This window comes from Adiantum capillus-veneris, chromosome 15, assembly GCF_014529385.1.
Source record: "Adiantum capillus-veneris isolate H3 chromosome 15, ASM1452938v2, whole genome shotgun sequence".
Classification (NCBI taxonomy): Eukaryota; Viridiplantae; Streptophyta; class Polypodiopsida; order Polypodiales; family Pteridaceae; genus Adiantum; species Adiantum capillus-veneris.
Window position 1 is genome coordinate 32,357,811 of NC_140945.1, and position 72,089 is coordinate 32,429,899.

The 72,089-nt window shown below is 41.9% G+C and overlaps 2 protein-coding genes across 2 annotated transcripts in view; one reads left to right on the forward strand and one right to left on the reverse strand.

The window, feature by feature from the left end:
• AAE14 (acyl-activating enzyme 14) overlaps positions 1-904 on the forward strand; it is a 4,269-nt gene extending 3,365 nt beyond the window's left edge. The window contains exons 9-10 of the mRNA XM_086530213.1: positions 1-31; positions 467-904. The exon at positions 1-31 is cut by the window's left edge and continues 235 nt beyond it. Coding sequence (XP_086386339.1) covers positions 1-31; positions 467-635 — 200 coding nt within the window. The 3' untranslated portion in view covers positions 636-904. The remainder of the gene's footprint in view (positions 32-466) is intronic.
• Positions 905-17,858: 16,954 nt separating this feature from the next.
• LOC147440495 (uncharacterized) lies at positions 17,859-47,225 on the reverse strand. The gene is made up of 2 exons (XM_086530214.1): positions 46,946-47,225; positions 17,859-19,145 (listed from the first exon to the last, which is right to left on the reverse strand). The coding sequence occupies exon 2, from the start codon at positions 19,137-19,139 to the stop codon at positions 18,057-18,059; it is 1,083 nt and encodes a 360-aa protein (XP_086386340.1). The 5' UTR covers positions 19,140-19,145; positions 46,946-47,225; the 3' UTR covers positions 17,859-18,056.
• Positions 47,226-72,089: the final 24,864 nt, after the last annotated feature.

A 72,089-nucleotide genomic window follows, 5' to 3' on the forward strand; every position in this document is an offset into this window, starting at 1 on the left:
AGCTGTTTTGTGGACAACAAGGTCTCTCAAGGTAGTTGTCATGATGTTGATGCGGCTGATTTATGCTTGTTTTGACGAAATTGAGTGTTTGGAAAGCCTCTTAGTTGGTAGAAAACTCGCCGGTAAGACATGATATACACACGCACTGACACAGATGTACCTTCCCTTCCCTTCTTAACATGCTCACTCACAATGCCTGCAAGCACAAGCATCATTTTATGCTATTTTACCAGTGTCTACATTAGCAGTCTTAAAGATAAAAAATACTGCATACTTGTCATGTCTGCATAGAAATTTAGGCCTTCGTCTTTGAGCGGTTGCACTTCCATGAGTAGAATCAAAGTACCTAGCCCAAAGTTGTTCTCGCTTTTGATGTAGATATGGCCATCTGTATGTGTGCCCTTTGTGAGTGTGGGGGGCAGTCTTACCTTGAGGTCTTTTGAGAGAGTTCTCACGGTTTCTGCAGGTATAAGATACCGAAGATTTGGTGTGAGAAATCTGGGGCTTTTGCTGTTACTAGTACTGGTAAGGTGAGAAAGGATGTGGTGAGGAAAGAGCTGGCTGTCCACATTGAGGGCTTTTCCGTCGGCGGCGGACATCAGCCTATGATGGAGCCTATATTGAGCAAACTTTAGAACCTTGGTACTGTTTGTAACACTAAATTCTTATCCTCTGTTTGAGTGGATTGAGAGGTAAATGCTAGCAAGAGATCAAGGCTTGCAACATTGGGGGAAGGACTCTCTCTTCTTTAGGTAACTCCTAAATGAGCTGTTGCAACAAATATTGGAGAACTTAAATGATCAACGTCTAAAATTTGAAGAGGTGGCACATTGCGAAGTGTTTAGTACCAGTTGAACAATTTGTCTTGTGGAAACCAACATTAATGCGATGATTTGTTGGCACTGCTTTCGCTTTCAATTTTAGTGCCGTTGAAATCCATTATAACCAGTTGGGTGTTAATGCAAAAGTAGCGAGAACCACAAACATAATTGCCAATCCATGGGATGTAGCTGACACAATAAGTGCATTGAGGCTACAAGGGGCTGATGGTATCAACTACAACTCGAAAGGAATGTAATACAACCATAACGCGTATTTGTTTTGGGTACATAATGTTGCAGGCTCAAATTTTGTCATCCCTATATCCTACACGTGGACCATGTGGTAGGGGTGATCATTGGTGCCCCACTTTCTTGATCTCCATCGTCGCATGGATTACCTGATCTATAGATAAGGCACAAGCGCATTATCAGTGGCTGATCCTTTGAAGTGATGTCCTTAGGGTATCATTATCTAGCTTGAAGGTGACTTGCATTCAACTGCTTCTATCACAGCTCAAGTATAAAACACATGTTAGTTGGAGATAGCTCAAAAGTAAAGCTACACCTGCCAACATCATTCCAGAAGCATTTATATTTCTTATGTGTTAATTAGTTATCATTTCGTCAAAAAGAAATTTCCATGTGGCATATGTGACATTTCTTCTCGGCAAGAAAAAAGGCAGTCAAGTGCCAGTAGTGAGACTTTCTACTTTTTTTAAAAAATAAATCACAAAAGGATACATAAGCAATGATTAAATAATATTTCAGAAAAACTTATCCTTTTTATGAGGGGTATATGTCTTCTTTGGTGCATGTCCCATAACTTACTAGCTCCTCTACCCTATCCATCCCATTTTTAAAGGTTTGGTCCAAAGCAAAGGTAGATAAAGCTTGAAACTTGTGGTAAAAACGATTAGTTGATAAAATAGATAAATAAGGGCACAAAATTTCTACAATTTTGTGTGATAGGCTTTTCCCATGGGCAAGATTTTTATTGTGCACTTAGTGGTATAAATAGTGTGGTTCAAAGTATGTGTACCAAGAATTGTTGTTTGTCAGATGAAGTACTAAAGTTGATTTGACTAAATATATCCAACCTTAGGATTAAAAAACAAGAAATCCTATATTGTATGCTCACACACATGCACACACCACACAATTAAATAAAAAATGGGCAGATATATATGAAAATATGTTGGTTTATGAAGTGTAAACATTCTTTTACACATCAACATCCTACACACCATGGTTTGTGTATAGAAAGGACACCACCATGGACAATATTGCTAATACATAAATTGGCAAAATTCAATAAAATGGCTATTGTTGCAATAAAATGAGACGGTTGCCATGACCATGAAGCACATGAAGTTCTAGTGTCTATAAATGTTTGCAAAAAAAAAAAAGAGGTTTTGTGTATTTTTACTTGACTAAACTTACAACATTTGGACTAGATTTTGAGCTTGCCTTGAAGAAAAGTGGTAGAATTCTGCAAGTTTTTGTGCAAATGCTGGCACATCCCTAAAATTTTGACCTAAGAATTTGGAGATATTAAGTGTATCCTTGTTTTCTCCTCTTAGAAGAAATAATGTTGGCGAGCCCTAATGTGGACTTGGCCATTAGAATGGTAAATTTGACCATTGGTTTCTTATAGTAGATGAGTGCTAGAAATATTTATGTTGATTATTGTGGTAAGGTTGTCCATGTAGGGCTTTGTTGTATGTGCTCACTCCTCATCCTTGCTATGGAGAGCTTGGAAAAGGGTTTGTAGAGAGAGAAAATCACTTTTTAGCTATAGAATAGGTTTGGAAAGATTTTGGAGGGTGGAAAAAGATGTTTTGATTTTTTTTGAAAAATTTTAATTTTTTGGAACTTTTTAGTGCACATTTTTTACTTTTGGAGGTCAAAAATACTTTTTTGACCATGAAATAGGTTAGGGGACCTTTTAAGGAGGAAAAACTTGAAATTTGAAATTTTTTGAAAATTTGATTTTTTTTGAAAATTTTTAAATTCGGGCCAAAAAGTGAGAAAAAAGAGGTCAAAGTGGTCCCCCCTTCCTTTCTCGTAGCCACCTCCCTTACCTTCTCACTAGGTAAGAGGCCGTTAAGAGGTGTAAGGGTACCTTGTCCCCCTACTTTTTTAAGGGTATAGAGTGTGTCCACCACCCTCTTCCTATTGGATGAGCTCTAATTAACCTTAATCCCAAAGAGCCCCTAGAGGGTTCATATTTTTCCTAATGATATCCAACTCATGATTGCTAAATCACTTACTGATTGTTGATGGTCAATTCTTGGAGCCTTCATACTTGCACTTTAAAGGAAAGAAGTCCACAAGTTGCCAAGGGGTAGTGGACAAGTTCAGCTTCCAAAGTTGACTTCAATTACTATTGGTTGCTAGTTGAGCAATTTTCCTGCATGGTCTAACCAAAGAGTTTGATTTAACCAAGGGGTTTGTATTGCAAAGGCAACGCCTAGGGTTACCAAGGCACTACTACTTGAACTTCACTAAATTTCAATCAGTGTTCTTAGGCCTTTGCAAGCGGGAAATTTGGGCAAGTATATTTGCCTACGGGTAACTGAACACTATGTTCAACCTCCAGGTATGCATTTGATTTGGTTTTATTTCTTTCTCAAATATATTTTTGTTTATTTTTTCAAGTAGGATGCATAAACTTCTATGTTTTCATCCATTTTGCTCTTTAAAAGACATGACAAGGTGATGTAGGAGCAAAGTCTTTTAGGTCGTAGTGTCCAACATACATTCCTGCATTATGCAGTTATGGACCTCCATGTAGGGTTTAGTTTGACACATGTTGTCACATGGGACACAACATGGTTTAGGAACTCAATGAGTTCGATTTAGCCAGTGGGAAGCAAGGTTAAAGAGGATCCCTCTCACTCATGTCGCAGAGTATTTACAGTTACCTCCACACACAAGTACATCTCGTAGTTGAAGGACGTTCTTCTTATGGACACCCTTATCTGAGACATATTCCATATGTGGAGAACATGAGTCTCTAGGACTGACATTGGCCCCTGCTATTTCAATTATGTGTCGCGACAAAGTCCCTAGGTGTTGGTCAAAACCGTTTTATATACCATTTTTAGCACGTCGTATGAGAAACAATTTCAGTGGCCAGGAATTGTCGGATACTTAGAGTGACTTGTTAACGTTACAAGTGCTGCTAAACTACATTAACAAATGGTTGTTTACACATATAGCAAGGCTATGTGTTGTTAATGAAATGTTTCATTGTTTGTACGTAGAAGTAATTTATGTTCCACATTCCATTATGGTTCAAACGTTTCGGCAAGGCTTGCAAATGATTGCAATACACAATATTTAGTTTCGTTCAAGAACTATTTACACTCCTCTTTCATGTGTGCTACGAGCATCACATTCGCCATAAGTATGGGCAAATATGATCATGAATATGCAAGCTCGAATCTATTTTTTCTAAATGCATGTACACTAGGTGTTATAGGTCCTAGTGTTTAGCAAAAGCTAATCTGGAGCGGCATGCACATTCATGACATTAGTGCTTATGAAGCATCTTGCACTCTATGTGAAGTATCTCTATGCGATTACTTTTGGATCTATCAATCACCAATAGAAGTTATGGCTCGGTTTGGGTGCTTGTGGACCTTTCAAGTTAATCAAGATATATATTCATCACATTGTTGATTCCTCATCAATGTTGTACAACACTGCAATCCTTGTTTACCAGTCATTTTGAAAGATTGTCTGTAAACGGTGGGAAAAACATACCTCAATACTCTCAGTATCCAAAGAGGATAGACATATTACAAAGTGTAATCTTGTGCTAAAGGATATGCAAAGCGCGTACGTTAGCACCAAGAAATCCCATAAGGCAAAGCATGTTTGTGCTAAGTATGGAGCCTTATTTACCCCTTGTAATTTTATGTGTTAAAAACGCACATTTGTAAGGCCCCCATTATGAGGAGAAGCCATCGTGCATGAAGAAAAATAACTCGCCGGAAAATAAAATCACTCACCGAAAACCAAAATAAAATCACTCGCTAGAATATTCTCTTTTGCCAGAATATTATGGCCGGACGGCGGCCGGAAAGTGGTCGGGTAACAGCCAGTCGGTTGGCCGGTGGCTGGTGGTCGGAAGTCAATGGCCGATGGTCGGTGGCCGAATTCAAAAGCGTACTTGTCTTCTCAAGGGCGGCCACACATGGGCGGATTGGAAGGTCCGATTTGGACTTATCTACACAAGGGCAACTACACATGGCTGCCTCTCATGAGAGAGGGCAACCCTTTTGGCCTATAAAAGGAGGCCATTTCTACACACATTTTATAGTGTGAAGTTGATGCAACAAGGTGGGTGTGAGGTGGTGAGAGTGAAGCAAGGTGAGAGCTCCAAAAGGGTATAATCCCTTTGTAACCTACTTCTTGTTTTGAAGTACTAAAGCCATTGAGTGGCTGCTTTCCCGTGGACGTAGCCCACATTGGGTGAACCACGTATATCGTGTGTACTCTCTCTCTCTCTCTCTCTCTCTCTCTCTACTCTATAATCTCTTGTGTGTGTAAATTATCTCTCTCCATTAAGTAATCTACTCAATTATCTACTTAGATTCTTAATTTATCCTAACAGTTTGCGAGTAGGTTTAGTCTCTTCATGTTTTACTCAGGTTCTCAACCTTGAACACTAGTTATGGTGGGGTTGTTTACTGACGTAGATTGATAACAAGTCAAGAACTTATACTTTACTGATCATTTATGTCAGCCAATTACTTTCATGAAAAGAGAAAAGAGGTACTCTTTCGGGTACATCTTAGTTGTGACAACTCGTTTAGCATACTCAAGTGAGTTCTAAATGGAGGCTACATGCTATGTTGTATATGATCCGGTTAGCAAATGGATAACAATGTGAAAAATCAAGATACTAATCTTGGTTTCATTGAATCTCCTACTGGACCGTGTTTCAGTCAATTGAACAGATGGATCCATGAAGGATGCAACCGTAGAAAACATTAGTGTTCTTATGAAGATACGACCACTTTTGTTTTCAAGGACGAAAACACTTCTCCAAGGGGGGAATAATGTCAGGCCTAGGGTAAGATCGAGCGGCAAGTCAAGGGCCAAGACAAACATGCGATCAAGGGAGCCCTATTATTAGCAGGCAAGACCTATATAAGGCGTTTTCGGGTAGAGAGTTACATGCTCCAGTCTCCTCATTCTTACAATAGTAGCCCCAGGTCCCACGAGCCTTATGACTCAAAACCTCCAAGGCACACCCAAAAGAGTCAAGGCCTCAAGGTAAAGCATGGAAAGCTTTAACAAAGAGCTTTCCAAGCCTCTCAAGGCATCCCCATTTTTTGTGAATGTATGTTTACATTTGTGCTTCCTCATGTATGCCCACCTTTGTGAGAGGACTAGACAATATTGTCACCATAACGGTAAGACCTCTCTCATGGGCCACTATCATATGTAGTTGTGACGACTATGCCATGCCTATCAAGGCATCTACTATGACACAACACTCATAATTAGCAAAAGAACACCACCAAAGGGAGAATCGATAAATAAAATAAAAGGAATGAATGTGTGCTACATTACGGCATTAGACATGAAGGTTGCATTCTTAAAAAATCGGACCAATGAACAAAATCGACATATGAAAGAAAATGAAGATAACGACAACAAACAAACAACATGTTGTAGATTTGTATAGGGAAGAAATTACTCCAAACTACAAACAACAATAACCTTGTGAATCTATGTGCACTCAGTTGTGTGTCATCCTCATTTGTGTTCAAGGAAATTTTGTGTGTCTACCTATGTGTTTGGGAGACTTGTGTGCTTATCCTTTTGTACCAGGGGAGGCTTGTTAAGGTGCGGGATTTTTGTGTGCCTACACCCTTTGTGTCTAGGGGAGACAAATTTGTGTTTGAGGGAAGACAATTTGTGTGAGTGAAATACCTTTTGTGCTATATGCAAGAATCCTTATCTGTATAAAACCTATGTGTCAGCCATGTGAACCAAAATACATAAAGCCTGCGACTGTAAGGGTAAACCCAACTTGTGGCACCTTGTGGGAAAGCCCTCTAGCCACTTAGGAAAAGATAATTGATGACCCAAAAGGATGCAGCCCATCTAGCTAATGATTGTAAAGCACCAAGCTTATATAGAGGCTACTTTCTAATCAATCAATTACATTTTGAGCATTATCATTGTGTCTATACACTTTCTCTATGCTCTTGCTTTTGGCATAACCTAACCCTAATCACCCCTCTTGTGTGTTATGTGCGTCCACTTGGGCACCTACGAGTGTGATATTTGTAACCTAATGTGTCATGTGTGATGGATTAGTCGACGCGAAAGCATACTCTCTAATCACCAATGATTAGCGTTAGGCTATTGAGGGTGAATCCTTAGCTCAACCGTGGTGTTAGGGTTAGAGAGATTGTTGGCAAAAATGTTGAGCTTTTCTCTACTTGTTTGTAGTTTATATTATTTCATTCTAAAGCTTGGCCTCAATGTAAGGATTCTAGGTACTAATCCTTAACTAAGTACCTAAACTCATGATTAAGACTTAAGAAACTTGAACTGAACTTAGAAACAAGACTCAGAAGACTCTGTGTTTGATTGATTCAATGTGTGATACAAGGGCTCCTTATATAGGAGACGAAAAGACACGTCTCCTAGTGAAGAGACATGACTTTAGACGTAAAGACACATCCTTTTGGCGAAGAGCTGCAACCATTGGGCAAAGAGTCGCAACCATAGAGCAAAGGGGTGTGACCAGTCATCGAAGGAGTGTGGCTTTTTGCGAAGATCCGCGTCTTTTGGGCGAAGGGGTGTGACCGTCCAAGCGTAGGGATCCTCCCTAGCATGGCACTTCGCGTATCTGTAACTAGGAGTAGATGTAATACTGTTAACATAGTCACAATCATGACATTCCCTCCCATTTAAAATGAGAGCCCGTGTCAAAGAAATGACTTCTGATGTTGATAGAATTATGGAAAAGCATTGAATCTTAAAAAATCTTCAATCTTTGAGTTATCAAAAACCTTTGTCTTGAAACTTTGCTTCTTGCGAAACCTTTTTTGCTTTGACTGCTAAATCCCATGTCATTGCATTATTCAAAGACTTTTTTGAGGAATCTCGCATAATCATGTTAATTGCAACAGGAGATTGATCTTCAAAATTCTTCATGCGATGTAAGATTTCTAGTTCAAAATCTTCCACTAACTGTGAAATATTTCGCAAAGAGGAAATCTTCTCGAGGTACTCTTCAGATGGGGTGACTTCAACTTTATGAATCACTGGAGAGGATTTTGGCTTGAGACTATAATCATCTTCCAATAATGAATCCCAAAATTCTTCAGAGTCATCTTCAGAAACTGTCACTTCATGGCTTGCAATTGGCATATCATCATTCAACAAAGAATCAAAGAAAGCATAGTCGTCTTCAGACTCGGAATCTGTAACTATGTCCTTATCTTGGTCTTCATCAATTGATTCAGGAGAAGTTAATGAATTAAAAAATTCATCAATTAGGATTTCTGCATCTGCATCGGAGATCATATTTGCTTCATAATCCAATGTATCATGTTGTTTGATTAGTACATCTGAGACTTGAATCACTCGTTCTACATGATAAAGCTTGTGTAAAACTCGTTCACGTCCATCTTTGAACAAATTGACAGTATGTCCTTGAAAGCTAATTACTGGATCGTACTGGAATAACCAATGCTGACCAAGAATCATGTCGTAATAAGATAAAGGCTTGACTTCAAAATCCAATTGATCTCTATAAGTTTGCTCTGATACCATTGTAAGGATTCTAGGTACTAATCCTTAATTGAGTACTTAAACTCATGATTAAGACTTTAAAAACTTGAACTGCAACTGCCGAACTGTCTAATCACAAGTCAAAATTGATCCATCTGCTAATTCCACATCATATAAGTGAGATGTCTTCTGAGTTGGTAAGCCAAGCTGTTGAACTATTTGAGTACTGATGAAATTACTTGAACATCCGCTGTCCACCAAAATATTGATGGAGCGATCATTGAGTGTTCCAAGAAGGCTCAAAACTTGCTTTGAAAGAGGCTCCAAAATTGAAGAACCACATTGAGCATGCTTCATAAGAATATTTGTATCCTCTGAGACACAAATTGTGTTGACCACAGATTTTCCTTTATCCTTAGCAAAATCTGATTGTTTATAATTCGATGATGTTTTCGCATTGGAATTTCTTTTCAAATTAGATGGATATAGTCTCTTTGGACATTGATACCATCTATGGTCACCATCGCAAATTGTACATAATCCTTCCTTCTTTGAAGTCGAAGATGCATTTGACAAAGAGCCTGACTGCTGACTAACTGAATGCAAATCTTGAGAAAAATCACGTCCTTTACCACGATCAAGTGGAGGAACATTTGAAGAAGATATGCTTTGAGATTGTCGACCTTGAAAATAGAATTTTGAAGCTGAATTGTAAGGGCAGGGGAAACTAGGGTATGAGAATCCACCACCCAACCACCCTTTTAATAGGCAAGCCCCTGGCCCAGAAAGCTCTGATACCAGTGTAAGGGCAGGGGAAACTAGGGTATGAGAGTCCACCACCCAACCACCCTTTTAATAGGCAAGCCCCTGGCCCTTTGCCCTAGTTAGACTTCCCGTTCCACACCGCTTAGCCCGGCCCTACCCTTGTCTAGTCGGGCCTTGCCGATGTCCTGACATTACTCCCCCCTTAAGAGAAGTTTTTGTCCTCGAAAACAAAAGTGGGAGACTTCTTCTTAAGAACACTAATGTTTTCTCAAGTGGCATCCTTCATGGATCCAGCTGTTTGGTTGACCGGAACACGGTTCCGCAAGAGGTTCAATGAAACCAAGAGAAACAACTTGGTTTATGACATTGTTGTCCATTAGCAACCAGCTTGTGTTACCGATTCCTATCGGATCATTGGGTGTAGACTCCATTTAGAATACACATGAGTATTCAAAACGAGATATCACACAAAGATGTACCCTAATGAATACCTCTTTTCACTTTCAATGAAAGTAACTTGCTAACATACTCATCAGCCAAGTTTAAGTCCTTGACTTGTTTTCCAATTTCAGTAGTAAACAACCCCACCATCACTAGTGTTCAAGGTTGAGAACTTGATTTTACATGGAGAGACTATACCTAGTCGCAAACATGGTTTAACTTATGGTAAGCAAACCCCAAGTAGAGCAATAAATGCTTACTGATTGGATCGCTTGGTGCTAACATACGCACTTTGCCTATCCTTCAGCACAAGATTACTCTTTGTAATCTGCCTATCCCCTTGGATAACGGACATTACTGAAGTGTGTTTTTCCCACGGTTTACAGCCAGACTGTCCAGATGGGGCTGGTAAACGGGATAACAATATCGTACCAATTGCTGAAGAATCAACAATGGAATGAATAACCCTCGTGGTTAACTTGAAAAATCTACAAGCATCCAAACCGAGCCATGACCTCTATTGGTGATTGGTAGACCTAAAAAGTAATGTCATAGAGATACTGCACTTAGAGTGAAAAATGCTTCATAAGCAACAACTTGAGGAATATGCATGCCATTCCAAATCAGCCTTTGCTAAATACTAGGGCCCATAACACCTAGTGTGCATGCATTTAGCAAAAACAGATCCCAACATGTATATCCGTGGTAATTCTTGCCAATACTTATGGCAAATGTGATGCGCCTAGCACACATTAACAGGAATGTAAATAGTTCTGAAAAGAAACTAAATACTTTCATTTGCAATCTTTTGCAAGCTTTTCTTAAACGTCTGAACCATAATAGAAGGTGAAACAGTGATCACTTCTAGGTACAAACAATGAAACTTTTTCATTTGCTATATGTATAAACAACCATCTGTAATGTTGTTTAGCAGTACTTGTACCTTAACAAGTATTCGACAATTTTTGGCCACGAAATTGCTCCTGATACGTTGTGCTAAAAATGGTCTAGAAAACAGATGTGACCAGCACCTAGGGACTTTGTCGCGACACATAATTGAAATAATGGTGCTAGTGTCAGTCCAAAGACTCATATTCTCCACATGTGCAATATGTCTCATGTGAGGATGTATAAAAAAGAACATCCGTCAAGTACAAAATGTACTTGTGTGTGGAGGTAACTCTAAACACTTTGCGACAAGAGTGAGAGGGACCCTCATTCATTGCTCCACACTGGCTAAACCGAACTCCTTGAGTTCCTAGACCATGTTGTATTCCATGTGCCAAATTGAAACTTACAAGTAGGCTCGTAACAACATAAGGCAGAAAGATAGATTGGACACTTGGCCCAACATACTTTGTGCCGACATGCCCTTGGCATGGCCCTAACATTCAAGCGTACTTATACGTCTTGAAAAACCAATCAAAGCATACTAAAAATGGAATAACACCAAATCAATAGATGCGTACCTAGAGATTTGAACGTAATGTTCACTTACCCGTATTCAAATGGAGAGGAGCACGTCCCCTACCTGAAAAACAAACAGCATTGCACTCGAAACCCTTGGGTGTTGCCTTTGCAATCCAAGCCCTTGGATTAGAATCTACGTAGTCAAACCCCTTGGTAAGACTCTTTGTAGAAACTGCTCGACTAGCAGATGACAGCAACCAACATAGTCAATCCTGTACAGAATGATTGGAATCAACTTGAAAAGTGCGTTTGTCCGCTACCGCATGGTAGATTACAGAATTCTTTTTTTGAAAGTATAAATGATCAAACTGTGATCCTTAATGCGTATGGGGTGATTTAGTAAGCTTGCTGGGACGTACCCCAAAACTGTGATACTGTAGACAATCGTGTGATGCCTCTAGACTCCATGGTATAGATCAGCTGATGTAAGTGCAAAAATGACACCGTAATCCTCCGAAATGACAAGACTCTTGCTCGTCCATTAACGTCGATATGTTCGATGTGTACTCCACTGGGAAAATCTGTTCGATCCTAAGAACAATCACCCAAGGAATACCAATAGTTGGGTCTTACCCAAGATCTATCAATGGCTCTTGGCCAGCCTATGTGTGACTCCTAGCTCTTACGGCAATTAGTGTTCAATCGATAAACCAATGAAAACTAATGTGAATGGCATCTTGGCCCATTTCTAGCTGAGAGTTAGAGCACCTTGGCTCATACTGACTCTCTAACAAAAAAATGTATCAAAAACTGCGTAGAAAGTTTTCATTATTCACGGAGAGAAATAAGAAAGAGAGACAAGATGCTGGGCTGAGGAACTGTCCTTAAGTGACGAGTTTGTATATGTTGTGCCCAATCTGTGTCCTCTAACGCATCTTATACCGGACTTGCAACTTATCCTATAAGCATGTAACAATCTACCTATATACCACTCTCATAAAGAGAGGGAACATAAAACATAAGCCACAGCTTGACCCTCTTACCATGTATGGGGTCGTGACTTTAGAAAAATGACTTAAAATGGCACTTTGCCTGTGAAATAAGTCGAAATATTAGGTTCTTTTTAGTGTTGTTGTGTGTTGCTAGAAACCAACAATCATAGTAATAATCGATCCTTAGTCTGTCCTTGACAGAGTTGCGAGTGTGATAGCGGAAACGTAATGCATGAAGTGGTAGAATTGAATCCACCTACTAGCATGCCTTGCATGCAGAATTGTAAGCCCGTGCGGAGAGTGATGGCCTCAACCGTGAGAACCAAAACCATAAGTGCCTTGCACAGTTTAGACTGGTAGGGATTCTGTGAGGTGATATTCCCTATTTTGCCAGTTTTTTCAAACTTGTGTGCCACTGCCCGTGATTCCAAATCATTGGGCAGTACCTTGGCACAAGGGAGAAGCCTTGCTTCATGTAAAATTATCAAAGAACTGGTCATCCTGCTGAAACCAGCTGTCTAGATGTCAGAAGAAAAGCTCGCTTAAATGTAGAGCATAACCATCTATGTTGCGTAAGAGAAAGTTGTCCTGAAATATCCTGCAGGCATATGAAGAAATTCCCCAAAAGAGTGTGCTCATAGCAAATACATACTCTTGCCAATTTACAATGGCATAACAAGAGAACATTGATCTTGGCGAGCATTCAAAAAGAATCGACCTTGTCGAGTTGTACCATGTGTCATATCTGCTTGACTAGATTACTTAGACGGAGCGTGCTCCAGGTATGTCTTGAAAAACTCGTCAGATCATGCGTGTCGAGAAAACAGGTGGATCATATCCATGTATCGATGCATCATGGGAAAACAGATTTCCTAGAAGCCAAGCTCTGGAATGTGCTTCATAGCATCTTGGTATTGCACGTAAGGGTCAACCTTGCCGAGCACTTGTGCCACCGTTAACAAGACCTGCAAACAGGCTGTGCTAACCATCATGAGATTTTCAAGAATTGCCATGCCCTGACCTTTGCCATGCAAGAAGCATGGCTTGTAAACGAGAGCAGTACTCACTCAAGCCGTGCTTGCCAATTCTATATGCAGCAAAATTTTAATGCATATGATAACTATCACAAGCCGTGCTTGTGCTTAGAGTGTTTAAAGTGTACTATCCTCTGACGCATGCTATAGCGATGGAATAGAGGGGATACTTTCTCCATCTCGAGAATACGCTTCATAAGCAATGCACAACCCTACTGTCACAAAACCAAGTCGTACTTGCTTATGGAGAAATGAGGCAACAATTGCGTATCAATGGATGCAAACATTAACCATTGGAAAACATTGTAACCATTTTATACTCAAGCCATGCTTGATTGTGGTCATTAAACCAATCATTGGTATTTGGATAGTCAAAGTTTTCTAAACATAAACCTTGGTAAGATCTAGTCATGCTAGGTTTTTACGCCTTGAACAAGCCATGCTTGCACGCGTGTCTAATAACAACACTGATGGCACAAGCCTTGCATGTGCCTTGATGCAACATGTTCTTGAGGAAAGTACCAAGCAAAATTGAAATCTATTGCTTACCTCCTTAATGCCCTCGAGCAACTTGTTGTGTCGACCACATGGCATGTGCTTTTGCACATCCATTCATGGACCTCAATTGTTAGAAATCTGTCATCACACACCGAGATGTTTCAATTCGCCCTCCATGATGCCTTTACTCGTGGAGAGTGTGCTTCTATAGATTTGCATGGTATGCATGCCTACCGCCTGTCGACATGCCCTTGGATGGATGTTGGTTCGTAGTTTGGTTAGAATCTACATGTCCGGATCACCATGATGCTACAAACACATATCTCCTCCGGTGATTGGAGGATTTCCCACCGAGCCATGCAATGAAGTCCGCTGGAGGAAACCCCTCCTAGTATAATTATTTGGCCTACTCCCCAAGTGTTATACAATTAGTGGGCGCCTGGTTTGAGCCTCCCGAGCTCTGAGCGATGGAAAAACGGAAAGCAGTAGATATGGCGACCAATTTGCTCGCAGTGTGCAGTGAAGGCCATAATTAAGCTTGCTGCAGAAACGAGATTCGTTCCTCACGTTGGGACGCTCTGATTTGACCATACCCGCGTTGTTTTTGGTGCAGGCCGCCCTGCAGTGCTTGTCCGAGGGTTGCTTCCAGTGGCCATACACTACCTGTCAAGGGCTCTTGCCCACACCTGCACCCTGTCCGTCGACTTCTTGCTTAGCCGCAATCGTCCTCTCCAGATAAGGGTTTGTGCCCGCGCCCTATTGACTGACGGTCCCTTCTTCTCAAACCAAGAGGCCATGCCCGCCATGGGAACGAGAGAGAGAGAGAGAGAGAGAGAGAGAGAGAGAGAGAGAGAGAGAGAGAGAGAGAGATCACACATGCAACACCATGCAATACCTTCCCCCTTCCTCCATAGCTCCCTCCTCCACCGAGCTCTGATACCAGTGTAAGGGCAGGGGAAACTAGGGTATGAGAGTCCACCACCCAACCACCCTTTTAATAGGCAAGCCCCTGGTCCTTTGCCCTAGTTGGACTCCCTGTTCCACACCGCCTAGCCCGGCCTTGCCCTTGTCTAGTCCGACCTTGCCGATGTCCTTACATGAATAAGGTATTGTGGCTTGATGTTTGAACGGAGATTGTTGCCGTTGACTTTGGCTATAACGTTCTCTACGATCGCGCTGTGAAAAGCGAGCGCTATTTGAAGATCTTTCACCAGGGAGAAAATTTCGTGTAGGGCGTTGATTTTTGCCAAGACGCTCCGCATAGACAATTGCGGCATCCAAGGTGGTAGGGTTGTATTTGTGCACATCGTCCTTTAGGTTGGGTTCGAGTTCGTCGATAAAGCTGTGAAGTTTATCAAAGGGACTAAGGGTCTCTATCTCTAGAATTAGCCTTTGGAACTCTGTGATGTACGCGGCCAAGGAACCTGTCTAGCTCAAACGGCGAAGAGAGGACCGGGCATGAAAATCCGCATTGACAGGCTCGAACGCCTTGCGAATAGCACGCCGGAATTTATCCCAAGAAGGTGTGTGTTCACCATCAGCAACCCGTCGTTGCCACCAAAGAAATGATGTGTCCTTGAGCAAAGAACTATCAAGTGCAACTTTTTTATCTCGACCAAATATGTGTTCGATACGTAAACCTCCATTTTGAACAGCCATTGGTCCAGCACGCGCTTGTCGCGGCGACCATTATACGGTTCCGGCAGTTTAACATCAAGCTTCTTCTTCTGTGCAACATTAAAAATTTTATAAAGTAATTGAAGTTCGCGATTGTCTACCTCTTCAATTGGATCTGGTTCGTTTGGTTCGTGCACTGAAACTTCAGAAGAAGGTATGGAATATGCTGCATTAGTTGTTTGAGAAGTCATAGGACGACTTCGAGAAGTGTTCTACGTCTGCATCTGATTCAAACGAGTGTGAAGTGATGCGAGGCTTGTGGAAAGTGTGGTCATTTGCTCCTTAATAAGAGTAAGGGCATCTTCAGATTGACCACCTTCATCTCGAGAATTTGGCATGGTTATGTCTCAAAGGGAATAACGAACAGGTGCAAGAGCACGTGCTCATATGAGTACTCTGGGAGCGGAAAACTATGTTCAGAACGGGTTCCGACTCTGGGATCGGGTAATAATCTGGAATAATTATGATCTTTTCTTTAGAGAATCTAGAATCACGAACACTTCATGTGTAGGGAACATTCACCCGTAAACTTTCATCGGAGAATCCCATGTACTGGTTCGCGTCGGCCATGTGTGCGAAATGTCTTGTGCAGAGAAGGTGCACACAGAACATAGCAAGGAAGAGGCAGCGTAAGTTTTTAAACTTCTATTTTTTTACATAAGTTGAATGTGGTCAAAAGATCATTTAAAAGTTGTGTTCACATGGGTTTTTAAAATTTGGTTGTTTTCACATTAGCCTTTTATTTATGGGCGTTGAAAATTATAGGGGTACTGGCTCGCCACTTTAAGGCATTAAAATTGGGTAAATTAACAATATTGCATTGCTGGCCTTTTACGTGAAAACATTCCAGTAAAGTGTGTTTGGTTTGACGAAGCGGCAGCCAACGTAGATTTCAACCCAACGTTTCAGCATTCAGCATGACATTTCAGCAATTCAGCCGAGCGTTGTCAGCACATCAGTCTAGTGTTCTCTGCACAATCAGTCCAAGGTTCGCTGTCTACATGAGAGGTGAGGGGTGCACAAGGGGCACGTCACTTGGAAAGGGTTCGAACACGAAGAACAAGGGGCATGCTGCTTGGTGTTTGCCCATTCGCAGGAAGGGGTGCGACGGCACAGTCGAAGGGGTATCACCCAAGGGATGGGGTATACAAAGAGTTACCAATAGGAAATTTCCCAAAATTCACAAGTATGCCCACACATGGTTGTATTGCGGTCCTTTTATTTATATAATTGGAAAAAAAAATCAAGTTACCTCATATGCTGGTAAATGTGTGTATCATCGTTCTTCTGCTTCTTATGCAACTCCAAAAGGGGGTAGAGTGTAGCGGTGAGGGTGAGAGGCTCACAATCTTCGGTCCCAGAATTTTTTTTTGCTCTGATACCACTGTAAGGATTCTAGGTACTAATCCTTAATTAAGTACTTAAACTCATAATTAAAACTTAAGAAACTTGAACTGAACTCAGAACAAGACTCAAAAAACTCTGTGTTTGATTGATTCAATGTATGATACAAGGGCTCCTTATATAGGAGATGAAAAGACACATCTCTTGGTGAAGAGACATGACTTTAAACGTAAAGACACATCCTTTCGACGAAGACCTGCAACCATTGGACGAAGAGTCGCAACCATAGAGCAAAGGGGTGTGACCAATCATCGAAGGAGTGTGACTGTTGGCGAAGAGGCGCGTCTTTTGGGCAAAGGGGTGTGACCATCCAAGCGTAGGGGTCCTCCTTGGCATGGCACTTCGCGTATCTGCAACTAGGAGTAGATGTAATACTATTAATATAGTCACAATCGTGACACTCAAGCTACCATGAAGATTTCGTATAGTAGATTGAGATGATTATTAGTCCATGGAGTTGTTCCATGAATGATGCCTTCATACAATCGATTAAGATGATTATGATTGCATGGAGTTGTTCCATGATGCTATGATGCGGTTTCAAGATGATTACATTTTGACAAAGGAGTGTTATGATTGGTTGAGTCATCTACACATTTGGTAGCATACAGAGCTAATGAGAGCGATAGATCTTATCACCCCCATACGCAAGGTAGATGTACCTATGGTGCTACTAACTATCTGGTTTGCTGTCTGTAGTTGCAACTCACAAGGCTCCATTTGCACATCTGTGATCCTTTAGTAGATCGATTTGTGTATGATATTGAGGCATGTTATATCAATTAAAGCATATCCTGTGGCTGCTTTACCCTGCAAGGAGATCCTCCAATTCCATGCCCTTTAACTAAGAAAATAGATGCTGAATAGATTCAATCTCCAATGGCCGTTCTTCGATCGTGTTGTTATTGAGCTGTCCATTTGACTTTTCACATACCTTGCCGTTTCCTATAAGCAATTTTAACATTGCATAAATAGAGTCCCAACCACACGTGTGTATGTAAGATTGGTCAATGTGCAGTTTGGTGAAGCCAGTCAAAATGAAACAAGAAGTGTAGTACTCAATGGAGAAATCATTAAAATTCAATCATTTAGGGGTGCCAAATGACACTTCCTTGTAGTCATATTTGATTGTTGTAGCCTCCAAGCATTAGTCAGGTGACTTCCCTCTCCAGATTGACTTTTTCTGAGGGGTTACTCAGTGACACTTCAAGATGGCAAAAATTAAATCATGAATTGTATCTCTGCACTAATCAAAATGTATCCTTTGGCAGGTGGGAATCAAACCATTTGAACATATCATCAGCTTGTAAGCTTGTCATCTCATGGTAACCAAAGGCAAGATTCAACAATTCCTGCAAGTGCAGCTCCCATTTTCTTAAGCTTTTTTCGGGCATCACCTGTTGCCGTTTCAACAGTGTCATCCAATTCAGAAAGCGCCCATCTTTTGTCATGAAGCTTGCACTGTCAAGCATACTAGTGCCTCTCAAAGCACGATAAATTCTCTCCGAAGTCTTGGTATCCATACCAGGAATTTTTGTGAAGAGCTGGGGTGTCACAGGAAGCTGATAGCACTTCACTTCTGCGGTCTCTATTCCCTTTCCTCTCAGCATGTCCATCGCATCTTTTATTAACGCTGCTCGCCTCTTGTCTTTGGGCATGTGCATGAACAAAGTCGATGGGTAATTTTCCTTCACCTGTAATGACTTGAATTTGCCCTCCGAGATCATAATCACCAACGCACTGAACTTGTATTCCATAGCCAGAGCTGAAACAAAAAACCCACCAGAGGATGCTCCCAATGCAACCACTGGAAGTCTTTCAAGCCCTTTGTCTCTTATCCAAGAGGACAATGTAGTAAGAACCTTTGTTTTGTCAGCTTGTAAACCCCAACACTCTCTCGTGCTGGAAATTGCAATCACTGCATAGCCCTTGCCTAATGCACGTGCAACAATGCTTCGCTCCTCCGGAAGCCCAATGCATTCAGAACAAGTGGTGCTTCTATCCCAAAAGAACGTTGCTCGGCAGTGGCAGCCATGTGCAATAAAGAGAATGGCTTTAGGTGAAGAGGGAATTTGCCACACCACCTGTGTTGCTTGAATATACTCCAAATTTCCTGCAAGACCTGAAAAAATGCTGGTCTCCACCCACACAAGCTTTCTGGAACTGAAGACCGGGGAATGACGAGAAGCAAAAATTAAAAGAGGAGCTAGGATGAGCACTACGGCTGCTATAAGAACCTGATACCAGAAGGCACTTATCTGTGAGCGAACAGAATAGGAAAAACCTTGTGCCGTTGAATGACGGAAACCACCCTCAAGTATTCTCCTCACCATATTCACCTGCAAATTCATCAAAGCAATGAGAATGGTAAGCGAACCACCCCTGTTCTAGGTACACTCCACAATAACATACAAGCAGGTTTGCTGACGGCCTTTCTTTACAAACGCACAAGAACAGACAAAAATCCACCCCCCAACGCCCCCCACACCCCCAAAAGAAAAAGGAAAAAAAGAAAAAGAAAAGGCCACGTCTGATTGAAGAGAGGTTATATAAGTGTTTGTTTCTTCTGATCTAATAATGCACATACTTGTCTAACCTGATAATATATAAAACCCAACAGCCATTCAAGGCGCTGATTTTTTGCAAAAAGAGGAGTGCACTGCTGGTTGTTGCTGTTTTTCACATGCCCAAGTTCTCTTCAGATCCAATGGAGACGGATAATATATAAAACCCAACAGCCATTCAAGGCGCTGATTTTTTGCAAAAAGAGGAGTGTACTGCTCCATAGACAGAACACTAGGCCATAGAAGAGATTTTCTCTCAAAGTAGAAAAGGAGTCATTTTCCTTTTCTAGACATCAAAACCAGAACAGAAAGGGGAAACTAAAAGATTCCCTCTTTCAGTTCATGTGCTAGCAAATGAATTTTCTCCAAATAATTTGAACAGGTCTCCAAAAGGGGGGGGGGGGGGGGGGGGGCCCAACCCATCTTCTAGTCCCAATATTGTGTAGGACTCTCTCTCTCTCTCTCTCTCTCTCTCTCTCTCTCTCTCTATATATATATATATATATATATATATATATATATATATATAGTTTAATTTTTCTATCTTCTCATTTCAAATTAAGTTAAACGTGAATGAAGCAAAGTTATGTTTCTAACTCTTTGAAGTTTCTTTGTCATCGGCCTTTGCATATGCACCGATCAATTGTCTTTTCGATTAAAAGAACATGTGTTCTTGTTTACGGAACCATAATTGAATAGAGAGACTTCTATCCCTCAGTGGGGAAGTATGAATGGCAACTAACATGCTTGCAAAGCATGAAGGACTATATCCTCTTACCTTAATGGAAGAGAGATACAGATGGATACAAGTGTATGGAACGGATGGAATCTACCTTAGGCACAGACACAGTAAAACATGCATGATGACTTGCATTGAGTATTGTTTTGAAAACGCTTGAGCATCAGGTATTTTACTCGAAAAGAGCTTTCGTTTAATTCCCATATTGATGTTTTTGTAAGCAATTTTCTGCCAATTCTAGAAAGTTCTAGAAGCTTCTAGTCAAGGGCTAGAAGAATCTTAAAGGAGTATTCCATGAAAAACAAGTGTCAAGACACTTGTTACATGTGTAAGTACACTTGTCAAAGACAAAAGACAATTCACTTTTTTCTTTTTACATAAGACACATGTGTCAAGACACTTGAGACATGTACGGACACTTGATAATTTATCTTTTTAGACAAGTGGCAAGACACTTGTGATAATGCTACCACATACACTGACCACCACCGGATGGTGTTTTGTCAGTAGGTAGGGTAATCCAAGATGAGGGGAAAGCCAGACTCAACAGTCTCCGCTATGAAGGGCCTCTGAGAGAGGTGTGGTCAGACCAAGCTCTCTGCACCATGATCATCCTGTATGAAGAAGGGAAGCTAGACTGAGCAGTCTGCGCTGTGAAGATCCTCTGAGAAGAGGAAAGGCCAGACCAATTTGCTTGCACCGTCTTGCCTGTATTTCCTGCCTCCAATCCTCCGGTGTCTACAAAAACATAATCCACGCCAACAACGCCACCAAACCGCAACTCGGTGTGGCTCTCAATGTGAATGAGCCGGGAGTGGCCTACTGCCCAGGTCGGGGGATAAGTCTGCTATAAGGTTACCGAGGGTGAGTGTGAGCAACTCTAAAGGTAGAATTCCAAATGATCAGGAGTCTAGAAGAGCAACTGCACTACCATCCAAGCCAAGCTCCGGGTGACTCCAAATGTAGTCGCGTAATGATGCCTGATCTCCCGCATCTTGCGGGTAAACTCTCCAAGAGAGTCCAAAGCACTGAAGTCCCACTCCAATCTGTAGATCCAAGCAATGAACCTGTCCAAGAAGAGATCCAGATCCTCTTCTTAAGTCCATCCATGTGTAAGCAAGTGATCTGACGTGTCGAGGTCAAGTGGTAAGTGTATGTCCACCCAAGATGGTGGTGTCTTCTCTGGGAATGTCGGAATCCCATATGCCATGAGCATGGCCATATCTCGTGTGAACTCCTCTGATGAGTGCATAGGTGTGTCCATAGCAAACCACAAGTCACCACCCCCTCTGGAGTGCGCAACCGCCGAATGATGGCTAGAATGAATGGAGCTCCCAAGTATCGTACGCCTGTAGATGATCAAGCCGATGTAAAAGCTACCATGTACTGCAGTAGTCCCTGAGAGACTGCACGGACCACCATCGGATGATGTCTTGGTAGGAGGTAACTTCATCCTCTTTGAAAAACACAAGCCATGTGGCTGCTGTCCAGCGATTTTCAGCGTGCTCGTATGCTCCCGGCATGGTCCGGAGCGGTGCAGGGGGTATAAGGAGGGTGGTGAATCAAGGTCACAGCCTTTGACAAGCTGAAAACAAAGAAAACAACAGGTATGTATGGCTGAAATCTGTAGCAGATGCAAAGGAATCTCGCCGGCAAGGCACCGGATGTTGAGCCGTGTAGGAATAGCAAGATCCAGCGCTGCCCTCTTCTGAAAACACTGAGCTGGTGTCCAGAAAACGCTGGCAATTCAGCCCCAAAAACGCAGGTGCTGCTGTCCAAAAAAATGCAGATCTGCTAACTAAAAACGCAAGTAGAGGGAGGGGTGTTCCAGCGAGGAAACAACATGAGAAGGCTAGCGCTTGCAGTTTGAAAGTGATCGCCATGTGGATCTGTAAAAAACGCAGGTGGAGAGGGGTCCTCCGCGACAGAAAATTCAGCATCTTGTTGCTTGCCTGGTTGATGCAAAAAACGCTGGCAGATCTGATCTTTGGAGAGAAACCTAATGCGGAGATGCGCCTTGGACATGAAGAGCCTGAAGCTCTGATACCATGTGAGAGTGCGCGTGTGCGGAAGAGAGAGAGAGAGAGAGAGAGAGAGAGAGAGAGAGAGAGAGAGAGAGAGAGAGAGAGAAGACCACAAACGCAAGATATGATGAAGAGGGGGCGATCAGCCCCCCATGACTACCATGAGCAGAAGACCCAATACAACAACCAGATAGTTTGGAAGTGGGTATCACCCTGGCCCCATAAATATGTGCCCAAGGGGAGGTAGGGCAATGCCAAAAAAAATCCCCCACGACCCAACAAGAAAAGAAATATATATGAGGGCACCCGGACAAGGTGGGCAGCCGTACCAGGTACAACCTAGACTATGGGTGGCCAGCCCAGAGACATACTAGCCGTATATGTATGCCCTAGACCTGAGTGAAGTAGTAGAGTGGTGTAAATCTAACAAGAAACCCATTCGGCTACAACCGTTTCACACTGGCCATGCAATGTCCACTTGCAACCTTTCAAGTGTTTCGTGGAAAACAAGTAAAAATAAAATAAACTAAAAAATGTAGTACATATTTAAGGAAGGCAACAAGAAAAATACACCTCCTGGTGACATACCCCACCCTTGAAATACTACAAGTGACCTCGCTTGCATGCCAATAATACATGCATCAGATATCTAATAATGTCACAGATATTCTACGATGGGAATCAATGATATACATGCTTCCGGCAATGTAGCGTTGGAAGATTATCGATCCCACCAATATGGCTACAACACATATATCAAACATAGAAGGGTGTCGTTCTCCTCTTCTCTCTCTTTTGTCACGTGTTGTAAGGTGCAGCGGAAGTGAATGTTGAACTTTGCTCAAGATGAGTGCTCCGAACTGTGCTCAAGGGTTCCTTTTACTTACGGAAGGGAGAGCCTTCCGTTCCTTTAGTGAGAGAGTGCAATGGACACAAACAAAGTGGCGAACACTGTGAATGAAGGTGTTGAGATTGAGAGATAGAGAGAGAAGAATACGACACCAGAATGTTGTCAAAAACCTTCCTCCGAGGCCCCACTCTCTATGGCGAGAGCGGTCTACTATTGATTGCACAAATCTCTACAATGCTTGGACTTGCCGACGATGTCAATGACGATGAGGACGACGACGAGACGGGCTGAAATCTGCAAATCTTTATCTGCTGAATTCTGACTCTAAGTCCATGACGACGGCGATGACGACGTGCTAAAAACGCAGATGCTGAAATCTGTGTTTTCCGGGCTGAATCTGCAAACTACGCTAGATCTGACCGTGCGGCAAGGATCTGCTACGGAAAGGTGAGATCTGCGCGGTTCGAGACTTGTTCTACTTTGTCTAAATGCTGAAAACTGAAAACACTAGTGCTTGTGGTGGTTCCGTCGCGGTGGATCTGCAAAATGCTGGGATGCCAAGCTGATGCAAAAACGCTAGGGCTGATTCTGGTTCTGATGCAAAAACGCTATGAATCTGTGATCCTGCTGTTGCCAGGTTGTCCTGCCAATGCAAAACGCTAGGGCTGATTTTGGTTCTCATGCAAAAACGCTATGGATCTTTGATCCTGCTATCGCCAGGTTGTCCTGCCAATGCAAAACGCTACGCTGATGCTGTGGATGAAAACGCTAGGCCTTCAGATGCAAAAACCTTGGTCATGTTGTAGCTTGTCCATGGACACAGGGTTGAATGTGTCACGTGACATCCCCTCCTTTGCAAAGTGAGGTACTGGTACCGAACTGTATGGCGTCGAGGGAGATCGCCAACAACATTTGGAATCCTGGAAAGGACTCTTCGCCGGCCCACTCTATTGCGTGGGTCATGTGATACTTGAACTTCATAAAGGTCTGCAACGCTTGCTTCTTTGGGCCATGCCGAAAGCGACACAAAGTCATCTGTGGCTCCTTCAATGTGTCAACTTCGTTTATGGTCATGCGTCTACCTTCTTCAAGAATCTCCGAAGTTGAAAATTCCTGAAACCACTTCCAACACAAAAACATGAACATACGCATTCCATGTAAAGTGACTGAAAAAATTCTATTCTTTTTTAAAGATTGTGTATGCAATGTAGATGAACATACAGACGGAGTGCCAAACCGTTCATCAAACACACGCAAACAATGGGGTCGAAACTTGTCTTTCTGATCTAAATCAATCAACTGTGGCAAATCACAATGGAAATGCCGATGCTTGATGCTCAATCTTTCTTGTGCTCTTTCTGACACTTTGTCATGCCAAGGAAGAGACATGGAATGTGAATTCCTTGGGTGCAAACATTTCATCTTTTCATGAGTAATCCGTATACATCCGTGCTCATTTATGAGTGAATTGTGTTCAGCGTACAATATGTCATGCCTATGAAAAGGGATCATATAAGGACGGTGATTAAAATACAAGAAAGCATAGCGAATGAAACACTCGAACAATGCGTACTGACTAATCATTCATACACATAATACTTCCTGTGGGTGTGCCTTAGACCTCGATTCGAGAGCCATGATCGGTTCTTGTGATCGATCGAATCTGCAATGAGGTTAGCTTCACTACACCAAGTATTAACTAAACCATCATCCTTGTGAACAATCCTAGTTTCTTCCTGCAAATCATCATGCTTGTGAATAATCACATCTTGATCATGCAAATCATCATGCTCATAAAGTAATCACATCTTGATCATGCAAATCATTATCATGCAAATCATGTGTGTCATGCTTTGGAAAAGAAAAGACTGAAAGAGTATCCTTCTCCTATTCCTTTTCAAAATGTGTCTGCACATTAGAAAAAAGTCGCAACAACTCTTTCATGTGTTGGGCTCTCTGTTCTTCATACACTAACCGTCTTTCTTCGCACTGGCGATCCAATTCGGCTAGGCTTTCTTTCGCCTTTATTTCTGCTTGCTCGCGCTCACGCGCTATGGCTACCATTCTTTCTTCGTATTTACGCTCTATGGCTGCCATACTTTCGTCGCTTTCTAGCTCCCTCTCCATCATCATCTTGTCGAAAGCCTCCATAGGAGTTAGTGCAATCCTTGGCGTCGATGGGGAAGGCGGAGGGTCAGAAAAACCTCCTGGTGGGGAAAACTCTTCTTCTTCACTCCCATGCTCACCACCTCCATGCGAAGTATCCATTCCACTTAGGGTGATGACCATCCCACTGAAGTCTTGGGTTCTTAAGTTCACGAGGAGCTTGGGTTCTTGTGGGTCTTGGTTCTTGAGTTCTTGAGGTTCTTCTTTAGCTTGCAATCTGTGTTAGAGAAGGATCTTCTCTTCACCCGACTTCTGCTCTTTTCCGCAGGCGCACCCCTTGGCGGCCTTGCGCTCACACCAAGGTTGCTTTTTCCCACCTCACATCGATTGGCCGGCCGCTAAGTGCACGGTCCACTCTAAATGAGTAAAAAGAGGCACAAGGGGAGGCTAGACAAGACCTTCTTTCTTGGGTTTCCTGTCACTCTTCAAAAACACGATTAGGAATCGACACGCCCAATAAGACTTGGGTTACGTGCAACCGCAACAAGCAAAAAAAAATTATGTGGTTCTTTCCTTGAGTGATACAGAACACTGCCAAAGCTCTAATACCAATGTAAGATGCAGCGGAAGTAAACGTTAAACTTTGCTCAAGATGAGTGCTCCGAACTGTGCTCAAGGGTTCCTTTTACTTACGAAAGGGAGTCTTCCGTTCCTTTAGTGAGAGAGTGCAATGGACACAAAAAAGTGGTGAACACTGTGAATGAAGGTGCTGAGACTGAGAGATAGAGAGAGAAGAATACGACACCAAAATGTTGTCAAAAACCCTCCTCCGAAGGCCCCACTCTCTATGGCGAGAGCGGTCTACTATTGATTGCACAAATCTCTACAATGCTTGGACTTGCCGACGATGAGGACGACGACGAGACGGGCTGAAATCTGAAAACGCTAAGGGTTGAAATCTGCAAATCTTTTATCTGCTGAATTCTGACTCTATGTCAATGACGACGGCGATGACGACGATGCAACGACGACGCGCTGAAAACGCAGATGTTGAAATCTGCGTTTTCCAGGCTGAATCTGCAAACTACGCTGGATCTGACTGTGCGGCAAGGATCTGCTACGGAAAGGTGAGATCTGCGTGGTTCGGAACTTGTTCTACTCTGTCTAAATGCTGAAAACTGAAAACGTTGGTGCTTGTGGTGGTTCCGTCGCGGTGGATCTGCAAAACGTTGGGATGCCAAGCTAATGCAAAAACGCTAGGGCCGATTTTGGTTCTAATGCAAAAATGCTATGGATTTGTGGTCCTGCTCTCGCCAAGTTGTCCTGCCAGTGCAAAACGCTACGTTGATGCTGTGGATGAAAACGCCTAGGCCTTCAGATGCAAAAACGCTAGCTCTGCTGATGCGGGGGGAGTCTTGCTGAGAAGGTGCTTGTTGAACCTTTGTTCTTGCTGCCCTAGGTTTTCTTATATACTTGCTTGCTAAATTTGCCCTACCTAGTTCCCAATAAAATTCACTTAAAAATAATAAGTGAAAATTGACTAAAATAGGGAAAATAGGTCTATGCACTGTAAAAATGCTCTTGATGGGTTCTGATGGTAACCTGATGATCATGCTCTGTGCAACCAGAGGATATGCATCTAAGTGCTTGGGCATGCACGGTCTGCGAATAGACTCACAAAAGTGCCAGAACACTTCCTAAGCTAGACTGACTGGACTAAACTGAACCTTGGTCATGCTGTAGCTTGTCCATGGACACATAGGGTTGGATGTGTCATGTGACACGTGCACATCTAACCCTATGTGCATGTGGACAAGCTGCTTTAGGTCCAGGGTTCAAGTCAGCTTAGGAAGTGTTCTGGCACCTCTGTGAGCCTGTACGCAGGTCATGCATGTCTAGGCACTTAGCGTAGTTGCATATCCTCTGGTTGCACACAGCATGATGGTCAGTACCCATCATGAGCATTTTATAGTGCACACAACCCATTTTCCCTATTTATAAAATTTTCACTTATTATTTAATAAGTGACTGTTGAGAAACTGGGTAGGGCAAATTTGCTAAGTTAGTATATAAGAAAACCTAGCGCTAGCACTTTCTGGCAGAAGAGGCAATAGAAGTTCCACCAACTTATAGTGCACCTTCTCAGCAAGACCGGCAGGAGGCCTAGCGTTTCCAGCCAACAATAGATCAGCTAGCATTTTTTGATACAGTTTCAACCTAGCGTTTTCATTAGTACCACATCAGCCCTGAGGTTAGCATATAGCAGATTTCAGTTGCAGACTTGACCTAGCGTTTTGAAGATTTTCGGTGTCAAATCAACCCCTAGCAATAGCCTTTTTAGGTTTCAGCATTGTCACGTGCACATCGAACCTTATGTGCATGTGGACAAGCTACTTCATGACAAGGGTTCAGTTAGCCTAGCTTAGGAAGTGTTTTGGCACTTTTGTGAGTCTGTTCGCAGACCGTGCATGCCCAGACACTTAGATTAGATGCATATCCTTTGGTTGCACACAGCATGATCATCAACATTACCATCAAAATCCATCAGGAGCATTTTACCATGCATAGAACCTATTTTCCCTATTTTAGCCATTTTTCACTTATTATTAATAAGTGACTTTGTTGGGAAACTGGGTAGGGCAAAGTTGCTAAATTAATATAAATTAATATAAAAGAAACACGGCAGTCACTCAGTAGAGCAGAAGAAGGAAGGAGAGCACAGGCAATCTCTTGCAGCAAGCCCTCTAGCGCGACTTCTCAAGCAAGAACCTTCCCCAAGAACCCAGCGTTTTCTGCAACTTCAGCCCTCAGCCTAGCGTTTTTGGAACCTTACACTTCAGCCAGCAAACTCAAGCAAGCACCCTGCTGCAGCATTTGGGATCCTTCAACTAACGCTAGCAAAACAGTCAGATTCAGCCAGTGTTTTTAGCAGCCAAACCAACGTCAGTCAAAGCCAGCGTTTGTGTAGCAGATGAACCAGCGTTTTTCCCTTGCCACCAGCGTTTTTACAGCTTGTTGTCCAGCGTTTTCAGCCATAAGAAACAACGTTTTCCAGCCCTAAGAAGCAGCATTTTTCTCAGCCATCAAGTTAGCAGATCAGCCCCCGACTTGGTGCAACAGTTACCGACTCGCAGCATTCAGTTTTCAGCCTTAGCATCGTCATCGTCGTCCTCACCGTGGACATCGACATAGCATCGTTTGGTACTCACCGCATCAGCACCTTGTATCAGATTTGTGCAATCAATAGCAATAGACTTTCTCGCCATTGAGAGAGGGGCCCTTGGAGGAGGGTTTGACAACTTCTTGGTGTCGTATTCTTCTCTCTCTATCTCTCAGTCTCAGCACCTTCACTCACATTGTCTACCACCTTGTTTGTGATCATTTGCACTCTCTCACTAAAGGAACGGAAGGCTCTCCCTTCCGTAAGTAAAAGGAACCCTTGAGCACAGTTCGGAGCACTCATCTTTAGCAAAGTTCTACATTCACTTTTGTTGCACCTTACATTGGTATCAGAGCTTTGGCAGTGTTCAGTATCACTCACTCAAGAAAGAACCATAGAGTTTTTTTTGCTTTTTGCGGTCGCACGTAACCCAAGTCCACTTGGGCGTGTCGATCCCTAATTGTGTTTTGAAGAGTGACAGGAAACCCAAGAAAGAAGGGCTTGTCCAATCTCCCCTTGTTTCTCTTTTCACTCATTGAGAGCGGACCGTGCACTTAGCGGCCGGCCAATCGACGTGAGGTGGTAAAAAGCAACCTTGGTGTGAGCACAAGGCTGCCAAGGGGTGTGCCTGCGGGAAAGAGAAGAGCTCGGGTAAAGAGAAGATCCTTCTCTAACACAGATTGCAAGCGAAAGACGAACCTCAAGACTCAAGAACCTCAAGACTCAAGATCCTCAAGAACCCCAAGAACCAAGAACCACAAGACCTCAAAATTCCTCGTGAACTTAAGAGCTAAGATCTACTGTATGGTCAACACCTGAAGCGGAATGAATACTTTGCATGAAGGTGATGAGCATGAAGGTGGTGAAGAAGAATTTTCCCCACCAAGAGGTTTTTCCGACCCTCCCCCTTCCCCATCTACGCAACGGTTTGCATCAAATCCGATGGAGACTTCGGTCAAGTCAATGATGGACATGATGATACAACAAGAGGCAACGCGCCACCTTTGATCGCGAGCAGTTAGCCTTGGAGCGTGAGCGCGGCGGCCGAAGACAAGGGTAGCCTTGGAGCATGAGCGTGAGCAAGCGCGCTTGGCAGCTGAAGAAAGACGAGCGGCCTTGGAGTTAGAGCGTTAGACGCATGCAAGAGTTGGTCCTACAGGTACTCACCTCGAAGTCCGAGCCGTTCAAAGAGGTTGGTAGTTCATCAAGTAGCACAAGCAGAGATTCGGACTCCAATAACCTCGTCACGGAGAAGCTGACATTCAGTAAGTATGACAGTAAGATGGATGCTACTATTATTCATTCTTGGTTGCATCAATCTAATGCTTACTTTGCGATAACTAAGAAGACAGGAAATAGCAAGGTTTTGACGGCAGCTATGTACCTTGCCGATGATGCCATTAATTGGCACCAAGCATGGCAAGAGGCACAGTTGGCCGCGCACCTAGAGGCAGCCGACGAAGACGCGCCCCTGTCCTTCAATTGGGTTGACTTTCAAGACAGGCTAAGGCACGGTTTATGCCACCCCAATACCTAGCACGATTGAAGAACGATTGGCGCGGTCTCAAGCAAAATGGTATGCCCGTTATGCCTTTCTCTAATCGTGTTTTGCAGCTCGGCACCCAATTACGCAAATCGGATGCTGAACACAAGGAGGCATTCCTTTATGGATTGGACGAGTATATCAAGTTGATGTCGCGGTACTCGATCCAATCGATCTCAACAAGGCAGTAGTGATTGCTTTTGCCCAAGAGATGAAGCACAATAAGGGAAAGCCTAAGGAGAACAAGACTTCTCAAAGTACCTCTTAGAACCCTCAGAACGGTAAGAATGGTAACCCTTCTAGCCAATCTTCCTCTAATCCTTCAGAAAGAGCTCACAAAATGAATCTAAGGGTAAAGCTAAAACACCTGCTAAACCTAAGCTAACCCCAGATTAAAAAGCCACAAAAGGAATTATAGGAGAATACATAACGGCAGAAAAACAAGTCATTTATGCTAAGGAAGGTCGTTGTTATCAATGTCACGTCAAGGGTCACATTAAAGCGGCTTGTCCTAAGACAGCCCCACCTAAAGAACCCAAAGAACCCACAGCTACCACAAGCACTTTAATGAATCAATCTGAGTCTTCACATGTCTCTGGCACACACATTGATGAGTCTCTCATGAAATGTTATGGTCATGTAGAGAGTCAACGTTTTGTCATATTGTTTAATCCAAGTAGTATGCATTATGTGATTAGTGCCTCTCTTATAGAGAGAGCCCGCCTAGAGGTTAGTCAGACATCTCCTCTCGAGGTGTCTGGCTTCGCTCCCGATATGGACTCTCTCATCACGGAAGAGTGCCGTGATGTATTGTTTACAGTTCAACAAGCTGCCTTCCGTAGGAAATTTGTCGTGTCTCCTCTTTCAGGATATGCTATGCTTTTGGACATTCGACGGTTTCGTGAGCATAACCCTCTCATTGATTGGGAGGACAATACTCTCATATTAAATGCCAAAAGTGACTCTCCCATGATCATTCGTGCTCAGGAGAGTCTACATTCTTTGCCTCTCATTTCTCATGTACAAGCAAAGCGTGAATTACGACGATGAGCACAAGCGGCATTCATCTATGCCGCTCCAGTTACCCAGAGCATTCGGGCTCCAGACAGGTATTCAGCTTTGCTTACCAAGTTTAAGCATCTCTTTTTGCAGGATGATCTTCCACCCCGTCTCCCACCCGAGCAGCCGGAGGACCATCGCATTGAGCTTACGGAGGGGGCACAGCCTGTCAATAAGACTCCCTACCGTTTGAACAAGACTCAGGAAGAAGAGTTAGAGCGGCAACTCACGGAGTTGGTGGCCAGAGAATTCATACGTCCCAGTGTAAGTCCTTTTGCTGCTCCTATTTTATTTGTCCGTAAGAAGGATGGTTCGTCTCATTTGTGTGTTGATTACAAGGCAGTGAACAAGATGACCGTCAAGAACAAGTCTCCGATGCCTCGCATTGAGTATATCCTCGATAGGCTCAATGGGGCAAAGGCCTTTAGTAAGGTTGATCTCAAAAGTGGATACCATCAAGTAAGGGTATTCAAAGGCGACATCTTCAAGATCGCCTTTCGCACAGAGCGAGGGCAATGGAAATATGTAGTCATGCCTTTTGGATTAACAAGTGCCATGGATACAATCAATCGTCTCATGGTAGGCCGTTCTGGCGATATGGTTGGTGTATGTGTGTTCATCTTTCTCAGTGATATTCTCATTTTTTCTGCATCGTGGGAACAACATGAAAAGGATGTAGAAAGGGTACTAACCCGTTTGGATGAGTGTCAGTTGTACATTGCAGCTAAGAAATTTAAGTTTTTTCTCACTGAAGTTACTTATCTGGGTTATATCTGTCACAAACAGGAGCGCATAACAATATAAAATACTTTCGGATAAATAGACTTTATCACTTATTACTGAAGCCAGAGGATATAGAGAGAAGTAGATAGAGTGAGAGATAGAGAGTGAGAAGATCGACACAGTACTGGGGACCAGAAGATGGGCTAGTCTCCCCCCCCCCCGTAATAGTATCTTTATTACTGAGGAGAAGTCTATACAAGCACTTGAACCGAACGTATTACCACGTTCGTTCTAGAATAAGACTTGATAGTTCCCGGAAGCCTCTGCTTCCCATTCCTAGGGCAAAACCCTATTCCAAGGAACTTCCGTTCCTTATTCCAAATCCTTGAGAACCAAGGTTCTTGCCTCTGGATCTCACCTTCCAGACTCAGGGCATGACATCCATGCAACTCTCTTTTCCAACTCTGTTTCCAGAGTCATCTTCCCGTAGAACAACTCTGCTTTCCCGGACACGAAGTCCTTACTTGGGAATCCCAACTTCCGGATCACAACTTGAGAGACTACCTCCGTGGATCTACTTTCCAAACTCGGGTACGAAACCCTTGGGCTGATCTGGCTCTAGTTCCTCACAGCGTTTTTCTCTTGCAGAGGCTCATGCCTTCCTCTGCTCCTACTCCCTCACGAAGAGGAAGTACACCTGCAATCAAATACTCAGAGATCATGACATGAAAATCATTACCTTCAAAGTCTCGACGCTCGAAACGTAACTCGGTTCTCGAAAAGCAATTCCGCGGAAGAGATCTCTACATAGAAAATCCTCTCTTCCAATCCTACACACAAAAGAGGTGTGTTCTCAAGTTCCTTCTCGTAAATTAGCCCCATCTACGACGTTTATGGGCTGAAAATAGAGAAAAACAGCAGCTTGTCGCGATGGAAACACGCTTCGTAGGCACTTCTTTAGGAGGGAACTCGCGCACTGGGTATTGGCGACATCGGGTACACTTGGGACAGTCATGGGCATCACCGACAAACTTCTTCTTTGCAGGTGAACTCTGCAGCAGCATCTCCTTCTTGCAAAGACTGATCCTCCCCTCTGAGTGAGGGCATGTGATGCTTTTATAGCTCCTAGCCACGGGCACAATAGCTGCTCGTGTAGAGATCGCGGTCGGGGGTTTTTTTTTTCCAATTTTTTTTTTTTCGATGTTCTGCCATAAAAAGAGAGAGAAAACCTTGGCTGATCTGTGGCCTTATTTACCAGATGGCTGCCCACTTATTAAATGGGCGGCCGGCATATTTTAAAAATAGTATGAATCTGCCCAAAAACTCAATAAAACCTTATAAGTTAAAAAACAATGCTTTCACAGCACTTCCCAGACGTCCCTAGATGCAATCATACGCACAGTTGCAATGCAGACAAAGACTTCCTCGCGCCAAAGCATCTGCTTTCTCGAAAAGCAATCCCGCTTTCTCAGAAAGCATCTGTTTTTCCTCAAAGTTTCCTCTGAACCCATCTTCATTCAAGTGCTTGCTTTTCCTTGTGCACAATTCTAACACAGTTCGGAATTTCCTCCTGACTATGGATATTCCCTTTCCGATGCACCCATCACCCACCTTGTGACGCATCAAGAATACCCATCACCTAGTCCTTTCCTACCGAACTTACGATACAATCTCCTTCATGATGCTCTATGTCACCCATCCTATGACGCATCAGAGATGTCCGTTCCCGGATGGTCGGATACTTCTTTCCGATGCTCCCTGTCACCCATCCGATGTGACGCATCAGAAGTGCCCGTTCCTGGTGGCCTTACAGATATTCCCGTTCTCAGTGCTCCCGTCATTACTTTGAATGACGCACTAGAAATACTCTGTACTCGGATGTCTCCAGTGAGAAAAACCCTCTCACTTAAAATTCCAATAATTCATTTAGAATTATTTTTCCTGGTGTTCCAAGCGAGAAAACCCTCCCACTTATAAATCCAATAATTCATTTAGAATTATTTTTATGTCAGATAAAGCCAATTTAGCAACAATATCATTTCTACAGAAGGCGTCAAGCTAGACCCCGCGAAGGTGGAGCAAGTACGTAATTGGGATTTGCCCAAAACTGCATATGATGTGCCTTCTTTTCTTGGTTTATGTCAAGCTTATAGTTCGCACATAGAGAAATTTGCACGCATTGCCGCACGTATGACTGATGTTTTGAAAGGGATAAAGACTCGCTGACAACGCGTGAATTTACCCGAAGCAGCCATTGAGGCTTTCGCAGCTCTCAAGGTTGCGGTGACAGAAGCACCCTGTCTTATCCTTGCCTCTTGGGATGACCCCTTTGAGGTATGGACAGATGCGAGCAATGTCACCATCGGCGCTATGCTTCAGCAGCATGGTCGTCCAGTAGCTTTCGTTAGTTTGTGCAGAAAAGAACTATTCAGTTTATGATAAAAAACTTTTGTCTGTCATTCACTCTCTTAAGCATTGGAAGCATTTTTTGTATGGTAAAGAGTTCACAGTTCGCACAGATCACCAAGCCCTCAAGTGGCTTCAGTCTATGCCTAGTGCACATTGGAGTGATCGCCAAGCACGGTGGTCACAATTTTTTGAGCAATTTGGAGGTTTGATTGAGTATGTGCATGGCAAAGCTAACCCTGTTGCAGATGCGTTAAGTCGCAAAGGACAGATTTTCACTCTTGAGTCACGATCCACAGTTTCTCTTCAGGGTGTGTCTTTCGACAGCATGAAGCACCGATATACGGATTCCGAGCTTGGTAAGCAATGGTTGCACGCTCTTGCTTCCCAAGGGCCAAGCAACTATCTCATTCGTGATGGTTTGTTGTATTTTCGTCAACGTCTATGTGTGTTGCCCTCTCTCAGGCCAACCATATTGCATGATGCATATGACTCTCTCACGGGTGGCACAGGGGAATAAACACCACTCTGGAAAAAATAGAAAAATTCTTTTATTGGCCTAAAATGCGAAAGGATGTGTTTCGTTATGTCACACAGTGCACTATTTGTCAAAAGGTAAAAGCTCCTCGGGGTAAGCAGCAAGGCCTCTTGCTTCTGCTGCCTATTCCTGATGGACCTTTTCAAGACATTTCCATGGATTTTGTGACTAACCTTCCACCTAGTTTGCATTCAAGGAACACTCAATGTTTGACAATTCTTGATCGTTTCAGCAAGTTTTGCATGTTGATTCCTAGTAAGGCCACAGCCACCGCACAAGATGTGGCACGGTTGTTCATAAAGCATTGGTACCCCCTCTGTGGTTTGCCAAAATCGATTGTTTCAGATAGGGATGTTAAGTTCATGTCCAATTTTTGGCGCGCACTCTTTGAAAATTTTGGCACTAAGTTAAATTTTTCATCGGCTTTTCATCCACAGTCAGATGGTCAGACAGAGATTTACAACCAGTTGGCTTTTGATGTTTTAAAGTCATATGTACATGATCAGCAGTCTCATTGGGAGCTCTATCTCCCATTGGTTCAGGCTATTTTGAATGACTCTTTTTCCTCTGCCATTGGTCGAACTCCGTATGAGGCAGCTTTTGGCCGTCCAATTTAGTCACTTTTTGACTCGCTTGGTTAGTCAAATGCATGATGCCAATGTTGAGAGTCAGTCGTTGGATGAGATTTCTGAGAGAGTGAAGCTTCGGCTAAGCAAGGCTCAGGAGTCTTACTCACACCAGGCTAACAAGCATCGTCAGGGTGTTTCGATCAAGGAAGGGGATTGGGTATATTTAAGAATCATGAAGCAACGTCTTAAGCAAATTGAAAAGAAGTGTTCAAAGTTGTCTTTCAGAATGTATAGTCCATTTCCTGTCATTAAAAAGATAAATGAGGTTTCGATGAAATTGCAATTGCCTAACTCATGGTCAATGCACAACGTTTTTCATGTTTCTTGATTGAAAGTGTTTCAGGGAACACCTTCAAAGGACATTTCCGAAGAAGAAGAGCCGGAGATTATCGATGAAGTGGAAGTCATGGAGCCGGAGCAAGTGTTGTTGCCTCGGTTTCACCATGGTTCAAAGAAGCAAGTAAGACAGTACTTTTTGAAGTTCAAGGATCGAGGAACTCACGAAGCGGTGTGGGTGGATGAAGAGTTTTTCAAAGATTATCCCGAAATGTTGGCAACCTACAAGGAAGCCATGCAAATCGGTACCAGTACCTCACTTTAAAAAGGAGGGATGTCACGTGCACATCTAGCCCTGTGTGTACGTGGACAAGCTACTTCATGACAAGGGTTCATTCAGCTTAGCTTAGGAAGTGTTCTGGCACTTTTGTGAGTCTATTCGCAGACCGTGCATGCCCAGACACTTAGTAGATGCATATTCTTTGGTTGCACACAGCATGATCATCAACATTACCATCAAAATTCATCAGGAGCATTCTACAGTGCACATAACCTATTTTCCCTATTTTAGCCATTTTTCACTTATTATTGATAAGTGACTTTGTAGGGAAACTGGGTAGGGCAAAGTTGCTAAGTTAATATAAAAGAAACCTGGCAGTCACTCAGTAGAACAGAAGAAGCAAGGAGAGCACAAGCAATCTCTTGCAGCAGGCCCTCTAGTGCGACTTCTCAAGCAAGAACCTTCCCCAAAAACCCAGTGTTTTCTGCAACTTCAGCCCTCAGCCTAGCGTTTTTGGAACCTTACACTTCAGCCAGCAAACTCAAGCAAGCACCCTGCTAGCGTTTGGGATCCTTCAACTAACGCTAGAAACAATCAGATTCAGCCAGCATTTTGAGCAGCCAAACCAGCGTTTTCAGCCTCAGCCAAAGCCAGTGTTTGTGTAGCAGATGAACCAGCGTTTTGCCCTTGCTGCACCAGCATTTTTACAGCCTGCTGTCCAGCGTTTTCAGCCATAAGAAACAGCATTTTTCTCAACCATCAAGTTAGCAGATCAGCCCCCGACTTGGTGCAACAGTTACCGACTCGCAGTTTTCAGCCTTAGCATCGTCGTCCTCATTGTAGACATCGACATGGCATCATTTGGTACTCACCGCATCAGCACCTTGTATCAGATTTGTGCAATCAATAGCAATAGACTCGCCATCGAGAGAGGGGCCCTTGGAGGAGGGTTTGACAACTTCCTGGTGTCGTATTCTTCTCTCTCTATCTCTCAGTCTCAACACCTTCACTAACAATGTCTACCACCTTGTTTGTGATCATTTGCACTCTCACTAAAGGAACGGAAGGCTCTCCCTTCCGTAAGTAAAAGGAACCCTTGAGCACAGTTCGGAGCACTCATCTTGAGCAAAGTTCTACATTCACTTCCGCTACACCTTACAAGCACTTAGACACCGCAAGATCAGCCCGTAGCCTCGCAGACCTCACCTACCCGTAGCAAATCCTCGCCGTACCGTCAGATCAGCCAGTGTTTTCAATTTCAGCCCGCTCACCGCAGATTTCAGCATCTGCATTTTCAGTGCATCGTCGTCGCGTCGTCGCCATCGCCGTCCTCGTCGACAAAATGTCCGAATTCAGCAATTAGCAGACTTGCAGATTTCAGCAGTAGCGTTTTCAGATTTCAGCCCGTCCTCATCATCGTCATCATTGTCGTCGACATCATCGGCAAGTCCATTGCATCTAGACCATTGTACCAGATTTGTGCAATCAATAGCATAGACCTCTCACCATAGAGAGGGGGGCCCTTGGAGGAGGGTTTGAGAACCGTCTGGTGTCGTCTCTCTCTCTCTCTCTCTCTCTCTCTCTCTCTCTCTCTCTCTCTCTCTCTCTCTCTCAGCACCTTCATTCACAGTGTCATTCACTTTGTTTGTGATCGTTTGCACTCTCTCACTAAAAGAACGGAAGGCTCTCCCTTCCATAAGTAAAAGGAACCCTTGAGCACAGTTCGGAGCACTCATTTTGAGCAAAGTTCAACATTCACTTCCACTGCACCTTACATCTTTCTCTCTCCCTCTACACATCTCTACCGCAGTTTCTCATTCCTTCTCTAAAGGAAAGGTAAAAGGAACCATCATTCAAGCTAAAAGGAATCACTAATGCAAGGAAAGAAGTAAAGGATTGTGGAAGTGTAAAACTAGATCTTCACCATTTCAATTCCGTTGCACCTGACATGCCTGATCATGCATGTCCTTCTAGAGGCTCACAGAGTGCCAGACTAGATCAATCCTAAGCTATACTAAGACTGACACTAAATTGTAGCGGCAGCTTGTCCACGTGGTTCAAGCGCAATGCGCACGTGACAAGGCTTCAGAGAAGTTGACCAAAGAGAAAGCGGTGTCAAACTGTTGTACGTAAGCAGTAGCTTGATGAGAATCCTTGAAGTCGAAAAAGTATCAAACTTTACTACCCCATCCTTAAACTCTTTAGTCTTCTTTTTCTTCTTCTCAAAGTTGTCGTATTGAGTGGCCCTCAACAGGTGATTCTCCTTCTTACCATAAATGGTACCAAAACAGGTCGGTATCACTGTCTAAACTGTTGGAAGAGGATAAGACCTCCTCCTCTGAACCGCTAAATTGTTTTCTGTGCTTTCTAGACTTTTGCTTTTCTTGGTCTTTCTCTGCTTCTTCCACCTTTTCTCATCCTTGTTGGAACTAGAGGAAGAAGAATTGCGGTCAACCTCGATACAACATGCTTCCTGGATCTACCAGCCGTCTCGAAATCCATTTCCGGCCCAGATAACACGGGTAATCCTCTAATTTTCTTTTCTTCGGAGAGTGCTTCTATGCTTTTCATCCATTTTCAGTTCAAGAGTTTTGTCAAGCTCTTCTTGCGAGTACAATTTCTCCTTTTCTACACTCGTCTTTGCTTTTTTCTTCATGGACAACTTGAGAGGTGAGTGGACGCTTCTCACCATCAAGAGTGAACCTCATCAAGCGGGTGATTCTTCAGAAACTTCACGTATTTCAGGTCCTTGGAGTACGTGGCTATTCTTTTGACACAAGGTTGATGCAGTTGACGTCGCTACTCCGTTCTGTCTAGATCTCCCAACGAAAACTTGTCCCCTGGTCTTCTCCCGATTCCTCGGAAAAAGGCTTGCTCTTGTTGGAATCTCCATTGGTTCCCTCCCTTCCCCCGCTTGGATTGGAATGCTCTTCATCTTCCTCAAGTCTGGTAATCGATGGGGTGTTGTCTTTGTCGCATTCACTATAGGGACCGTAGAAAAGGATCGAATTCTCCGTAGAAGAAGAATCGTCTGAGCTCTGACACCACTGTAGCAAGCTTGGACCCTCCAAGCGAGAAATCTACAGCAACACACATGAGAAAATTGCAACAACTCAACTTGAAAAAAGAGAGAGAGAGAAGAGGAAAGTCAACACGAAACGATTAAGTTCTGCTCCTAGATGCACGTGCCCCAAAGACTGGCGCCCCTTTTGGTGTTTCTTTCTTTATTGCTCAATCCAAAGGTACGACTCCTGAGGGTCCTCTACACGAGCTCTCACAGCTTCTAGGTTCAGAGACTAAGGCCCTGTGCACACTCATAAAGAGTACATGGGGTCTGAAAGCAGAGCCCCTCAAAAGCATCAGATTCTAAAAGTAGTTCTTCCCAAAAGTTGGTGCTAGCAAAATCTTTGTGCAAAGCCTGGCCGTCCGTGTTGGGGTTGTGGATTTTGTCTCACCTCACCCCCATAGGAAGACCCCCTAGTTTAAAAGTCATGTGGAGCATGTGTGTGCCTTTATGGAGGCAAGAGGTGTGTGTAAGCAAGTAACTTGTGTGTGTGTAGCACGCAAGGTACATGTGACAAGCTTGTATATGTCCAACTCTTTGTACTCTCTTTTTGCGTGTAATAATTAACTTATTTTGCATCTACTCTATTGTGCAATTGTCTCTCCCTCAAGCTCTACACTAACTTCTCCAAGCATGCCATTGTCATGAATGGCACACTAATGTAGCCTCCTTAACATTACAAGTGGTATCAGAGCTTGCAATGTGATTAGCATCTCCTAATCTCGCTAATCGATCCGCATCTATTAACCCCTTCTATGCTAGATCTTGTGAGTCATTTCTTGCTCACAAGATTGAATCAACTGCATTTATATTAGCGTCAATCTACTTGCTAATTACACTAGTTTTTGGGCACGTTCTTGGTGTATGCCTCAGCCACTACCCGCTAGAGTGATTCCAATGGATTATATGCTTAATCAATAAGCATCCCTAGCCTAATCCACTCCAAGCACTCATTGGTTGCCGAAATTAAGCCTCCAACGGTTTAATTTTGGCTAATTTCTCAAACATTTAGTGCTAATTAGGCTCTATTTGCAAACATCACTTTTGTGTGTTTCTCCCTTTCCAATTGTTTGAGTGTGTGTTCTAATTCTTCTCTGCAAGAGCTTTTAGCAGCCTGTTCAACCTCTAATTTTGGACAAGATGAGAGCTCTTAATCATACTCCCTAATTTTGGGTGTGTGTGTGTGTGTGTGTGTATGTGTCCTTTTGTTGGTGTGGGAACCACACTCTATGCAAAATTGAAGGCTTGTTTTTTACTAATTTGTGTGGACAGGCTTATCATATTGACTTTGGGTTGGATGGATCTCATTTAAAGGATTAAGTTCTTTTGCATTGGCTAGTCGGGTCCAATTGAAACGACTGGATGACCTGGTTTGAAGCTTTATAAAAGCTATCAAAACCATCGCGCTGTTGATGCAACACAGATTCAGTCTTGCCTTGGCTGTTTTTTGGTACTACATGTTCAAGCCAGTTTTCAGCCGTGTGGCAGGTATCTGCACCTTGTCGTCATTTCGAGCCTCATCATCATAGAACACCTACTCCTCGTGTCTCATTATCACCTCACTCCAAGGATCTCATCATCGCCGTCCACTGTTGTGTAATCTGGAGTGCCCCCAGGTCTAAAGCTTCGCAGCTGCAGCATATGCTGGCCCGCCATATGCCTTCAATCGCTGTTCGCCCGCATATCCACCATCCACGCTTTACTGCCCCTTGCCTCGTGAAGTTATAGTTACCAGGAACGGGAAACCAGAACAGGAACGGGGAACGGGAACGTGGAAAAAATGCCATTCCCTGTTACGGGTACTCGCGTTTGAAACACGGAACGGGGATTCGGAACGGGAACTTGGAATGGGAACTCTCATTCCGTTCAGCAGAAAAAAAAATCAATTGGTAGATGACCCACCTTGGCATAGGTCTGCATCTTCGTGTGTTATCCATGTACCCAAAGGTGTACATAATTCTTAAGCTGTGTTAGAGTTTTAATGAACCTAGGAAATTACCTTCCCTTCGTAAGATCCTTAGAGCGAAGACGCTCAACCTGACGATCCCTTGGCTCGATCTTAGAGCAAAACCCGCTCATTAAACAAACTAGGATTTCAATCCTTGGATTCTCGAGCACAGTCCGTAGTCGTCGCTTGCTCCTTCCCTCATAAAGAGAGTGTTCATTCACTTGTGCGAAAAGCATTACCATGTTCTCCCTTACCGGGTAGAGGGTGTTGGTTCATAAGGTACTCAAGCTTAGTGAAAGCTGTTCTTGGTTGAAATCTCGGAATGGTTCTTTCCTTTCTGCCGTCCTACCCGCAATAGCAGGTAATTTGTTGGTGAACTACCGGATACGAGATCAATAGTTGACCTTCCGGATATTTGAGCAAACCAATCCATCGCATAAAGCAATGTTTCAACTCAATTCTACTCTCATAAACACTCGACAGTGATTGTCCTGGTTAGACACATGCATATCTCGTGCATAAGAGCAAACAAGCATAATACACTTTATAATTTCCTCAAAGATGTAACTTTGATTAAAAACCTGCCCTCTCACTTAAAGTTCAAGGGTCTTCTATTCAAGAACTCAGGAGTTAGATTTAATTCCCTTACTCCAAACTTTCTGTGTTCAATGATTCCCGTCCCACTACAGGGATTGGATTCTATGTACACTAAGGTGTACACTTTCAGCTTTGTATTGCTGACTCCAACATCTGCTGCAGAGTATCTTGCAGATGGGTTTACAAATTCGGGCAAAAGTCCTTCGTTAAATATGTTCATCTTTCCTTCCTCAGAGAGGATCAGGAATGGAGCTACCTGGGCAAGAGTGAACCACTACTTGCTTTGACTCACTCGTGTTCCTATTGGGCAAACCGATCTCAATCTTCTTCGATGCCTTCCTCAAAGCGTAGAGGAAAAAGATTTGTCGGAAAATTCAGCCTTGAATTGAATCCAAGTCTTGTTGTAAGTTCCTTGAGCTTGGGTATACCACCAAGCACTTGCAATCCCCTTGAGGTGTTTGGTCACATGCCTCACCTTCGAAGCTTCTCACAAATTGCCATTTGCAAAGGCAACTTCAAATTGTCGAATGAAAGCGGTAGCTTTCGGGGCATCTTCCCTTCCGTCAAAAGTATCAAACTTGACTGGAAGTGTTCCTAGGTCTAGAGACCTTCTTCATATCCTTCCCGAAATGAAGGGATTTCATGGCTATAGTTCTGGATTGACGTTCATGGATATTTTCTGGATTCTGAAGAATCTCGAGCATTCCGCTCCTTGGATTCTCTAGGTTCTTGAGCATCATGCTCTTGTCGCCTTCTCAGAGAATCCCAAGCCTTGTGTCGACTTCTTGCAGAAAGAAAAAAAAAAAATTCCAACTCTGCGAGCTTTTCCTTGCAAGACTTAGGGTTCCGCCTGCTTACTTCTCTCTTGGCTTGTCATGGCTTCTTCCCGTATCTTCCCACAGTCATCCTCCTTTACAGAGAAAGAGAGGAGACCATGCTCTGATACCACTGTCACAAACGGGAGCGCATAACAATATAAAATACATTCGGATAAATAGGATTTATCACTTATTACTGAAGCCAGAGGATATAGAGAGAAATAAATAGAGAGAGAGATAGAGTGAGAAGATCGACACAGTACTGGGGACCAGAAGATGGGTTGGTCCCCCCCGTAATAGTATCTTTATTACTGAGGAGAAGTCTATACAGGCACTTGAACCGAACGTATTACCACGTTCGTTCTAGAATAAGACTTGATGGTTCCTGGAAGCCTCAGCTTCCGATTCCTAGGGCAAAACCCTATTCCAAGGAACTTCCGTTCCTTATTCCAATTCCTCGAGAATCAAGGTTCTCGCCTCTAGATCTCACCTTCCATGCTCAGGGCATGGCATCCCTGCAACTCTTTTCCAACTCTCTTTCCAGAGTCCTCTTCCCGCAGAACAACTCTGCTTTCCCGGACACGAAGTCCTTACTTGGGAATCCCAACTTCCGGATCACAACTTGAGAGACTACCTCTCTCCGATCCGTGGATCTACTTCCCAAACTCGGGTACGAAACCCTTGGGCTGATCTGGCTCTAGTTCCTCAGAGCGTTTTTCTCCTGCAGAGGCTCATGCCTTCCTCTGCTCCTACTCCCTCACGAAGAGGAAGTACACCTACAATCAAATACTCAAAGATCAGAACATGAAAATCGTTACCTTCAAAGTCTCGACGCTCGAAACGCAACTCCGTTCTCGAAAAATCAATTCCCCGGAAGAGATCTCTCCATAGAAAATCCTCTCTTCCAATCCTACACACAAAAGAGGTGTGTTCTCGGGTTCCTTCTCGTAAATCAGCCCCGTCTACGACGTTTATGGGCTGAAAACAGAGAAAAACAGCAACTTGTCGCGATGGAAACACGCTTCGTAGGCACTTCTTCGCGAGGGAACTCGTGCACTGGGTCTTGGCGACATCTGGTACACTTGGGGCAGCCATGGGCATCACCGGCAACGTCTTCTTTATGGCTGAAATCTGCAGTAGCATCTCCTCCTTGCAAAGATTGGTCCTCCCCTCCGAATGAGGACATGTGATGCTTTTATAGCTCCTAGCCACGGGCACGAATAGCTGCTCGCGTAGAGATCGCGGCCGTTTTTTTTTTTTTTTTTCATTTTCATTTTTTTTTTCTGCCAGAAAAAGAGAGAGAGAAAACGCTGGCTGATCTGTTGCCTTATTTATCAGATGGTTGCCCACTTGTTAAGTGGGCGGCCGGCGTATTTTAAAAATAGTCTGAACCTACCCAAAAACTCAATAAAACCTTATAAGTTAAAAACAATGCTTTCACAGCACTTCCCAGGCGTCCCTGGATGCAATCACACGCACAGTTGCAATGCAGACATAGACTTCCTCGCGGGAAAGCATCTGCTTTCCCGAAAAGCAATCCCGCTTTCTCAGAAAGCATCTGTTTTTCCTCAAAGTTTCCTCTGAACCCATCTTCATTCAAGTGCTTGCTTTTCCCTTGTGCACAATTCTAACACAATTCGGAATTTCCTCCCGACTATGGATATTCCCTTTCCGATGCACCCGTCACCCACCTTGTGACGCATCAGGAATACCCATCACCTAGTCCTTTCCTACCGAACTTACGGTACAATCTCCTTCACGATGCTCTATGTCACCCATCCTATGCCGCATCAAAGATGTCCGTTCCCGGATGGTCGGATACTTCTTCCCGATGCTCCCTGTCACCCATCCGATGTGACGCATCAGAAGTACCCGTTCCTGGTGGCCTTACAGATATTCCCTTTCACAGTGCTCCCGTCATTACTCTGAATGACGCACTAGGAATATTCTGTACTCGGATGTCTCCAGTGAGAAAAACCCTCTCACTTAAAATTCCAATAATTCATTTAGAATTATTTTTCCTTGGTGTTCCAAGCGAGAAAACCCTCTCACTTATAAATCCAATAATTCATTTAGAATTATTTTTCTGTCAAATAAAGCCAATTTGGCAACAGCGCTTCTGGACAGCAGTACCGCAGTGGATTTCAGTTGCATTCAGAGTACCGGCAGATGACGTTTTTGCATCAGCAGATTTCAGCATATCTAGCGTTTTTGGACAGCAGTAAAATGGCGGTTGACACAGCAGAATTCAGCCATAGTCAGAGTCGAAGTATGCAGTTTTCAGCCTTAGCATCGTCCTCGTCGCCCACTCCATCGACATCGACATAGTCCCTTAGATTTGCATTCAGCCATTGTACCAGATTGTGCAATCAATAGTAGACCACTCTCGCTATCGAGAGTGGGGCCCTTGGAGGAGGGTTTTACAACGTCACTGGTGTCATATCTCTTCTCTATCTCTCAGTCTCATGCATTTCCATTCATAGTGTCCATTCACTTTGTTTGTGTCCATTGCACTCTCCCATTAAGAACGGAAGGCTCTCCCTTCCATAAGTAAAAGGAAACTTGAGCACAGTTCGGCGCACTCATCTTGAGCAAAGTTCAACATTCACTTCCGCTGCACCTAACACCAGAACAATTGAATTTGCAATCTCATATTGCCCATCTGTCTGCGGGTGGAATGATGATGAGAACTGCAATCGTGTGCCGATGTTCATCCAAATAGCCGTCAAAACAAACTCGTGAATCGGGGATCTCTGTCGAAGACTATTGTCTTAAGCATGCCATGTAGTCGAGAAATCTGTGCAATGAACAGTCTTGCTAAATTATCCGGCTTGACTGTTTTCTTCACTGGAATGAAATGAGCTTGCTTGCTAAATCTGTCGATGACAGTCCAAATGTCATCATGCCCCCTTTGTGTCTTCGCGAGATCAAAAATGAAATCCATTGCAGTACTTTCCCAGGGGCGGGTGGGAATGGGTAAAGGTTGTAGTAATCCTTGTGCCTTATGCCTGTCAAACTTGACCTTCTAGCATACTAAACAACTGCAAACAAAGTCGTCCACATCTTTCTTGAGTCTCGGTCAAAAGAAGTAACGCTCCACACCTTTCAAGGTGGTGTCGATGCCTCGGTGACCCGTAAAGGGTGGACAATGGCACTCAGTCAGAACCTTTTCCCTCAATGAATGTGTGACGCACAACATCGTTTTCTTCTTCAAGTAGCCATCCCGTATGAAAAATCCCGCTACTACCTCCCCATTCGGTATTCGAGTGAATACATCGGAAAAATCCGGATCTGTGGCGTATTGATCAACCATGTCCTCCAAGCTTCTATGATGAATCGCGCAAATAGCCCGTCCAATGGGGCCCAAGTGGCTTTAAGAGATTAAACAAAGCAAGACCCACTTGGGTAGAGCTGATGACGTGGCAAACCTGCACGGACGCCCGCGATTTGCGCTGGCAGTGCCACGTGGCAGACAGTACGGATTTTCGGGTTTTACGCTAATGACGTGACAACTGTACGGATTTCTGCGCTTTGCACTAACAGCTTTTCACGCCAGTTTTTGGGCTTTTGAGTTTGAAGCTTTTGATGTAACAGCTTTTCATAGGCCAAGGGCCATTAAATATGAGCCAAGGGCTCATTCTTTGGCACGCTTCAGTGTGGAGGTGTACAGCTAGTATCGGCATTGTACTGAGTTCAAGCAATATAAAGAAATACCAAAAGGGGTGCCAATGTTTGGGGCCAGTGCTCTCTTGGGGTGGAACTCTGCCACTCCCTGTCTCGTGTGTCGTGCATCTCTTTCAGTTCAATTGTTATTTGTTCTTTTTCCGTTGGCACGTGGTGCCCGTCCCCGTGACATCCTGTTCCTGATCAAATTATCTGTCGGAATCGACGGTGCTCCTGAATCCTCCAGTACATGCATCACCTATGTATAGGTCTCTGAGGCCTCAAGCATTGAAAATGGCCAAGGTGCACTGCTTGAGAGAGATATAGGTGCCACCTTGCAAAAAGGCAGAGAGAGAGAGAGAGAGAGAGAGAGAGACCCCACCTCATTGGATGCAATAATACATTAAGCAAGTCGCTACGCTGGTCCAGAATGGAAATTGAATGAACACAACAACTAAAAAACAAAGTATCAAACGACCATTTTGGCATGTGCCCCCTCTAAAGCCAATTGTCACAATCTCTATGTATGCTATTTCAAATTTCATAATCCCAATAACTGAACATTGGTTATTACAAATTTGTTTGAGTTTTCTGTCATATGTAGCATGTCTTCCTTGATTGAAGGTGTGATATGTTATGGGATGCATCGAATTTGTATGATATCTGACCAAACTTTTTCCATACCCATACGCATTTCCGAATGGTTTCTGTAAGAAAAAACTATGCCTTGACTGGTGTAGTTCCACATAGAATTGTTTGCTACAGTCTAAAATCTGAGTAATCAGGGGCATGTCTGCAAGCACAATAAGGTGACAACAAAAGCAACAGCACAAGCTTGTCCTGCATCACGAGTCAACATCAGTATGAGCTTTCCAATATACTATCAGTGACTGGCTGACTTTCTACTATAATAATGTTGGTCCCTTACAACTGGCTGCACTCGAAAGAATTCAGCAACATGAAATTCAGTCTCTATACTTGCTACGAGTGTGTATATTCAAGCCATTGGTGGTGCAATTGGAGTACAAAAAAACACGTACACCATGAGTCCCCATCTAAACTTGTACATATTTTTTGCACGACAAAGAAAGACAGGGCTATTGAAATCTTTCAATCTCAGAGAAAGAGGTATGCAATGGAGAGAGAGCTCACCTTTTGTGCAAAATTTGGGTTTGTGGAGGCTCCTACGACGTTGAAGTAAATACATGCGTCTCCAGGAGACTCGCCCAATTGCTCTTCCTGCGCAGTTGACGTGATCGTCGGGGGCCTCAGACTGGGTACAAGGAAAGGGAACTGGCAGCTTTTCCGACTTTGGAGCTGAGCCCTCTTGCGTGGGAGCGAGACGCAGGGATCGATCACGATACGCTCTTCACTACTTTGCTAGCGGAATAAATGGATACTCCCAAGGGGATGAATGGTCCCCTCTCAACTCACCCACACATCCATCATCTTACGATACCGTTAGTTTGATCACATGTGAGCCCTGTGTGAACTATGGGAGTCATTGACTAGAGAGACACACACATAGATAGTAGATAGGTAGTAAGGATAGAGATCATGATAGACACTAGATAGATTGAGTAGAGAATATATAGAGCAATAAATCTAGTACATAAAAATAGATTGTAGATAATCAAATTATGTACACTAGCCTAATGGTAAGCCCTTACGCTTTGGATACCAATATTGTAAATTCAAGTCCCATCACCTTTCCCCCTCAAAAATCAAAGGGCTGAAAATTAGCAATAGTCTCTAGCCATCAATCCCCTCTGGTTGGGTGGGGGTGTGTCAATTGGTGTTGTGGGCCACGTTGGGTAGCATTGATTTGCAACATTGAAGATAACTAAATAGAAGCATGCAATGCTCATGCTTGATTGGTCCTTTCCAAATAGTTTATACTTGTTATTTGTACATATGTGAAGGCCCTCATTTCTTTGTATCTATTGGAACAAAATACATATTACTGTGTTTGGAGACGACACTATTAAACTCCTCCATAATTTGTTCTAAACAATGTAATCAAAATATGTACAGCTAGATCGACAAAGGAAAAAAAATTTACGTAGTTTATATTTTGCACCAGACTTGATTTCCAAATTATATAATGAAGTTAAATACTATTAATGTAATGTATATTTCAAGAGAGAACATTAATGTGGTTGTAAAGTGTTGCCTTAAACATACTTCAAACTACAAACAAAAGCAAAGCAACATTTTCAAACTTTAAAAAAATCACAAAATAAAGTAATCTATGCACAGACTACTCAAGTGCCATAAGGAATTTTGGTGGAGAGTTGGCACGATGTCTCTTCAAAATTTATAAGTACGGTAGCCATGCCTTGTTGTAGTGCGATGTCTCTTCAAAATTTATAAGTATGGTAGCCATGTCTTGTCACAGTGAGATGTCTCTTTAAAATTTATACATACGGTAGTCATGCCTTGCTATGTTGTCAAGTGCAATGTCCACCCTACTACATAGGGATGAAAATAAAGACCAAGGTAACAAACATGAACTTTGCGTGGGTTCGATGTTGCGGTCGTTGTTTTATTCACAACATTTTCAATCCTCTATTGTCCTTGGAGAAGATAATGATACAATTTTCATGGAGTGTTGCATCATGGTAAGCCCATGCTTTTATGAGCATTATCTGATGGTGGAAAGTTTAGGTACCTTATCCGCATGCTCCTTGAAAAACTTCCCATAGTAAGAGCTACTTACCACATCCAAGATCGTGAAGATTGGTGACAAGCAAGAAGACCTTGGCATCATTGGGGTGCTTGTTAGATATCTTAACTATAAATACTTTCTACACACTTACATAATCATACAATTGAAAATTAGGGGATGGTGTATAGAGGATGCTTGAATTTGTAATCTTGTTATAGCTCATTTGCAACGCCATGAACTTGTTTCCTCTCACAATGCACATTATCCAAGAAACAGACGAGATGGGTGAGTTTTTTGTCCATGTTACATTTCCAAATTCTCCATACAACTGGAAATTTAAAAAATGGTTACAGACACACTGTCTAGGCAGCTAAGGGTGTTAACCGTCAAAGATGCCTCTATAGCATGCTTCAAGTATCGGGAAAGGTGCAACTGGACAATTGGTCAAGTGTACACTTGAGGTGCACAATGGTCAAGTGTAAACATATGAATTTAAAATTTTGAATGATGACTCTCAATACCAATAATTCTCGTTGTTGCGAGCCAAGTGATATGTGATTTGTCGTCTTGGTTCTATTGTCAAATAGACCAAGTGATATGTGATTTGTCGTCTTGGTTTAATTGTCAAATAGACCATTATTCAATGTTGTGTATGTGACACAAGAAATGGTTGACTAGCTTCATCAATTTGCTTTTGTAATTTTGATATTATTTGTAAAAAATTTACCGTGCACCCAATTGTTTCAAGATGTGCTAATTTGAATGTATCCTAATTTCCTTTTAAAGATGTGCTAATTTGAATATGCTAACTAGCACAAAAAGTGTGTCACATTAGCATGCTTTCACCCAAAAATAGTGGATCCGTCAAGGTCCCATGCATTGTATTAGTAGATACTAATAGTTTTTACAACGAAGTTTCATTGGAATGTTCTTTTAAATATGTGGTTGGAGAGAGCAATTATGGCCAAAGCTTTGGTTACTTTGCAGACAACGTGCAAAAGTGGTGGATTTTTTGGGAGACCAAAGTATCCAAAGTCTAAATACTAATGTAGAGTTGCATGATTTGAGATTGATTAAGACAAGTGTTGTAGATGATGTTGCATTGGATCCAGGACATGAGGTTTTTTGGTATGATGAGAACAACACTAGTATGGAGCTAAGTTCATGAGCGACTGAAGGTATTATGTCTACAATGATTGTGATTGCAAATGGTGATATGTGTATATTTACCAATGATCCATGTTATCTCTTGTTTAAATTGGGTTAGTAGAGAAAAACAATTGCTATGAAAAATAGTGATAGAGGTTTCTTGTTTATCTATACGTTACCTAAATGTTTCTTGACGAACAAAGAGGGTTCATTTGCCCCAGATTCGATCTTGGATCCATACGCATCCTTCATGTTATGCCTCACAGAGATTCATTCTCTACTAATGATGGTTGGAGACATGGATACCTACACTTGGATAATGACTTTGCTTGTGATAGAGTTGGTGAAAGTGAGATACATTTGAGGCTTGCAAAAGGCTCTTCAATTGTTCTTTAATGTGAGACATGTACCAATCTCACAAATAGTTTTATTTCTATTAGGCAGTTATATGATTATGGATTTCATACACGCTTTGGAAATGGTTTGTGGAAACTCTTAAAGGGATCTTTGGTCTTGGCTAGAGGACATAGGTGCAGAATTCTTTATACATCTATAGTTCAAAATCATGTTGTTAACATAATCAAGGAGCCAATTACATTTTGTAGCACAATTGGTTAGGAATTTTTGCCAAATGGAATGAAAGCCCTATTTTGTTTGAATCAATTGCCTATGTTCAACCTTTTAGACTTTGAAGTATAAGCGAACCATGTTTATGGAAAACATGCTAGATTTCCCCACACCAATTTACAGAAAGAAGCTTGAGAAGTTATCCTTAGTGGATTTATATACGTATGTGTTGATGCCTACCATGTCACTAGGTGGTGCTACTTACTTTATTACTTTCATAGATCATGCAACTCATAAGGTTTGGGCATATCCTAAGGATGATGTACTACATATCACTAAGAGCTAGATTTTTGTACATCTGGAAAAGAACCTTGAGTGCTTGAGAGCTGACAATGGGGAGAATATGTCTCTCATAAATTCCAACACTTTTGTGATACACATGGCTTACTGCTCCTCATACACCTACTCAAAATGGATTTCCTGAGACACTGAATTGCATGATCTAAGAGAAAATCATCGAGTGTTATCCCATCTTAGGTTATAAGACAGTTTTTGGGATGAAGCTAATGAGGTCGTATTTCATGTTGGGGTAAAGGCCATGTTGGCTGGCCCAACACCACTAACACCCATCTCAAAGCTAATTCATGCTACAGTGACTCTACCAAGCAAGAGTATCCCTCTTCTCATCTCCTTCCTCACCGCACATGCACACGCATGTGCGATATAGGGATCACAAATAATTCATGTTTTAGTGATTCCACCAAAGTAAGCATCTCCCTCTTCGCATCTACTTCCTCATGTACAGGCATGCACACAAGTAAACTCTCACACTGTTCACTCACAACTAGTATTAAAGCTTAGTTCAGCACAAGGAGCTCATTGTAGGTAGCTCTCACTTTGTGGCATGCAAGCATTGGTGCATCGGTGAGTAGGCAGCCATTCCACATCTCACCATTAGAGCTTGGTGTAGGTGAGATCACTTAGATCTGGAGTAGATTGGAGTAGAGAATTATTAGGTGAGCTTCATTTCATCTCACAGCATGTATAAGAGCAGGTGTCAGTTCGCATTTGGCTCATAGAATCATTTGGGAGTGTATGTGCAAAAAGATTTGCAAATAAAAATTCCAGCTCTTTTTTGCAAATTTTTTTGCCCAATATAAATATCTCATTTCAAGCCAATTCCTTCTACACTATAATGATTTTTCATGCTCTAGAGCTTTGTAGTTCGAAGTTTTTTTAGATTCTTCACCAATTTTGAGGTAAAGCATCCAGACTGCCCGCAAGTCGTTAGTTAACAGTAGAATTTCGCATCTTCCTTTTGTTTTCCTTCAAGTTTGATTTTGAAGACAAATCCCAATGTACTTCACCATTTTTTTGAGATCTACAACTTTGTAGAATTATTTTTTTTTGCAATTTCCTCATGATTTGGGAAATATGATGATCTGATTGTAGGCAGGTTTAGTTTCACTACATTTGTGACGACCCTTGTTATCTGATTTCGACATCGAGTAGCAAGTAGAGATAGGAGCAAGAGTTCACAAGGGGCCTACACATACAGGAAAATACACCACATGTATATAGTTAGCCAATCAAGCAAGAACGTGCCTTTCTCTAAGTGTCGAAGACTTGTTTATAGCCACATGCGTTTGGCTCATGCATGCCATATGTGCATACATGAGCCAAAAGCATAGCCATAGATTGGCTTTGTAGAGTTCTTCTACGCGCTCAACAAGTATTGTGGGATAAAGGTTTCAGAGGCTTACATGTTTATAGCTACAACAACAAGTTACGGATACTTTTGCTGCAATACGTTTCACATCTTCTACGGGAGTTTTATGTGTATACAGCCTTGGCTGCAGTTGAGCTCTTTTGTGAGCACTTTATTCATGGAGGTATTTGGTTTATACTTGCATCTCTATTGGCGCTTATTTATGCACAAATCCTACTTTCTACCACAATGATTACTCTGTTTTATATATATTGAGTTGCGGACACTACCATTGTACTTCGATTGTGGAGCCATATGGGCATTCATGGCAGTCTTGATCGTTTTTGAGACTTGATCAATCGATGGTCATTGATCAATAGACTTTGATCAATTTTTGAGATTGATCATAGTCTTGAGGCATTTTGTTGAGTATCTGGAGGGTCGTGGCGAGGTTTTATTGGGTTGTCGGATTCTAAAATGTTGAGATCTTTTTTATCATATGGGTTGTTGGACTACCCCTATTATGAGGCCTTGCCATGAGACATGCATAGAGAGGTTTTACTGAGTTGTGGGATTCTTGAATATTGAGATTCTTTTGGCCATACAAGTTGTTGGAGTACCCCTATAATGAGGCCTCACCATAAGACATGTATAGAGAGGACTATGTGTTCTTAGAGCCATGTTGATAGTCTTTTGGGTCATTTGTGATCAGTGTTTGATGTGCCTAAAGTCAATTGACACTCTTTATGCGTTTGTTTATGCTTTTGATTGCATTTTTATGCATTTTGGATTGAGATTTTGCTCATTTTACTAGAGGAAATCTACCAATTTTTTCATAAAAATTTACCATAAAATTGACTCTTGGCAATTATGGCTTCAAGTTTTGAGAAGGACATTCATAACATCCCAAAAGTTTGATGGCACAAACTTTAGTATTTGGAAGGAGCAAATTCAAGAAGTTTTGACCAAGAAGGGGCAATTGGAGCCATAATTTGAACACCAAGAGGTGACAATTACATAGATGCCCAGTGGAAATCACTTGATGCTAAAGGTAGATCCACTATTTATTTACATCTTATAGCGTTAGTATAAATCACTATTGTTCTATTGTTGGTGAAGATACTCCTCATGCCTTATGGGAGAAGAAACGCATTACATATAAAAACAAGAGTGCAAGTAATAAGGTTTATTTGATAAAGAAGTTGTTTGAGCTTCATATGAAAGAAGGTAGCACCGTTTCTGGACACTAAATTGAGTTCAATGTTATCTTCAGTCAGTTGACATCACAAGACTCTATCTCAATGAAGAGGTTCAATCTATCTTCTTGTTATGTTCTCTACCTTCCTCATTGGATACTTTTTGCACAACCCTAATTAACTCTACTCCTAAAGGAAAGTTGGTCTATAATGATGTAGTCGATAGTTTTCTCATCGAAAAGATTCATAGGAATTCTCTTGAGCCTATCCAGAGCGACAATGCTTATGCTACACAATCTCACAAATAGAGAAATCACACTCATGATCGTAGCCAGTTTAAGGATCACAAGAACTCTCGTAGTAAGTCTCATGGTTCTATGAGCAATGTTGAGTGCTACTATTCCCATAAGAAGGATTGTCATGTTGGACAAAGAGACAAGTCAAAAGACTAATAGGTCTCACAATGATGAAAAGGGCAAGGCTAAGCTTGAGGAAACTAACGTTGTAGAGTCTCTTCAGATGTTTTTAAAACTTATAGCTTAGACATCTTGGCTTTCACCTCGTATTTCATTGTAGATGCCATTATCACACAAGATGCCACAATTGGATGATAGGCTATGGTGCCATGTTACACTGCATAGAGAGTGGTTTTTCTCTTATGTAGAGTGCTATCAAGGTATAGTCAAATTGGGCAATCTCATACGCTTGAGATTGTTGGGATTGGAGACATAAAGCTAGAACTTCCAAGCGGCATGGAATTTATTCTAAAGAATGTCATACACTTTTTTGAGAATTCCAATGAGGAGCTTTCCAATAGAAATGCTCTAGAGAAGGAAGAGAGCAGTAATCAAGAAATGAGACACTCTAATAGAGCCTCACATCCGATTAACGATTTTAGTTAGGTGTAGATTATGTCATGCTAACTGACTGCAGAGAATCGTATTGCTTTCAAGAAGCCATGTAGGTGGATGACAAGTTATAGTGGGAGCAAGCTATACAATCAAAATATGATTAAATTTTTTAAAATGCAACTTGGGAATTGGTAAAAAAATTTGAGGAAAAGAAAGTGCTACCTTGCAAATGGGTTTACAAGAAGAAGCTTACATTGAGAAATCCGGAGTCAAGAGGATCATTGTTTGTACATGACGAAGCTTTGTTATGGTTCACTCATTCTTCTTGCGCCATATGTTGATGACATGCTAATCACTAGAATGACATGCTAATCAAAGAATATGATTTTATTTTCAAAAATGCAACTTGGCAATTGGTCAAATTGTTTGAAGGAAAGAAAGCATTACCTTGCAAATGGGTTTACAAGAAGAAGCTTACATTGAGAGATCCAGAGTCAAGAGGATCATTTTTTGTACATGAAGAAGCTTTGTGATGGTTCACTCATTCTTCTTGCACCATAGGGTGATCACATGCTAATCGTTGGGATGAACTCTCACATATATTACCAATTTGAAACAAATGTTAAGTCAAGCTTTTGTTATGAAGGAACTGGGAGAAGGTAGTCACTTTCTTGGTATTTGTACCAATCATGACATATCCAAGGGGATTCTTGAATGGTCTCAAGAATCATGTAATCATAAGGTCTTACAACTATTCAATATGCTGGAGAGAAGGCATCGAGTACCCAATGACGGTATATGTGAAACTTAGCAAGGACATCTCTCTTGAATCGAATGCTGAGAGGACCAAGAGGCTAAGATTTTGTATTATGTATGTGGTGGTGGCTACGAGTCTAGACATTGCATTTGTAATGGGAGTGGCGAGTTGATACATGGATAGCCTTGGCAAGAAAAATTGGGATGCAATGAAGTATATCCTCCACCACTTGAAAGGTACAACAAGTAGATGATTATGCTTCAAATATAGTGATGCATCCATTGTAGGATATGTAGATGCATATTATGGAGGGAATGTAGATAATAGGAGGTCTCCTTTTGGCTATGTTTTCAACCATTGTAGGATATGTAGATGCATATTATGGTGGGAATGTAGATAATAGGAAATAGGAGGTCTCTTGGAGATCGTGTCTTCAAGATTCCACGTCCTCTTCCACGATAGAAGCTGAGTATGTTGCAACGTTAGAGGCCAGCAAGGAAGCTTTATGGTTGGCATGTTTAATGGGAAATCTGGACAAGGGTCAAAAAATTCCAGTGTTACATTCTGATAGTGAGAGTGCCATTGCTTTGGCAAAGAATCTCGCATTTCATCATCAAGACAAAACACGTAGAGGTGAGGTATCAATTCATTCAGAATTTGTTGGTAGAATAAGCAGATTGAGATTCTCAAAGCTCATACTATTGATGACAACCCTGTAGATGCTCTTATAAAGAGGCCAACTTCAAAGCGACTTGGACATTGCATAGAGATGATGGTTGTGGCATGAAGCCACCATCATGCTTCATGGTTGTACATGTTTTGTACATACTTTTTTTCTTTGCTGACTTAGGGCCACATTGGCCTTTAAGTGGGAGGTTGTTGGGATAAATTCCATGTCGGCCAACCCAACACCGCTAACTCCACATTTTGTGACTCTCTAATGTTATTCTTTGCATATAGTTGATGAATAAGTGGGTCAAAGTTAATATATGTTCAAATGACTCCTACCAAGCAAGCATGTCCCTCTTCTCATCGCCGTCCTCGCCGCACACACTCTCACACCGTGCAATCACATTTTATGTGTTGAATAGATAAGCAATGCTAGATGGTGGTGTTCTAGAGTAAGTGTAGAGTGGAAAAAAATCCTTTGTATGATCATTTGAGAGTCTTTGGCTGTGTAGCAATTGTGCATGTGCCAAAGTAGCTTAGCAAGAAAGAAGAACAAAAGTGAAAAAAGTACATTTTCCTTGTCTATGGTGCAGATGGGACATGGGATATAGTTTGAGAGATTCAATTTCTCACAAGATACTACTACATATCAATGATGTCATATTCTATGAGAAGAAAATGGACAAGATCCCTCCCAAAAAGAGGTTAAAATGAGAAAGGTTACCTTGCAAGAATTTTATGCCACCTATTTATGAATGAAGACAAGAGGCTATCCATGCACCACATGGTGAAGAAAGTATGCATAGTGATGCTCCTAGTGACTCTAACCATGGAGAAAGTAGTGGTAGTACAATGGTAGTAAAATGCGAGTGAGATAGCTGATTCCTCACAAAGAACCTACTCCATTGAGAAGGTCAATGCAAATTTATAGGCCGGCTGAACAGTTTGTGCCAAACCTATATTATGTTGATGGATTGTGGTGAGCCCTTCTATCATGATGAGGCTATGCTATGTTATGCAAATCTTATTAAGTGGGAGAGTGCTACAATGTCAAAGTTCTTTGTAGAAAAACCAAAAGTGAGACTAGGCACCTTTGCCAAAATGAAAATCTACTTTTCCATGTAAACGTGTCTACAATTTGAAGATCGCACCCAATGATGAGAAGCCTAAGTACAAGGCCAGATTTCTTTCAAGGAGAAGTAGGGAATCTATTTTGACAAGGCCTTTTTCCTAATTCTCAAGATGACTACTCCATAGAAAATACTTGCTTTGATTGCCAAAGAGGATTGGGACTTGGTTCAAATGGACGTGAAGACATCATTCTTACATAACAGTATTCATGAGTACATTTACGTGCAATGACTAGAGGATTTTGTTGAGAAAAACAAAGACAAGTTGGTGTGAGAGCTTAAGAGAAGCCTATATGGTTTGAAGCAGGCACTAAGGGAATGGTCTCCTATGTTTGATACTTTTATAAATTCTCAATGGTTAGTGTTGGCGGGTACGCCACGAGCGGACACTAGCATAGCAAGAACAAAACCAACAACTCTATGTCGACCGAGGACGAAACTTAACCCGTAGGCACATGGAAACAAGAAGATGGTTGTGAAACTACTCCTCAACCTTTTAAGGCAATCTCAAATCGAGGAAATCAAATCCAAGAACGCACTAGTAAAGACAATCCAAACTACAACGCTAATGCTCACCAAATCTAGGTCAAATGCATTTGAAATGTCACAAAACTCATAAGATACACTCTCCTTACCTCTTGTGACAATCGAGTATAAAGATAGGCAGCAAAATAAAATTTACCATTTTTCATGGCATATGATCCTAATGTGAAGTCCTACTCGCCGTGAACCCATAGGTGCAAAGAACTCATCAAACGGACACGTGGTTTGCAAGAAAACTCACCCGGAAGCTCGTAGGAACTCTCTTTGCGTCGTAGTCGGAATCACACACTCTTTGCATTGAAGGGAAGCCCTTCCGTTGCTATCACAATGGTGGTGTCACTTGAGCAATGGACCTTTTGTAGCGCGCCTAGGGAAGCGAAGAAGTCACTCTCTCTCTCTCTCTCTCTCTCTCTCTCTCTCTCTCTCTCTCTCTCTCTCTCTCTCTCTCTCTCTCTCTTTGACACCACGCATAGTGATAACCGGATTTGATTAATTCAAAAGTTGGGTTTAGGGTTACAAAAATTGACTTATATACATTCCTCCATAGAGGCTCATTCCCACCAAGTCTAATGGCTGCACAAATATTACAAATGGTATCATTCTGCTTCAAAATATAATAATATAATATATTCTGGAACCTCTTCTGTATTCTACCGTCAACAGTTAGGCCAATAATGCTACAAATGGTATTCTTGATTTTAATTCTCTTTAATGGTATGCTTATAGATGCAGTCTTGAGGTAAATGCATTGAAGGAAAAGCTACATGAGAACTTTGACATGATATAATGTACCTCAATTTTTATTGATAAATTTTCAAGGTCCTTATTCTAAGTTTTGGAGCATTTTTAAGTGTATTAATAATTAGAAAGTTTTCCAAAACGATTGATTCTAAAATCAGACATTCTATGTGCAAGTTATGTTAATTCTATGTTTTATATCTTAAGGCATAAAGAGAAGATTCTAAAGGCCTTACTTTTAGGAAAGTGGGGGTTATTTTGTGGCGTCCTGCGGATAACCTAGAGAAAAAGACTCCAAAAAGAGAGGCCGACGTGAACTCATAGCTAAAAACACAGATCTGCCATAGTTGATGTGCAAAAGGAGTGATGCGAGAGACTTGCAACCAAAAATAGTGATACGTGAGAAAAGGATTCAAAAAGCGTGCGCCAAGAATAACGCACCCCAGAAGCCTATATAAAGAGATAAACAGCAATCACAAAACATTTGAAGAGCAAGAGCAACAGAACTTTGTAGCAAAATTTTTGCACAACGGTGAGAGCACATCGTCCCGGCACTAGCTTCTTCACCTCTCCCCCTACTCAACTCCCTCCAAGGTGAACAACCAAGGAAACGACCAAGGTATAGTCCTTAGCATACTTGGCAATGAGGTTATGAAGGCTTCGTTGGTGCCATTGGCGCTGCACATGAGCGGCACAATAGTTTACCAGGACTCAAAACTTCCCGAGAGGTCATCCATCATAACACTGTTCATCAAGAGAGTGCTTAATCGCAAGGTAACTAACTATTGAGTGAAACCTCTTTGTTGTCTATGTCCTCAAAAGAATATGGATTTAAGTTTGAGTTTTTTGTCTACCTGTGTTAGACCATGTGAAAAATAAGCATATGAAGGAACATCTAGGATTAGCTAAGCACACATGTATGTGGGTGTATTATGGGTACATAAACTCGTAATTAGGGAGTAAAATCCATTGTTTTTGTGCACCTTTCTTTCCATGTTGTTATTATTCCTCTTTAAATACCCTCATTTAGATCACTTGGGTGTGGAGTGTGAAGCATGAATTCCCTTCAACATAAGGCTGTGTTGGTGGTAGGAAGTGTTCCTGGATAATGGATCCATATAACTCGCACTAGAGTCGTATTCTTATATATTTTATGAATGGTCTATAAATATTCTCTTTGTTGTAGCTAAAAACCATTTGGTTCCAATTGATTTATTATTACACCCTTTTATCTTCTATGTGTATTGCGAGAGAGATGGCCCCACCAAGGAAGAGATTGAAGCTTGAATGCCATGCCTGAACCTCTAGCAAATCCTCAACCTATGGCACCAAAGAATGAGGTTTTTTGGAGGCCATCCTCAATAGCAAGAAGTGTTGCACCTACTCCTAATTTTTTAAGTCAATTGTCAATTTTTGCATCATTTTACTCATAAGTTGATCTTAGTAAGAGAAGCCTAGGATATCCTAAATTGACCAAGAATATGATTATCATCACAAGAGGCAAGCATGTGTTTTCATAAATTAAGTTGAAAGAATTGCTTGGCAAAAGAATTTTTAAATCTAGGGTAAACTTTTTTGATCACTATGGAAAGTTATCACTAGAAAAGGAAGTTGCTAAGATGACATACTCTCACCAGATGGAGCTCGCGGTTAGCGAGAAAATACCACAGTTAGCAAAGAACAAGCTGTGGTTAGTACTTGTATCTCATGTGGTGAGCGAGCATCCCTAGCGATTAGTGATAGGAAAAGTTTTGATTGTCGACTTTGCGGTTAATGAATAAGAAAACCTTTGCAAAGGCTCTGTTGGTAGGATAGAGAAACTCCGCGAGTAGCAACAAACTCATAAAATTGGATAATTTTGTTTTGTTAAAATACAAGACTGTCTTTGTTAGACCATGTTTGAGAAAGGATTTTTTGGGTAATGTTAAAAGAGCTACATGAAAAAACCTGTGCCCCAAATTAATGAAGGAACCTGGATTGTACATGTAAAACAATGTGGTGGTAATTAAAAAACTCGAGGAATGGGTGAGTGCGGTGTGGAAAATGAAAGACTAGTATCCAAACAGACCTATGTCTATGGATGGGTGGACCCGATTATTCGGGTACTTTTTCGGGTATTAGTTAAGGATAATTCTCATATCACATCTAAGACTTTATGAAATGGCGGCCATGCTTCTTAAACATCGGGAAAAGTCATTGTTTATAGATCCTAGGTATCTCAACAATGAGTTTTTATTTTTGCAATATAGGACCTAGCTCCCATTATAACCTTCGATTTATTGACCTGGCTAGTGGTGGTGTATGACCCTTATATCCACAATCGTGATGGATAGAGGACATCCTCTCTTCTATTGCTCATATGCTTGCTTCCTTGAATTGGAGTTAGGTGTTGTCAATGGAACGTGAGAGTAAAAGAAGGCCAACTATCAAGTTGCCCCAATCACGTTGTTGGGCGCATTTCTGACACCCCGTTTTTTGTAAATTTGTACATATGGACATGACGTCCGATGTCGAAAGGGCGTGTGGGGTTTCTTTTTGTGTGTTTTTTAGCTTACTTTAGCAAGCACATGTACATGCACTGCAAGTCGCTAGTCTAGTGACAGTTGTCGGGCTGTTGTAAGTGCCCGTGAGTGGGTTTTTTGAAGGGAGACTTGTATATAACTTATACTCATGTACAAAATTAAAAAAAGTTCAGTCAAATATCAGAATTTTTCATGTTTTGGGTCGTGGTGGCTTCTTGATGCTTTTGGATACAGTTTTTTGCCCTCGACTAGCCTTCCTACACGTAGTCGGGCCATGGCAGCTTGCTGTTCGCGCCAATTTTGCACGTAGAGGTACATAGAATTGAAATTTGTGGTCTTCAAAGCTTTTGTTGTAGAAAATGCAGAGAATTTTTTAGTCTTGAAAGCATCCCTTTTGGAGTTGTGGTTTGGGAGATACAGTCTATTTCCCACAGCGCACAGGATATGGCAGCTTGCAGGCAGTTTGGTGTATGGTAGATTGTGGAAGCTCTCTTGTTTGGAGATGTGTGTACACTTTAAAATTGTGTTTTTGAAGATTTTTTGGTGAAGGTGAAAGATCTTTCTCTCAAGTGCATTGGTCGGCGTGTGCTGTAAATCCATGCCAGGGTAAGTGCTTCCTAGTTTTCATGGTGGTCTTTTGGGTGGGCGTGTGCTGGTAAATTTCCAAGAGATCACTTGTCTTTGAGTTGTGGTTTTGTTGAGGCTCTTTTGATACCGTTTGTGGTGCTGATATTGTGTCTTCAACGCTCTTTGGAGACATTGCTATAGAGGTGCCCCTTGCTCTTGTTTTCCCAACAGTGTTTTGGTGCCCGCCAACGAGGAGTGCTTCAAGTTACCTTCAATCCTGATGATGTAGACATAAAATTGCAGCCATGGTTAAGCTCAATGATGCCTTGTTGAGGATGAATGATGTGATGAAACAATTGAAGCTAAGCAGGCTAGAAGACTTGGACATGCATCACACGAGGTTTTGCTCTCTCAAGCAAGAGTTAGAGGTGCTTGAGGATATGGTTTTGGATGCAAAAAGAGAGAGATTCTTGTTCATTGTTACTCTTCCAAGATGCCTGGGCATTGAGGTTGCTTGCACATACTTGTTGGGTGTGAGAAGCATTGTTGATTTCTTGAAGCAAGAACGATGGTTGGAAAATGTAAATCAGTCTTGTGCTTCTTCATGGGTTTCATGTGAGAGCCTCTCTATCACTATTGATGATTGTAGCACTGATGATGAGGTTGATTCAAATGTAGAAGATGACGCTTTGTCTCTTGATGATGTACATTTTAATGAGGAGTTATCTGCAAGTGGTATTGTGAAAGAAAAGACCTTGGAGTGCATGTATGACAAAGAGGGTAACGGTATAGCTGATTTGGATGCATGTCTGAATGATTGTAAAGATGAAGACTTGTCTAGCTCTATGTGCTTGCGTTTTATGCCTTTGGATGATTTTGGTTGTGATGTAGATGACATGCATATTGAGATTATGGATGATCTTTTCTCTCCTCCATCTTATGAGTTGTTATGGTACCCTGATGAGTTGTGGGTATGTGGACCCATTTGGGATACTGAGATTAATGTTTGTGATGTTGATGATGCTATTGGCGACACTGAGTTGACTGCTAGTTATGATTTTCATTGTGAGCAAGAGGATGGTTTGAGTGATGTGGATTGTGATGGTAGTCTTGATTGGGGCTTTGATGACCCACAAGTTGAGATGGATGAGGAGATGCAAGTTAGTGTGTGCCATGCATTGTCAAGGGTGAAGAAGCTTATGAAAACCTCACATGCATGTGTGGATGTTGAAGAGGATTGTAGCTTGGAAAGTTGGGATAGCCATGATGACATGGATACAGTGGATGTTTTGTCTTGGCTTGATGTGAGTGATACATCTCATGATGATGAGAATGTTAATCCATGGTATTTTGGTTTGTACGTTGATGGTTGGAGCTCACTAGTGATTGATGATTGTTCTTATGACTTTGAAGGATGCCATTATGTGTGCACGATGGATGCAAGGGATAATACTTTTCCATTTGATTGTGGTAAGGGTATATGGTGCTAATTCCATTGTATATGATGTATCTTTGTATATAATATTTTGCATAGTCTACTGCTGAGCATGAATGCTCTAGCAGACTGGGGGGTTGGCAAACTATGTTGGGCGCATTTCTGACACCCCGTTTTTTGTAAATTTGTACATATGGACATGAAGTCCGATGTCGAAAGGGCGTGTGGGGTTTCTTTTTGTGTGTTTTTTAGATTACTTTAGCAAGCACATGTACATGCACTGCAAGTCGCTAGTCTAGTGACAGTTGTCAAGCTATTGTAAGTGCCCGTGAGTGGGTTTTTTGAAGGGAGACTTGTATATAACTTATACTCATGTACGAACTTAAAAAAAGTCCAGTCAAATATCAGAATTTTTCATGTTTTGGGTCGTGGTGGCTTCTTGATGCTTTTGGATGCATTTTTTTGCCCTCGACTAGCCTTCCTATGCATAGTCGAGCCACGGCAGCTTGCTGTTCGCGCCAATTTTGCACATAGAGGTACATAGAATTGAAATTTGTGGTCTTCAGAGCTTTTGTTGTAGAAAATGCAGAGAATTTTTTAGTCTTGAAAGCATCCCTTTTGGAGTTGTGGTTTGGGAGATACAGTCTATTTCCCACAGCGCACAGGATATGGCAGCTTGCAGGCAGTTTGGTGTATGGTAGATTGTGGAAGCTCTCTTGTTTGGAGATGTGTGTACACTTCAAAATTGTGTTTTTGAAGAGTTATTTGGTGAAGGTGAAAGCTCTTTCTCTCAAGTGCATTGGTCGGCGTGTGCTGTAAATCCATGCCAGGGTAAGTGCTTCCTAGTTTTCATGGTGGTCTTTTGGGTGGGCGTGTGCTGGTAAATTCCCAAGAGATCACTTGTCTTTGAGTTGTGGTTTTGTTGAGGTTCTTTTGATACCGTTTGTGGTGCTGATCTTGTGTCTTCAACGCTCTTGGGAGACATTGTTATAGAGGTGCCCCTTGCTCTTGTTTTCCCAACAACGTGGTTGGGGACCTTACAATTGGTATCAGAGCTTTAGTTTAAAAGTTTGGATTCTCAACAATATGCACTATTCTTGGGATTGAATGCACAAATATGCATAGCTTGATATTGTTATCTTGTTTGTTTTGTATCACAAATTTATGGACATCAAGTGTTTAATTGTCTTTAAAGCAATGTACCACATTGCTCGCCAATCACCGAGCTTTGAATTTCAAGAGAAAGTGTTCCTTATTCTCAACAAGATTTTTGCACCTCATGTAAATTTCAACCCACCTAACACGTGGTTATATATAAGTTGTTGGGTTTGTGGATCAACCTTTTCAATCCGAGCATGTCATATGAACACTTGGAAATTGACATACACTGAATCAAGTGGGCCAAAGATTTGAAGCTAACTCAAAACTTCGAATTTCAAGAAGTCCCATCGATCGTCATGCGCCCCTGATGGAGTCACAATTCGTAATCGATGGCTTTATGAAAAAGTGACATCAATAACCCCCTACCAAGTGAGTTGTTATTGACAATAACACTTGATCGAACTTCAAGAAAAGAGTTTTGATTGCTACCCAAGCTTCCTCATGTGTATCATTTTCTACACCCATGGCTCGACCCACCATATTATTATGACATGCCAACGGATATGTATCACAATTATGATTGAAACCTCTACTATGTTTTTTCATAAAGAGATCATTATAAACCAGTCTAGATGACTTTTTGATGATTTTATGAGTATGAGATCAAGTTGTTTTCTCAAAAAAAATGTTTGACTGGTTAAATCATGTGATTGAGCTTTTAGTCGATTGGATAAGTCTAAGTGTGTAAATTACCTTAGTGTTTTGAGTTATTATAAACATTGATGTCATTATAATATTTTAATATATGTGTACAGTCCAAGGAAACCCTCAATTTTTCTTATATTGGAAAACTCTCAAAACAATGCCATATACACGAAAATTTAGGAGAAGAAGTTGTTGCTCTAACAAATGCAACACCCTCTTTTAAGGGAGAGGGCGATGATATTGAGAAGGATATGGAAGTATGGATTGAAGCTATGGATGATTACTTCTCGCCAACAAAGGCTGCTCTACAAACCAAGCAATGCTAGAAATGTTTCAGCTCTCAAGGGAAGTAAAATTATGGTGGAAACAGCATTGCCGTGACATGGGAGTATTGGAAAACTCCTAGAGTTGGAGAGAGATTAACAAACAGTGAAGGAAAGATACTAAACTCCTGCCCAAGAGGCAGTAAAGATGAATGAGTTCTTTAGCTTGAAACAATACAACTTATCCTTAAAGAGTACTACTCAAAGTATGCGATGCTCAAAGGTTACGCACCGCCACTGACTATAGAACAACAGGTAGCCCGCTTGTGCCAAGGCTTAAGGGAACTAATGAGCTCGCAATTAGAAGCCATGAAACCTACCACTATACAAGATGACCTACTACAAGCTAAGCCCTTAATGTGTTACCATATACGTGGCAGTGATGTGTGTGAACACACTTAGGAATGTCGTGGTATTTTTTCCCTCACTAGGAGGTTTTTTCCCTCGTGCATTGTATATACGTCCATCATTCCAAGGCTAACTTATCTTTCTAATATGCACTAAGAAATACACTTTTTATTTTGTGCCTTGATCTTCTTCATCTTGTCCAATCTATGTGTGCATCCCTGCAACTTTTATTCCAACAATTGGTATCAAAGCAGGTTGCATCCTCCTGGGTATAGTCATCAGCACTGACAGCACCCACTTGCTCGCATTTTCAATTTGAGTGAGCTTTGCTCACCATCAACAGGTTGGTTAATACTTTGGGAGAACTCGCAAAGCTTGGTTTACTCAGAATTTTGATTTGGGCTCATTTTAGTCTCTATTTTAGCTACAAGCAGTACTGCGCATGCAATTTTGTCCTTTTGTGCAGAATTTTTGGCAGTGTAATTTTCTACAGAACAGTCTCTTATAGTTCTCTTTGGGTTGTGATGTATACAACGTGTTAGTCGTATTTCATTTTTCCTGCCAGGTAGTTTTTACATAAAAGGTGTCGTCAATCATAAAGGCTGACAACAACACAGATGTTTTCAATATGTTGCATGCTGAGGATAAACTAGATGGGGATAACTACCCAATATGCGATTACATGATGACACACATTCTTGTGTCAAAGGGTGTTTGGAATGTTGTGCAGGACATTGATGTATGTTCGCCTTCTGTGGACACAATCTCTATTGCAAGTTCTAGCACGTCTTTTGTTGCTGCTAGAGTTGTTTTGTCTATGATTGAGCATTGTTGTGATGTTAGAGATGCGTAGTGTAATGGGAATGGCCTATGAACTTTGAGAATAGCGAAAAAAGGAGAATTAAAGTGAGCATTTTTGTGAGACTACTTTGAGAACATAGAGAGTGAACTTAATTAGCATTAGCAACATAACCATAGTACTTAATTAACTTGGCATGAACAATACTTTTGCAAGAGAGAGAATTTAGAGAACTTGACAACAGTTGAGGACCGGACTTATGTGGAGCCGGTCCCCCCTCCAATAGGCTTTTGTATTATAGATTCTCCCATCAAGAGAGACTTGGTACAATACAATCTTTGTGATCCTTGTGACCTAGGTGATGCAATGAAGCTGAAAAGCTTCAGGCATCACGATCATAACATAGACTTTGTAGAAAGCATTGGCCATCCCCGGCCTCAGTCCCAAGGCCTCAAACACCTTCAAAGGTGGAGAGAGCTAGAGGGGAATTAGGGTAGGAAAAATGAAGAAGAAACATTCATAGGAGAAAGAAATAGTTCCTCACTTATCATCACTGTTCTTGCTTAGCATACATAATAGCAAAGTAATGAAGATGGAGAAGATAGCAAGCTTAAGCATTGGAGCATGGCTCTTGGTTTGATTTGCATTCCATAGCCAACAGTGTTGGTGTAGGCTCTCAGCTTCTCTACAAGCTTGGAGAAGGAGATGGAGCTCTTGCAATTTGCAACTCACACAATGAGAATGTGTGTGTGTGTGTGTGTGTGTGTGTGCGTGTGTGTGGGGGGGAGAGTATACCCCCCAAGCTCGCCCCCTCCTTGCTTTGGTCGACCCTCTCTTCTAGCACTAACTTGCACTTGATTGGACCTCCTCAAGCTTGGCCAAACACATGCTTAGTGCATATCAAGCAACAAGGGTAGCCTTGGGACAAGTGTCCCCCTTCCCCCTTTGAGAGAGAGGACTTGATAAATGCATACACAATTAATTAAATCAGCTAAATTATCATTGGACCCCTTGGGAGGCTAACCATAGGCTTTAGGCACACGTTGAGGGCAACATGAAGAGGAACTTGACAAGTGTCCTAGTTGTTGTCTTTGTACCAAGCCTGCCTTGTGTGAGGGTGTGTGTGTTCTCTCTCTAGCTCCAACAAAGAGGGCTCGCCCCCTCATGAGTAGGGATGTGCTTTGACTTTTTGAACACCTTAACCCCTCAATCATCTTAGTCGTGGAGCACCTTAGCACCTTAGTCATTAAGCACCTCAAGCACCTTAGTCAACAAGCACGACAAGCACCACAAACACCTTAGTCAACAAGCACGACAAGCACCTCAAGCACCTTAGTCAGCAAGCACGACAATCACCTCAATCTTGGGCCAGGTTCCCACCTCAAGCTCAACCTTAGCTTGCCTAAGGTCAAAGGAGTTTTAACACTAACCTTTGGAGGTCTTTATTGAAGCTAACCCTAAGATCTTTAAGCTCCATTATCTAGCCTTGCTCTTTGACAGACCATCTCTCATTTGGACCCCTTTACCATTGGCCCCGTGTTGAGATAGATCTGTAAGCACATGTCTATATTCTAACCCTTGTTCCTGTTTATTCTCCCACATTAAATGATCAGTTTAATATGAGAAAATCATTTGGGTAGGTTAGATATTATATTTTATGACATTACCTCTCTTGAAATCATAGTCTTCCTCGACTATGAGGTAGAGGAGATAAAGCCTTAGTCATTAGTCAATGTTTCTTAGCGGGTAGAGGATCCTTTTCACCCTACGACATCATTCCAAGATAGATGACTAATCCATTTGGTGCTTGGGAGACGTAGCTGCTGCAAGCATGTCTGCTATTTAGTCCATTTCATTCTCCCAAGTAGAGTGACAAATTCTACTTGGTGTTTGAGAGACGTCGTCATCACAAACATGATTCTAAGCATGCAAACTACTTAAATTTGTGCACAATAGAAAGATAATTAGTCTTATAAGACAAAAACATTGATCATTTAAAAGAAACATGGACATTTTCTTACTCTAATGTAGCATTGTAAGCATTGACAAGGTTCATACTATCCGTAAGTTGTATTCCTTGCATCCATCTAGCATCTTTAAAAGGATAATTTTTGAACTTAATAAGATATTGTCGAATAATCTTACCATGTCGTAGTACCTTGTCTTCATGCCGAAGGATAGCTTCAGATTGTAGCACCTCTTCTTGGTCTTCATTTCGGGAGAGTCTTCAATAATTGGTTCACTTGGTGGTTCTCCTTTGTAGGGCTGAAGTAGGCTCACATGAAAAGCATTGTGTATGAGCCAATGGTTGGGCAACTTAAGTTTATAAGCCATCTCATTGATTAGCTTCAAGATTTTAAAACAACCATAATATCTTTTTGCTAGTTATATAGCTTCCTTAATCTTTTGAAAAGATTCTTGTAGGTCACGGTTATACTCATCAACAACGAAGATCTTCCCATGTACTTTAAGTAGCAAGGTACTTCTAGGTCTTCCTTCAATCATTTCAAAAGGTGCTTTTCCCGCAGAAGTATGGAGAATATTATTGTACGCATACTCTAAAAGGGGTCATTATTTTTTCCATTGTGAGCATTGTGATCTACTTCTATAACATAAATATTTAGTAGATCGAGAATCGTAAGATTGGCTATTTCACTTTGGCCATCTGTTTGTGGGTGATAGGCCGAAGAGAAATTCAATCTTGTACCTAGATTTTCAAAAAGTCCTTTCCAAACATTACTGGTCATTCTAGGATCTCTATTTGACACAATGGATGTTGGCAATCCATGGTGTTTGAAAATTTGGGATATGAAGAGAGTTGCCATTTGGTGTGCCTTAATAGTCTTTTTGACAAGAATAAAGTGTGCTTGCTTGCTAAACTTGTCGACTGTTGTCCATATTCCCGTATTCCCATGGATAGACTTGGGTAATTTAAAGATAAAATCAAGGATATACTCTCCCATGGTGAATTAGGGATTGGCAATGATTGGAGTAATGCAGGCTTCTCATGGTTCTTCAATGAATGGAAAATCACTTATTCCTAATGCTTCTGCTGGCAACACCTTGTCTAGAAATTCTAGTGAAAAGGGCAAGAAGAAGATGTGTTGCCATTATTGCAAGGCTAAAGATTTCTTGCTAAAGCAATGTCCTAAGTTGAAGGAAAGAGAGTCCAAGAACAAAGAGGTTGTATCCACTACAAGTGCAACTATTGTAGAATCTTCTACGAAAGGAGATTGTGATGATGTAGATGCAGAGTTGGCTATTTAGTGTAGAGTGTACTTATGATCCTTCTGTCCATGATGCATGTATGTCAGTTGCTGTAGATTCACATAGGTGGTACTTTGATAGTGGTTCTACATCACATTACTTCACATCATGAATTGTTTACCTCCCCTAGGTATGTCCCACATGGAAATACAATCACTTGTGTCAACAATTCCTCTTATCCAGTCAAGGGAGTTGGAAGCATTGGCTAACTACTGTGAATGGCAGTTCTTTCACACTTGTTGATGCACTTTTTGTACTAGGGATATAAAAAAACCTTTTGTCTACATCTGCACTTGCTAGAGTTGGTCTTCTTGTCAAATTTGTGGATGAAAAATGTACAATTCATGATCTCAATTTTGGTGATGAAATAGTTGCATATGGCATTTTGTAATGTGGGTTGTATAAGCTCACTTTGCATGACAAGTTTGGCCAAAATTTTACAAATGCAATTGTCGTGTCGAAGGCTGTTTCAAATGCAAAAATTTGGCATGCACATTTTGGGAATCTAAATTTTGCCAATTTGTTGCGTGGCCCCAGCCATCTAATGTAAGCAAGCTTAGAGGATTCTTGGGAACTCTAGCTGGTATAGAATCTTCATAAAGGATTATGTGGTGATCGCTTCGCCCTTGACTGACCTTTTGGAGAAAGGGGTAAAGATAAATTGGGAATAAGCAATATTTCACTATTTCACAGTGCCTAAAGCTACCAAATTTCAGCAAGACTTTTGATGTCATCACTAATGCTAGTGGTATAGCAGTTGGAGGAGTATTATCTCAAGAAGGTAGACCAATAACTTTCACCTAAAATAAGCTTAAGATTCATGAAAAGATCTATCCAACCCATGACCTCACTCTCTCTCTCTCTCACCTTGCAACCACCAAAGGCCATCAACCCACTAGCACCAAAGGCAATGAGGAGTACCAACTCATAATATCAAAAAGAAAAGTTAGTATTTGTATAAAGAGAGTACATGTCTAAGAAGCAACATCAATGGGATGAGTGTCTAGGATTTGGTCCATGCAGCTTACAAGCCCTTTGAGCAGAGAATCTTCAGATGGTTCTGTGGAAGGGTGTCCTAAGGTAGTGAGGTGTGCAGACTGAAGGTGGGCTTGGCCTTGGCATAGCATGCAATTTGAAAGAGAGGGGCCGGGCTGCTCTGTACTTTATGTTTTATGCTCCCTCATTGTTGAGGCCCTTGCTCTCTTCTTTTGGGCATTGCGAAAGAGAGTTGCTCTCACCTCTTCCCAGAGAGGGAAACCAAGTGTCAAATAATGTGCAACTCGCCCTTGAGGGCTTGGTGCTTGGGTGGTAGTGACATATGGCCTTGTGGCATCGAGTGGGTGTCCCTAGTAGGACTTGGCTCCCCATTTTAGCGTGTTGCAAGCTACCCACCATTGCGCTTTTGATCTTGGAGATGATGTCAATTGCAAGTATTTTGTGGTTCCCTTGGTGGTTATTTATATGCTTTGGACACGGACATCATGAGCACAACCTACTCGGTGTGAGGGGGTTGGTTGGCTATGGATGTTGGTTTCTAGCTTTTCTATAAACAAGTTGCACTTATGGACTAGTATTCTCGATAAGTAATGATTGTATGGTGGCGGCTCGGCGTAAAAAGTGGTGTTGTTAGTCTTTTTGAGAACTTTGGACACCTTGGATCAATTCAAGCAAGGCCATTGTTGTAATTCTTTCTCAGTTGCTAATTTATTCTAACTCACATATGTGAGTATTTCCACACAAAAAAAAGCAACATGAGAGACTTGGTAAAGTGTTGAAAACATGTTGTGTGACAATGATGGACTTAACCAGATTGCTAGTGAGAAGCTAGATAAGAACAACTTCCATGCTTGGAATTTTAGAATGACCAATTTCCTTATGGGTAAAGGTTTTTGGAAGTACATTGATGGAGAGCATGCCACATCACTAGCGTTACCAACGTGCAACTACTACACAAATAAAGGAATTTAAGGATTGGAAGCAACGAGATCGAAAGGTCATGTATTAACTTTCCGTGAGTGTGTAGGACACTATGATTGAGCACATACAAGATTCTCACACCCCTAAGGAGGCTTGGCCCACCTTACTGTCATTGGATGTGACCAATGCAAAAGCAAGAAAGTTGCAGTTGCTGAATACATTACAGATGAGCTAGGCATGAAGAGAACACTAGCCTCTACATAAATGTGTAGCTTGTTTTACATAGCTTTGCATATTATTATTTGCATCCCAATGGCATGAGTGGTATTGTCCAAAACAATAAAAGTAGCACAAAAGAAGGAGAAGAAAGGCCCCACTATGTGGGCGGGCCCCACTAATGGGACAACTTTTAAGTCTAGCAAAGTCTCGATTGCAGAGCATCATAGGATGAACGACTAGACGACTTAGCTAACATGATTTGATTCTATTTTTTAATAGTAATGAATCAGAAAGCTGGATTGCGCTTTGTCTACACGTTGTCAAATAAACATACGTCAACATCATGTAAAAGTAGGGGTTCCGAGCTATTACTTGCACAGTCGATCATCAAAATGATGCTTTATGGATCAAACGTGATCAAATCTCATTTAGTTGTCCTTAGTATGGGACGTTTAACCTAACGTGCATACATGTGAAGAGCTTCATACTTGTGCTACACAACAACCTTTTTCACAACCATGGTCCCTCATCCAAATGATGAAATGAAGAGTTTATTTAATTGACATTTGGATTAATTAAGATTACTTGTTAACTGAAGCGTCGTACTTCAAAAGTGGGGTTTAATGCTGGAAAAGGATGCTACATTGCATACCTAACACGCCCCAAAAGGAACATGGGTCTAGTCATGTAAACAACCACAAAGAATCTCTCTCTCTCTATCTCTCTCTCCCTCCCCCCAATACTCGCATTCGCTCTCTAAGAGGGCAACCTCATAGGATCGACATTTTGGTGGGGCTACCGACAAAAAGGGCCCTTCAATAGCCATTGCACTCACAAGTAAGGTTCTAATTGTAGGTGACAAAGCATATACATCAACAAGGTGAGGAACTCACAAGGATATGCGTGTGTGCTGTGTGCGCAAGTGGGAAGGTCAATTGCAACCTTCCTTTGAGCAAGCACTTGCATAATACGAGCACACATAAGAGTTCATCACAATGTAATTTCTATTCTTGCTACTTCAAGCAAGCTTGGAAGGCTAGGAATCAACATATCTTTGAAAAAGACCACTCGATTGCTAGCTTCCAAGAGATTATTCAAGAAAGTAGGGAAGTGATCA

Excerpts from the sequence above, each read along its gene's own strand:
- LOC147440495 (XM_086530214.1), bottom strand. The coding sequence starts at position 19,139 with ATGGTGAGGAGAATACTTGAGGGTGGTTTCCGTCATTCAACGGCACAA.